The 72089-nt window shown below is 46.7% G+C and overlaps 1 protein-coding gene across 1 annotated transcript; it reads right to left on the reverse strand.

Annotated features, from left to right (window-relative positions):
* Nucleotides 1-21545: 21545 nt before the first annotated feature.
* LOC147089394 (putative G protein-coupled receptor 139) lies at nt 21546-36713 on the reverse strand. Its single transcript, XM_085977091.1, has 2 exons — nt 36567-36713; nt 21546-22654 (listed from the first exon to the last, which is right to left on the reverse strand). The coding sequence occupies exons 1-2, from the start codon at nt 36634-36636 to the stop codon at nt 21753-21755; spliced, it is 972 nt and encodes a 323-aa protein (XP_085833217.1). The 5' UTR covers nt 36637-36713; the 3' UTR covers nt 21546-21752.
* Between the last annotated feature and the right edge of the window lie 35376 nt (nt 36714-72089).

Here is a 72089-nt window from a genome sequence, read left to right on the forward strand (position 1 = left end):
TGATGCGTTGGTTCTTTGATCGCTTTGCATGTTGCTTCTGCTGTCTATAGCATGTTACTTCAGCTGTTTACCATGTATGTAGTCCTGTGTTGCAGCTGCACCACGTAGGCACCTCATTTTATGTCCAGCTGATGTTGCACCTGGCATGTGCTTCTACACGCTTCATTGAACCAGTAATGCAGAGGTGGGGGATGTCATTAAAAGGGAAATTAGAGAAGTGTGCAGTAAGGGCATAGCAGTCACCATGGGTGACTTTAATCTACATATAGATTGTGCTAACCAAATTAGTAACAATACTGTGGAGGAGGAATTCCTGGAGTGTTTACGGGACAGTTTCCTGGACCAATATGTCGAGGAAAAAACTACAGATCAGGCCATCTTAGACTGGGCATTATGTAATGAGCAAGGATTAATTAGCAATCTTGTTGTACGAGGCCCCTTGGGTCGGACCAATCATAATATGATCGAATTCTTCATTAAGGTGGAGAATGAAGTAGTTGACTCAGAGAACAGGGTCCTGAATTTAAATAAAGGAAACTATGATGGTCTGAGGCACGAGTTGGGTAGGATTGATTGGGGAATGTCACTCAAAGGGTTGCCGGTGGATAGGCAATGGCAAACATTCAAAGACCGCATGGATAAACTACGGAATTTGTTCATCCCAGTTTGGAATAAAAATAAAACAAAAAAGGTGACTCAACCGTGGCTAACAAGGGAAATTAGGGATAGCATAAGATCCAAGGAGAGGACATATAAATTGGCCAGAAAAAGCAGTAAACCTGAGGATTGGGAGCAGTTTAGCATTCAACAAAGGAGGACAAAGGGATCAATTAAGAAAGGGAAAATAGATTATGAGAGTAAGCTTTTCTAGATACGTGAAGAGAAAAAGATTGGTGAAGTCAAACGTAGGTCCCTTGCAGTCAGAATCAGGGGGATTTATAATGGGGAACAAAGAAATGGCAGGGCAATTAAATACATATTTTGCTTCTGTCTTCACAAAGGAGGACACAAATAACCTCCCAGAAATGAAAGGGAGGAACTGAAAGAAATCAGTATTTGAAGGGAAATGGTGTTAGGGAAATTGATGAGATTGAAGGCCAATAAATCCCCAGGGCCTGATAATCTACATCCAAGAGAACTTATGTAAGTGGCCCTAGAAATATTCTATGTATTGCTGATCATCTTCCAACATTCAATAGAATCTGGAACAGTACCCATGGATTGGAGGGTAGCTAATATTCCCCCACTATTCAAAAAAGGTGGTAGAGAGAAAACGGGGAATTACAGACTGGTAAGCCTCACATCGGTAGTGGGGAAAATGCTAGAGTCCATCATAAAAGATGTAATAGCAGAGCACTTGGAAAACAGTGACAGGATCGGACAAAGTCAACATGGATTTACAAAAGTTAAATCGTGCTTGACTAATCTACTGGAATTTTTTGAGGATGCAACTGGTAAAATTGATAAGGGAGAACCAGTGGATGTGGTGTATTTGGACTTTCAGAAGGCTTTCGATAAGGTCCTGTATAAGAGATTAGCATGTAAAGTTAAGGCACAAGGCAATGGGGCAAGGTATTGATTTGGATAGAGAACCGGTTGGCAGACAGAAAGCAACGAGTTGGAATAAATTGGTCTTTTTCTGAGTGGCAGGCTGTGACTAGTGGGGTACCGCAGGGATCAGTCCTTGGACCTCAGCTATTCACAATATATAGTAATGATCTAGACGTGGGAACTAGATGTAATATCTCCAAATTTGCAGACGACACAAAGCTGGGTGGGCGTGTGCGCTATGAACATGATGCCGAGAAAAAACAGGATGATTTGGACAGGTTGGGTGATTGGGTAGAAGCATGGCAGATGCAATATAACGTGGATAAATGTGAGGTTATCCACTTTGGTGGCAAAAACAGGAAGACAGATTATTATCTGAATGGCAATAGATTGGGAGAAGAGGAAGTGTAACGAGGCCTGGGTGTCCTTGTGCACCAGTCGCTGAAGGTATGCAAGCAGGTGCAGCAGGCTGTTAAGAAGGCAAATGGCATGTTGGCCTTCGTAGCAAGAGGGTTCGAGTACAGGAACAAGGATGTCTTGCTACAGTTGTACAGGGCCTTGGTGAGACCGCACCTTGAGTATTGTGTGCAGTTTTGGTCGCCTTACCTGAGGAAGGACGTTCTTGCCATGGAAGGAGTGTAGCGAAGATTCACCAGGCTGATACCTGGGATGGCAGGAATGACGTATGAGGAGAGATTGTGTCGATTGGGCTTATACTCACTGGAGTTTAGAAGATTGAGAGGGGATCTCATCGAAACCTATAAAATTCTGTCAGGCCTGGACAGACTAGATGCAGGAAAGATGTTTATGATGGCCGGGGAGTCCAGAACCAGGGGTCATAGACTAAGGATAAGGGGTAAGCCATTTAGGACTGAAATGAGGAGGAATTTCTTCTCCCAGAGAGTGGTGAACCTGTGGAATTCTCTGCCACAGGGGGCGGTGGAGGCCAGTTCATTAAATATATTCAAAAAGGAGTTGGATATATTTCTGAAGGCTAAAGGAATTAAGGGATATGGGAAGAAGGCAGGGACAGCGTACTGAATTTGGATGATCAGCCATGATCTCATTGAATGGCGGAGCAGGCTCGAAGGGCCGAATGGCCTACTCCTGCTCCTATCTTCTATGTTTCTATGTTTACATTAAAATAACCTGAGCTCCGAGATCTGGTCGGGTCACATTGACCGAAGTGAGGAATGAGCGGGAGGCGTCATTACACCCGGAGTTGTGTTTGCCAAGTAGATGACACACAGTTTAATTTACCGTGAAGCCGGAATAGCTCAGTTGGGAGAGCGCTAGACTGAAGGTTTAATCTCGGATTTCGGCAGGTTTCAGTTCATTTAAATTCCTTTCCAGTCCGGTTCACGAATTGAACTGAATTTATTTCTCCAGCACTGAGTCATAGAGAGACATCAAGGATGGGAAATGCTTATTTTTGTGTATGTCCTTCTGTGCTTTTCTCTGGATGTTGTCTCTCTCGGTGCCGGCTGAATATTTCATTGGTGCATTTGTCCATCAGCAAACCCAGAAACACAAATAAACAGAAAGATGTGTCTTTCCGCTCAGCCCGGTGGAAAAGGTGCAATGGGTGTTAATCCAAATAATTCCCCCGTGAGATTCTGTGTTGATTTCTTGCTTTATAAAGTTTGTATTTTAATTGTGATGAAAAGTGTAAAATTATCAAAATATTCTAATAGTCCATTTGGGGATCGAACCCACAGCCTGAGTTTTATGCGCACCAGGCTCTCACTATCCACAAATTGCGCATTTGCATTGGTTTGAGCCCAGGCTGGGGGATTATCTTTCATACTCACACTGGTGACCGAGTTACTGCACAAACATTGAACACACCACATCGAGGAAACATTGTTAAATGTTCGTTAATACAACTGGGCAGAGTGTAAATCGAATGTAACAGAAAAAGAGCTCTTTAATCTAACAAACCGCATTCTAAAAATTATTATCGGACCACCGCTGAACAGCCCCTCCCACGAATGCTGTCTCATTATGAATCCAGGCGCTGGGACACAGGGGTTAACTGGAGCACTGGGTACAATGTCGGTAATGTGAGATTATCCACTGGTATACCAGAAAGACATTTCATAACATTGTGGCGACACGCCACCACTGGACATAATCCGCTCACGGCGGCACAGACAGTCTAAGCAGAAGCCCCCAGCCGGGGGCCCTTTCCTCCAGCAACTTGTTTCCCGCAGGGACAGGCTGCCGGGAGCACTTCCTGTCTGGGAAGTATTTAAGTGGATGCGCGGGCTTTTCTAGTTCCTGTTTGTCACGTGGTTGGAATAAAGCAGTTGTGTATTCAATAGCTCTGGTCTCGACTCCCACGTTTGCCGCGGTATCTCAACAACATTTTCTTAATTGTGGGAGCCTATTAGGAACAGGAAGAGGCCATTCAGCCCCTCAGCCCTGTTCCGTCATTCCAATAGATCCTGGATAATTTGTATCTCAACTGCATTGGCCCGCCTTGGTTCCATACCCAGCTTCACCAGTTTGGATTGGTCTCATTTTTAGGTGCGCCTGGTGCCGCTCCTGGCCTGCTCTTCCACACATCTCACTACACCAGGTTTGGTCCCCTGGGTTGATGGTAATGGTCGAGTGAGGGATCTGCTGGGCTAGGAGGCTACAGATTGTGGTTCAATACAATTCTACTGCTGCTGATGGCCCAGAATTGTACAGAGAAAATACACGGGTTTTATGAGATAATTTATTTAATTCATATTTTACCACAACATTTATTCATTTTTTTATATTAATTCAATTTTAATGGGGAATGTTTTGCAAAATGTTTCTGCTCAGTTTCGAATTGGGGACATTTCACGTATAAGGCGAAAGTGACGACAACTACACTTTGGGAATTCGGCTCCGTGAGCTGTAGTAAGAACATCTCAGCAGAGAACCACAGTCTACAAACACAGGCCATAGAGCCAAAGAGTCATAACGGTACAGAAGGAGGCCATTCGGTCCTTCGAGTCCGTGTCGGCTCTCTGTAGAGCAATCCAGTTAGTCCCACTCACCCGCTCCTGTCCCGTAGCCCCTCAACTGCCTATCTAGTCTCCCCTTGAAAACATTCAGAGTCTCCACTGCCACACATTCCGTCAGCAGCGAATTCCAGGTTATCACCACTCGTTGTGAAAAAAGATCTTCCTCGAATTCCCCGTGTATCTCTTGCCAAAATCCTAAATCTGTGTGCCCTAGTCCTTGTACTGTCAACTAGTGGAAACAGCCTTTCACTGTCTAGCCTATCCAAACCCGTCAAATTCTTGCACACCTCCATCAAATCACCCTTCAACCTACTTTGCTCTAACGAAAACAAATCCAGCTTCTCCAACCTGTCCTTGTAGCTAAGATCCCCCATCCCCAGAACCATTCTGGTAAATCTCCTCTGCACCCTCTCAAGGGCCTTCACATCCTTCCTAAAGTGTGGTGACCAGAACTGGACGCAGTACTCCAGTTGTGGTGTAATCAGCGTTTTATAAAGGTTCAGCATAACTTACCTACTTTTTACTCAATGCCTCTATTTATGATGCCCAAGATCCCATATGCTTTGTAAACCACCCTCTCAATATGTCCCGCCATATTCAGGGACCTATGCACATTAACCCCAGGTCCCTCTGTCCCTGCACACTCTTTAATACTGTGCCATTAAGTGTATATTGCCTCTCCATGTCCTTATGACAAAATGCATCACCTCACACTTCTCTGTAATAAATTCCATCTGCCACGTGTCTGCCAATTCTGCAAGCCATTCTATGTCCCGTTGCAGTCGATTGGCATCATACTCACTGTTTGCTACACCCCACATTTTGGTGTCATCGATAAATTTAGAAATCCTTCTCTCTATTCCAATATCCAGGTTATTTATATATATCAAGAAAGGCAGTGGCCCAAGCAATAGCCCTCTGGGAACACCACTGTCTACCATCCTCCAGTCTGAAAAACAGCCATTTACCACAACTCGCTGTTTTCTATCCTGAAGCCAATTCTTCATCCAAGCTGCCACTGACCCACCTGTTCCAGGAGCCTCAATTTTGTTAACCAGCCTTCTATGTGGTATCTTGTCAAACGCCTTATTAAAATCCATGCAGACAACATCCATCGCATTCCCTTCATCAATCCTCTCTGTTACTTCATCAAAAAATTCAATTAGATTAGTCAAACACGATCTGACTTTTACAAATCCGTGTTGGCTCTCCTTAATTAGCTTTAACCACTTCAAGTGCCTGTTAGTTTTTTCCTTGATTATTGTTTCTAAAACTTTACCCACCACTGATGTTAAACTGACCGACCTGTACTTACTAGGATTGTCCTTACACCCTTTCTTAAACAATGGTGTTGTTGAGATACCGCGGCAAACGTGGGAGTTGAGATCAGAGTTTGGTGGAACACAACTGCTTTAATCTACATCATGGCAAAGAGAAACTAGAAAAGCCCGCGCAACTACTTAAATTCTCCCCAGACAGGAAGTGCTCCCGGAAGCCTGTCCCTGCGGGAAACAAGTTGCTGGAGGAAAGGGCCCCCGGCTGGGGGCGTCTGCTTAACTGCCCGTGCCGCCGTGAGCGGATTATGTCCAGTGGTGGCGTGTCGCCACAGAGCTCCCACCAGAATCCACTTAGGAGGAGTGGACGAGTCGTGACAGTGGCCTAATGGTTCAGCCGGAGTGGCTCTGAGTGGTCGCCGGTCTAGTTGGGGGGGCCGGGCGGTTCACCGCCGGCTGTGCTGGCTTACTGGCAGGACGGCCTCTAGTTGGAGGTCGGGCCACGGGGACCTGTTCCCTTGGTTCTGTGTGTGCTGGTTTGAGCCGGTCGATGGAGACTGTGTCGACCCTGTCGCCGAGTCGTAGCTTGAAGACCTTGTCCCCGGTTTGTAGTACCTCGTAAGTTCCATCGTACGGGGGTCGCAGGGGTCCATGGTGCGCGTCGTGTCGCACGAAGGGGAAGCATGCCTGCTGTAAGTTTGGCGGGACGTGAGGTACGAGTTCACCATGTCGGTTGACCAGAAGTGGGGCAAACTGTTGAACGGAAGAGAAAGAGTTGTGCCGCTGCTGTTTGGCTGACCAGGGCGTGGTAGCCTCTGGGAGGAATTCGCCTGGTACGCGCAGCGGTTGTCCGTAGACTAACTCCGCTGCCGAGGACTGGAGGTCTTCCTAGTAGCACCCACGGTAGGCGGTCAGTCCAGGTACTGTCCTGCATGCCAGCACGGAGTGAGGCCTTGAGTGACCTGTGGAAGCGTCCACACAGCCCATTGGCCTGCGGGTGGTACGCCGTGGTTCGGTGGAGCGTCACCCCGAGGTTGCGTGCTGTGGCCGTCCAGAGTTCGGAGATGAGCTGGGCGCCTCTGTCGAAGGTTATGTCGGCTGGTATGCCGAACCTTGTGACCCAGGTGTTAACGAACGCCCTGGTGATGTCGGCTGTGGTGGTGGAGGTCAGCGGCACTGCCTCAGGCCAGCATGTGTAGCGGTCGACCATCATGAGAAGATAAGTTTGGCCTTGCTATGGCGGCAGAGGACCGACGATGTCAACGTGTACGTCGTCGAAGCGGCGGCTGGGTACCTCAAAGTCTCCCAGGGGTGCTTTTGTGTGCAGCTGTACCTTAGCCCGTTGGCAGGTGAGGCAGGAGGTGGCCCAAGTCCGAACATCTTTGCTGAGGCCGCGCCAGATGAAGCGCTGGGAGAGGAGTTTGATGGATGCGCGGGAACCCGGATGGGAGAGCCCGTGTAGCGCGTCGAAGATGCGGTGGCGCCAGGTTGCAGGCACGACCGGCCTGGGTTGGCCGAGTGAGACATCGCAAGTGACTGCCGTGGCTTCGGGCCAGTGCGCGACCTTGGCTAGTCATAGCCCTGGCAGGCTGGTAGCCACCGAGAGTAGATCTGGGTCCGTGAGCTGGGCCACTGCTAGTTGCGCGTAGTCGACCGCGAGGTGATTCGCGCAGATGGCGTGATGGGAAAGGCAGTCGGCGACAACGTTGTCTCTACCGGAGACGTGCTGGATGTCCGTAGTAAACTCGACACGGCCGCGAGCTGGCGTTTCTGCCTAGCGGACCAGGGTTCGGTGTGCTTGGCCATCGCGTATGTGAGCGGCTTGTGGTCCACGTACGCGGTGAAGGGGCGGCCCTCCAGGAGGAACCTGAAATGGCGGACTGACAGGTGGAGCGCGAGGAGCTCGCGGTCGAAAGTAGAGAATTTGACCTCCGGGGGGCGCAGTTGGCGGCTGTAGAAGGCAAGTGGCTGCCACGCACCTTTGACCCACTGCTCAAACACTGCTCCGACCACGTGGTCGGAGGCGTCGGTGGTGAGCGCGACCTGGGCATCGGCCCGTGGGTGCGCGAGCAGGGTGGCATCGGCGAGCGTGTTTTTGGTGGCGTCGAAGGCAGCTGTTGTGTCAGTGGTCCAGGCTACGGCCATCTTGCCGGATTTACCTTGGAGGGAGTCGTATAGGGGCTTCATGAGGGCTGCAGCTCTGGGAATGAACCTGTTGTAGAAGTTCACCATCCCGAGGAACTCCTGGAGGCCCTTGATGGTTTTGGGGTGGGGGAATTGCTGGGCGGCCTGCACCTTGTTGGGCAGGGGGACGGCCCCAGCAGGGGTGATGTGGTGGCCGAGAAAATCGATCTCGGCTAGGCCGAATTGGCACTTCACCGGGCTGAGGATGAGCCCGTGTTGGGCTAGGCACCCGAACAGGGTGCGAAGGTGTTTGAGGTGTTCCTGTTGGGAGGAGCTGGCCACGAGAATGTCGGCTAGATAGACGAATAGGAAGTTCAGGTCCCGGAGGACTGAGTCCATAAGGCGCTGGAAAGCCTGGGCTGCATTCTTGAGGCCGAATGGCATTCTCAGGAACTCGAACAGGCCGAATGGTGTGATGACGGCCGTTTTGGGGGTGTCCGCGGAGTGCACGGGGACTTGGTGGTAACCGCACACCAGATCGACCTTGGAAAAGACGGTTCGTCCGGCCAGTCGGGCTGAGAAGTCCTGGATGTGCAGCACCAGGTATCGATCGGGGGTGGTGGCGTCATTGAGGCGGCGGTAGTCCCTGCAGGGGCGCCAGCCTCCGCCGTGCTTGGGGGCGGTGTGGAGGGGCGAGGCCCAAGGACTGCTGGAGTGGCGGACGATGCCGAGTTACTCCATGGTGGTGAACTCGGCCTGCACGATTTCCAGCTTGGCCAGGTTGAGTCTGCGGGCGTGGGCAGAGACCGGGGGGCCGGTGGTGGGGATATAGTGCTCCACACCGTGTTTGGCGGCTTTGGCCGAAAAGGTCGGGTTGGTGAGGGCGGTAAACTCGGCTAGAAGTGCCGAGTAGTCGTCCGTGGCTCTGGTGAGGCAGTAGGTCGTCAGGCCGGCCGAACGGGCTGGGGTGAATGCGCCAGGGATGGGGACCATAATGTTGATGTCGACGAGGCGGTGCCTCGGAATGTCGACAAGGAGGCCGTGGGCGCGTAGGAAGTCGGCGCCGAGGAGTGGGCAGAGGACCTTGGCTGTGAGGAACTCCCAGCGGTAGCGGCGGCCTGCGAGGTCGAGCGTGACCATGCGGGTGCCGTATGTGCTGATGTCAGAGCAATTGGCTGTGGCCAGCGTGATGCCCCATGTGCCACGTTGGATTTCGTGGGTGGAGGCGGAGGTGATGCTGTGCTGGGCTCCTGTTTCGCATAGAAATCAGCGGTTGGTGCTGTCGTCGGTGACGTACAGTAGGGGCCCCTTTTGCCCCGTGGCCATTGTGGGGGCCGGTGCGGCGGGGGGTTTGAAAGTGCACGGTGGCGTGCAGCTTTGGGCCCTAGTGCCAAAACGGGTGTGGTAGTAGCAGTGACCCGGAGTGGAAGGGCGGTCGGGCCTAGTGGGCCGGGGAGATCGCGTGGTCATTGCCGTGAGGTCGGGCGTGATGTCGCGGGCGGTCTGCGCAGAGAGCAGCCGGTCGGCCTTTTCGGCTATCTCATTCAGGTCCGTGGAGCCAGACTCCACAATGAGCGGGCGGATGCTGGCGGGGAGCTGCCGAATTAAAAGCGTGAGAAAGAGGGGTTTTTGTCGTCCGAGAGGGACAGCATGTGGGAAAGCAGGTCCGATGGTGAAGCATCACCAAGGCCTGGGAGGTTGAGGAGTTGGCAGTTGCACTGGTAAGAGGGCGCCTGAAATTTTTTAAGAAGCGCGGCCTTCAGATGTTCGTACTTGCCTTCCACTGGTGGATCCTGCAGCGCTGCCCAAACCTTGGGGACTGTGGCATAGGTGAGAGAGGCGATGAGGTAGTCGTACTTCGTGGCGTCGACTGTAATGCTTCTCAGCCGGAATCTGGACTCGGCTTGAATGAACCAGGCCTCGGCCAGGTTCTCCCAAAAGTCCGGTAGTTTAACCGTTACTGCGTTTGTATCTGCCATGCTAGCTTAGGATTCGTCCTGAGCGTCGGGGTCACCAGTGTTGAGATACCGCGGCAAACGTGGGAGTCGGGACCAGAGTTTGGTGAAACACAACTGCTTTAATCTACATCATGGCAAAGAGAAACTGGAAAAGCCCTCGCAACTACTTAAATACTCCCCAGACAGGAAGTGCTCCCGGCAGCCTGTCCCTGCGGGAAACAAGTTGCTGGAGGAAAGGGCCCCCGGCTGGGGGCATCTGCTTAACTGTCCATGCCGCCATGAGCGGATTATGTCCAGTGGTGGCGTGTTGCCACAGTGTCACATTTGCTAATTTCCAACCCCACATTTAGGGAAGATTGTAAAATTATGGCAAGCCATTCTGCTATCTCCTCTGCCAATTTCCTTAGCAAACTGGGATGCAAGCCATCTCGACCAGGCGACTTGTCCTCTCTAAGCATACCCAGTCTTTCTAGTACATCCTGTCTATCATTTTTCACCTCTTCCATTGCTTCTACATTTTCCACATCTACCGAAATTTTTTCAGGATTCCCCTCCTTAGTAAACACCAAAACCAAGTACTCATTGTGCATTCTAGCCTTTCCCTGCGTCTCTAAGCAAATATCACCTTATTTGTCTCTAATAGTTGGCACCCCTCCCCCCCGCTTGCTGTTGTTTACATGCCTTTAGAAGAATTTTGGGTTCCCCATTATGTTAACCGCCATTCTACACTCCTATTCTCACTTTTCCAATCTTATTTTCATCTTCACATCCCCTCTCAACTTATTGTATTTGGACTGGTTCTCTCTTGAAGAATTCATCTGATATACATCATACAGCATCTTTTTTTGTTTCTCCGATTCTCTATCTTCCTCGTCATCCAAGAAGACATTGCTTTGGTTTACTCACCCTTCCCTTTTTTGGAGTGTAACTAGCCTGTGCTTGGAGCGTCTCCTCCTTATAGATCACCCATTGTTCAGTTACTGTGTTTCCTATCAGTCTATGTTTCCATTTTATTTGGCTAGATCCTTTCACATCCCTTTGATTTAGCCCTATTCCAGTTTAGAAGTTCCACTCTAGATTGCTCCTTGATCCTCTCCATTGCTAATCTAAATCTTGTGACACAATTATCACTCGTACCCAAGTGTTCTCCCACAGACACTTGGTCTACATGGCCCTCCTCATTCCTCAGCACCAGATCCATAAATGCCTCCTTCCTAGTTGGTCCAAGAACATATTGGTCAAGGAAATTCTGCTGAACTAATTTCTGAACACCCCCCACTACTTTTCCTTTATCGCAGCATTTTTCCAATCGATATTTGGGTAATTAAAGTCGCCCAATATCACCACTCTATAGCTCTTACTTTTCTCTGCTATTTCCCTGCAGATTTGCTCCTCTACCCCCCTCTCATTATTTGACGGCCTTTAGAACACCTCCAATAGTGAAATCATACCCTTTTTGCTCTTCAACTCTAACCAAATGGATCCTGTCCTTGTTCATTCCAGAACACCCTCTCTTTCCAAAACGACATTGTCTTCCTTAATCAGCACAGCCACCCCACCTACGTTTTTTCGCTCCCAATCTTTTCTGAACACATTGTGCCCTTGAATATTAAGTGCCCAGTCCTCACCGTTTTTAAGCCACGTCTCCGTTATTGCCACAACATCATATTGCCACACGGCTAGTTGTGCTTGTAGCTCAACAACCTTATTCACCGCCCTTTGTGCGTTTATGTATATGCATTCTAAACCCATTTTTTAAATTTTTCTACGTCTTTTTAGCCTGCTCCTATCTAATATGGTGCAGTTACCCCCTCTATTACTATCTTCTCTAGTACTATCCAACACACTCACTCTTTTATGCGCCTTACTGCTCTTCTCTACTCCTATATGCTGGTGGCCAACCCCTGCCAAGCTACTTTAAACCCTCGACAACAGCACTAATGTAGCTCCCCGTGAGGATATTGGTCTCAGCTCTGTTGAGGTTTAATCCATCCGGCATGTATAGGTCCCAACTTCCAGAGAAACATTCCCAGTTTCTCAGGAATCGAAAGTCCTCCCTCCTGCACCATCTCTCCAGCCACGCATTCCTCTATTCTATCCCACTATTCCTGTACTCACTCGCACATGGCACCAGGAGTAATCCGGAGAATACTAGCTTTGAGGTCCTGATTTGAAATCTCTCTCCTAGATCCCTAAATTCTGCCTGCGGGACCTCATTCCTCTTTCGATCTCCGGGTTTTCACCCATCCCCCTCAGAGTGTCCTGCAGCCGCTCAGTGACATCCTTGAACCTGGCACCAGGGAGACAAAATACCATCGTGGAGTCACATCTAACGCCGCAGAAACGCCTGTCTTCTCCCCTAACTATCGAATCACCTACCACTATTGCTCTTCCACTCTTTTTCCTCCCCCCCTCCTGTGCTGCTGAGCCACCCATGGTGCCCTGGGCTTGAATCTGGCTGCATTCCCCAGAGGAACCATCACCCTCACCAGTACTCAGAACAGAATACTGGTTGGAGAGCACAATGCACTCCGCGGACTCCTGCACTACCTGCCTGGTCTTCCACTTCTGTCTGGCGGTCACCCATTCCCTCTCTGCCTGCATACAATTAAGCTGCGGGGTGACCACCTCTAAAACGTGCTATCCACATAACTCTCAGCCTGACGGTGCACCGCAGTTAATCCAGCCGCCGCTCAAGGCCCGAAAATCGTACTCTCTGGTGTTTGAACTGCCTCTACTATTGTCCCTATAATGTGTTATATGCTGTGTATGGGAAGCTGCAACACAGAACTACATGCATGCTGAAAGGTGGATGAGGCATGCTATTGAGAGAGATCCCATAATCACACAAACAGATTAAATCTTTGCAGCCCTGTCACATCCAGTTGTGAATGGTGGTGTACCATTAAACAACTAACGGGAGGAGAAGGCTCCGTGAATATCCCCATCCACAATGATGGTGGAGCCCAGCACTTGAGTGCAGAAGACAAGGCTGACGTGTTTGCAACCATCTTAAGCTAGAAGTGCCGAGTGGATGATCCTTATTGGCCTCCTCCTGAGGTCCTCACCATCACAGAAGCCAGTCTTCAGCCAATTCGATTCAACACTTGCTATGATCTTCTGAGTGCTGGGTCCTATGTCAGTGAGGTGGATTAAGGGGATGTTGCTGTCTAGCTTTCCCCTGGGGAGGTGGCTTGTGTTATCCTGTTCTTGGATGGCTGAATGGAAAGTTAGGTTGCAAGAGAGGCATTCCACGTTCTCGTCACTTGTTAGTTTGCAGGTTTATAACCACGTTTGGCTACTTTAAATGTGATATTTTTTCAACCACTCTGATTCAAAATAGACAGGTTTATATGTGAAATAAATTTAAATATAATTCAAATATACTGTAAATAAGAGTATTAAATAATGACCGGAATGATTGAATCTTAATATCCCTATTAAGTCAATACCTGTGTCTATCTAATAGGTACTGATAATTTTGCACCAAGCTTTGGTTAGGATACAGCTAGAGTACTTCATGCAGTGTTGGACATCGCATTATACAAAGGATATTAATGCTATACAGAGCGAACAGCACAGCACAGCACAGGAAGGTGCCAGAGATGGGAGAGAATAGCTATGTAAGTATATTTGAGATACTTGGATTCTTTCCATGGGAGCAGACAAGGTTAATAGGAAATTTAAAAGAGATCTTTACGTTTATACGTTCTTTTGATATAGTGAACAATCAAAGACTATTCCCTCTGTGCATGGAGTGTGGTCAGTGACGATGGATCACCAATTCAGAATTGTCACCAGGAGAGTGAGGAGAGGATTGTTGGAGCATGGAATAATTTGCTACAGGGAGTGGTAAATGAAGAGATCATTGCATCCTTAAAAGCGAATTTGGATAAATATACGAAACAAATGAAAATAGTGGCCTGTGGGGAGAGGGAGTGATATTAATGATGGAGTGCTGTGGAACAGGCTCAATGAGCAGATTGACCTCTTCATGAGCTGTAACATTGTTTGGTTGGAGTTTTGGCCAAAACCATGTATTCACATATTATCTCTGATTTCTAAAAGTTTTTAAAATTATTTATTCAAAGGCCCAAACTCTTGGCACCAGCAATTCATCAGATAAGGTGATCCTTTCACTCAGTCATCCATGCTTTATGCATTTGCTTTACGGAAGTTCCCATATTGAAAGTTAGCTTTGAAGGTTTGCCATGGTTTCTTGCAATGCAGTGAAGAGGAAAGGCATCACAGAAAATCTCGAGATTCACCAGTTTAATATACAAATTAAAATGGCTATCGATGTATAGTTTCTTGGTGCAAAGTTGGCCTCCACTAGTGGCCACAGATTATTTATCTTCTGTAATTTAAAATAAAAATATCTTTACAATTTTATTGCATCTGCACCACTACAGGTTTGAATGTTTTCAATTATACAGACCTTCTATTATTTGTTGGTTCTTGGGTTGTGGGTGACGCTGACAAGGTTCAATTTATTGCCACTCCCTTGTTGCTTGGAGGGCTTTAAGATTCGATGCTAATGGGGGCTGAAACACAAATGAAAGGAAGTGAAGCCAGGCCCCATTTGCGGTACTGCATTTAATTTTGGGCATCGAACCTCAGGAAATATATATTATGGTTCTGGAGGAGGAACAGCCCAGATTCACCACAATGATTATATGGGCTTATAGGGTCAAGTTATGATGACAGGTTGCATAAACCCTATGCAGTTGCTTTATGGAGGTTCTCATGTTAAAGAAGCCACGATGATAGTTGTCCAAGACTTCTAGAAAAACTGAAACTAGAAAAGGCACAGCAGAAGATTACGAGAGATACGTGGTGTAAGATGGAAATCAAATCGCTCATCCGTGTATGTTAGTGGTCGCTGGTGTTTGAACTGCCTCTACTATTGTCATTTTAAGGTGCTGTATTTTGTAATAATTAAATAAAAAATCTTGTCTACTTATATTTCAGCTGCACCACGTCATACTCACTTTTTGAAAGATTAATTCAGTTTTTTCAATGATTGCTCCTTGGTCTGTCGGCAGCTCTGGCAAGGCATCATTTGTGCCAATTCCAAGGTGTCCTGAGAAGAATTAAACATCAAATCTCAAGGGAGCTCTAATATGAATTGGAGGAATTAATGTTTCAGTTATACAGAGCCTTGGTCAGACCCCGTATGGAGCACTGTGTTAAATGGAAAAGTAAACCGAGGGCACGTCATAAAGGCTGCCGATTCACCATCGCCCGTTTTACTGTCCCTGCCCAGGCCAATTTCATCCTTACATTTTTATACAAAAACTTTTTTTGGGCTATAGCTTCAACTAATTATATTGTTAATGACGCTGATTTATCAACTTATAGCCTGTGAAACGCAATGTAGAATTCTCACAGGAAGCAGGACTTGAAGAAATTGTGGTTATTCAGACTTTTTAAAAATGGGAGGAAAAAGAGTTGGAGAGCAATAGTGGTAGGGGATTCTATCGTAAGGGGAACAGATAGGCGTTTCTGTGGCCATAGACGTGACTCCAGGATGGTTTGTTGCCCCCCTGGTGCCAGCGTCAAGGATGTCACTGAACAGCTGCAGGGCATTCTGAAGCGGGAGGGTGAACAGTCAGAGGTCGTGGTTCACATTGGGACCAATGACATGGGTAGGATGAGGGAGGAGGTCCTGCAGCAAGAATTTAGGGAGCTAGGTAGCAGATTAAAGAGCAGGCACTCAAAGGTTGTAATCTCTGGATTACTCCCGGTGCCACGTGCTAGTGAGTATAGGAAAAGGATGATGGAGCAGATGAATGCGTGGCTAAAGAGTTGGTGCAGCAGGGAGGGCTTTAGTTTCCTGGATCACTGGGCCTGCTTCTGGGGTAGGTGGGACTTGTACAAGTCGGACGGGTTGCACCTGAACCAGAGTGGTGCAAATATCCTTGCGGGGAGGTTTGCTAGCACTGTTCGGGGGGGTTTAAACTAAAATGGCAGGGGGTTGGGAACCTGAGCAGGGAGACAGAGGAAAGGGAAACAGGGATAAAAGCAAAAGATAGGAAGGAGAAAAACCAAAGTGGCAGTCAGAGAAATCAACGGTTTAAATCAAACATGGCCACAGTAAATAATAATTCTAATAGGTCTAAGAGCGTTAAAAAAATAAGCCTGAATGCTTTGTGTCTTAATGCGAGGAGCATTTGTAATAAGGTGGACGAATTGACAGCACAAATAGAGGTAAGCGAATATGATTTGGTTGGGATTACGGAAACGTGGCACAAGGACGGCCAAGACTGGGAACTCAACATCCAGGGGTATTCGATATTCAGGAAAGATAGGCAAAAAGGAAAGGGAGGTGGGGTAGCATTACTGGTTAAAGAAGGGATTAATACAATTGTAATGAAGGATATTAGCTCTGATGATGTGGAATCTGTATGGGTAGAATTGAGAAATACTAAGGGGAAATAAACAGTAGTGGGAGTGGTATATCGACCTCCCAACAGTAAGGCGGAGGTTGGGTATGGCATGAAAAGGGAAATTAAAGAAGCGTGCAATAAGGGCACAGCAGTCATCATGGGTGACTTTAATCTACATATACATTGGGCCAACCAAATTAGTAACAATACTGTGGAGGAGGAATTCCTGGAGTGTGTACGGGATGGTTTCCTGGACCAATATGTCGAGGAACCAACCAGAGATCAGGCCATCTTAGCCCGGGTATTATGTAACGGGAAAGGATTAATTAGCAATCTTGTTGTACGAAGCCCCTTGGGTCGGAGCGACCATTATATAATCGAATTCTTCATTAAGATGGAGAATGAAGTAGTTGCCTCAGAGACTAGGGTCCTCAATTTAAATAAAGGAAACTACGATGGTCTGAGGAGCGAGTTGGGTAGGATTGATTGGGGAATGGCTCTCAAAGGGTTGACGGTGGATAGGCAATGGCAAACATTCAAAGACCGAATGGATGAGCTACAGAATTGGTTCATCCCAGTTTGGCATAAAAATAAGACATAAAATGTGACTTAACCGTGGCTAACAAGGGAAATTAGGGATAGCATAAGATCCAAGGAGACGACATATAAATTGGCCAGAAAAAGCAATAATCCTGAGGATTGGGAGCAGTTTAGGATTCAACAAAAGAGGACAAAGGGATTAATTAATAAAGGGAAAATAGAATATGAGAGTAAGCTATCAGGGACCATAAAAACTGACTGTAAAAGCTTTTATAGATATGTGAAGAGAAAAAGATTGGTGAAGTCAAGCATAGGTCCCTTGCAGTCAGAATCAGGGGAATTTATTATGGGAAACAAAGAAATGGCAGACCAACTAAATTCATACTTTGGTTCTGTCTTCACAAAGGAGGACACAAATAACCTCCCAGGGATGCTGGGGAACATAGGGCCTGATGAAAGGGTGGAACTGAAAGAAATCAGTATTTGTAGGGAAATGATGTTAGGAAAATTGATGGGACTGAAGTCTGATAAATCCCCAGGGCCTGATAATCTACATCCCAGGGTACTTAAGGAAGTGGCCCTAGAAATAGTAGATGCATTGCTGGTCATCTTCCAGAACTCGATAGACTCTGGAACAGTACCCATGGATTGGAGGGTAGCTCATGTTACCCCACTATTCAAAAAAGGTCGTAGAGAAAAAGTGGGGAATTATAGACCGGTAAGCCTAACATCGGTAGTGGGGAAAATGCTAGAATCTATGATAAAAGATGTAATAGCAGAGCACTTGGTAAGCAGAGACAGGATCGGACAAAGTCAACATGGATTTACAAAAGGTAAATCATGCTTGACTAATCTACTGGAATTTTTTGAGGATGCAACTGGTAAAATAGGTAAGGGAGAACCAGTGGATGTGGTGTATTTAGACTTTCAGAAGGCTTTCGATAAGGTCCCACATAAGAGCTTAGCGTGCAAAATTAAGGCACATGGGATTGGGGGCAAAGTATTGACTTGGATAGAGAACTGGTTGGCGGACAGTAAGCAAAGAGTTGGAATTAACGGGTCATTTTCCGAGTGGCAGGCAGTGACTAGTGGGGTACCGCAAGGATCAGTCCTAGGACCCCAGTTGTTCACTATATATATTAATGACCTGGACGAGGGAATTGGATGTAATATCTCCAAATTTGTAGACGACACAAAGCTGGATGGGAGAGTAAGCTGTGAGGAGGATGTCGTGAAACTCCAGTACGATTTGGACAGATTGGGTAATTGGGCAGAAACATGGCAAATGCACTATAATGTGGATAAATGTGAGGTTATCCACTTTGGTGGCAAAAACAGGAAGGCAGATTATTATTTCAATGGCAATAGATTAGGAGAAGGGGAAGTGCAAAGAGACCTGGGTGTTCTTGTGCACCAGTCCCTTAAGGTAAGCATGCAGGTGCAGCAGGCGGTTAAGAAGGCAAGTGGTAAGAGGTTTCGAGTACAGGAACAAGGATGTCTTGCTACAGTTGTACAGGGCCTTAGTGAGACCGCACCTTGAGTAATGTGTGCAGTTTTGGTCGCCTTACCTGAAGAAGGACGTACTTGCCATGGAGGGAGTGCAGCGAAGATTCACCAGGCAGATACCTGGGATGGCAGGAATGATGTATGAGGAGAGGTTGTGTCGATTGGGTTTATGCTCACTGGAGTTTAGACGATTGAGAGGGGATCTCATCGAAACCTATAAAATTATTTCTGGCCTGGACAGACTAGATGCAGGAAGGATGTTTATGATGGCAGGGGAGCCCAGAACCAGGGGTCATAGTCTAAGGATAAGGGGTAAGCCATTTAGGACTGAAATGAGGAGGAATTTCTTCACCCAGGGAGTGGTGAACCTGTGGAATTCTCTGCCACAGACGGCGGTGGAGGCCAGTTCATTAAATATATTCAAAAAAGAGTTGGATATATTTCTTAAGGCTAAAGGGATCAAGGGATATGGGGAGAAGGCAGGGACAGGGTACTGAATTTGGATGATCAGCCATGATCTCATTGAATGGCGGAGCAGGATCGAAGGGCCGAATGGCCTACTCCTGCTCCTATCTTCTATGTTTCTATGTTTCTATGTTTTCGAGTGAAAAACGAAGGTTAGGGCTCTCACATGGGGAAAAGATAAACATGAAATAAATATGAACAAACTTTTAAAAAATGTAATTTAAAAAAAAATGTCTTTAAAACGTCATTTTATCAAATGGAGAAATATGACACACCACAAAATTAAAAAAATATTTATTCAGGGCGATAACGCTTGTATAACAGTCAATATTAAGAGTAACAGGATAACTAAAGAAAGGGTAGGGCCTATTAGAGATCATGGGTTTAATCTGTGTGTAGAGGCAGGAGACGCCGGTAGGGTTCTAAATGAATACTTTGCGTCTGTTTACACAAAGGAGAGGGCCGAAGCAGACATTGCTATCAGGGGGGAGAAGTGTGAAATACTTCATGCAATCAAAATACTGAGAGAGGAAGTATTAAGGGGATTTGCAGCTCTAAAAGTGGACAAATGTATCCCAGGCTATTAAGCGAAGCAAAGAGGAAATAGCAGAGGCACTGACAATCATTTTTCAATCCTCTCCGGCTTCAGATGTGGTGCCAGAGGACTGGAGGACTGCTAATGTGGTACCCTTGTTTAAAAAGGGAGAAAATGGTAGACCGAGTAATTAAAGGCCAGTCAGCCTAACATCGGTGGTCGGAAAATTATTGGAAATAATTCTGAAGGACTGAATAAATCTTCATTTAGAAACACACGGATCAATTAAGGCTAGTCAGCACGGCATTGTTAAGGGAAGTTCGTGTCTGACAAAATTGATTGAATTTTTTGAGGAGGTAACAAGGAGGGCGGATGAGGGTAGGGTGGTTGATGTAATTTATATGGACTTTAGCAAGGCTTTTGATAAGGTTCCACATGTCAGACTGGTCACAAAGTTAAAAGCCCGTGGGATCCAGGGCAATGTGTCAAGTTGGATTCAAAACTGGCTCGGAGACAGGAAGCAGAGGGTTATGGTTGATGAGTGTTTTTGTGAGTGGAAGGCTATTTCCAGTGGGGTTCCACAGGGCTCAGTCCTAGGTCCCTTGCATTCTGTGGTATATATATGCGATCTAGACATGAATATATGCGGTATCAGTAAGTAGCTTGCAGATGATACTAAAATCAGCTGTGTGGTTGACCCTGAGGAAAGAAGTTGTTGACTGCAGGAAGATATCAATAAATTGGTCAGGTGGGCAGAACAGTGGCAAGTGGAATTCAATCCGGAGAAGTGTGAGGTAATGCATTTGGGAGGGCTAACACGGAAAGGGAATACACATTAAATGGTAGGACAGTGAGTAATGTAGAGGAACGAAGGGACCTTGGAGTGCATGTCCACAGATCCCTGAAGGTAGCAGGCCATGTAGATAAGGTGGTTAAGAAGGCATACGGAATTCTTGCCTTTATTAGCCGTGGCATAGAATACAAGAGCAGGAGGTTTAGACTTCTACTATATAAGATACTAGTTCGGCCTTAACTAGAGTACTGTGTGCAGTTCCTGTCACCACATTACGGGACAGATGTGATTGCACTAGAGAGGATACAGAGGAGATTTACAATGATGTTGCTGGGAGTAGAGAATCTTAGCTATGACGAAAGATTGGATAGGCTGGGTCTGTTTTCCTTGGAACGAAGGAGGTGGAGTGGAGACATTGCGGTGTAAAAAATTATGAGGGGCAGAGATAAAATGGATAGAAAGGACCTAGTTCCCTGAGCAGAGGGGTCAAAAACCAGGGCGGCACAGTTTTAACGTAATTGGTGGAAGGTTCAGAGGGGATTTGAAGGGAAATTTCTTCACCCAAAGGGTTGTGGGGGTCTGCAAGTCGCTGCCTGAAAGGATGGTGGAACCAGGAACCCTAAACATATTAAAAAGTACGTGGATGTGCACTTTAGATGCTCTAACCTGCAGGGCTACGGACCAAGAGCTGGGAAGTGGAATTAGGCAGTTTGTTGGCCAGCTCGGACACGATGGGCCGAAATGGTCTCCTTCCATGCTGTAACTTTATATGATTCTATGAATTCGGTGTTGAAACCCCATTTATACCGAATCCAACAAGGTCTAAAATTTAATGGGGTATTTAACAGCGATATTGCCAGGAAAAGCCCAGGTTTGGTCAGTTTCACTGATTTCCCTGATTGCACTGATTGTCGGCTATGGGGGTGGGGGCAGGGACACATGCAGCCAGTGTTGGAACAGTGAATGACTGACTGCAGCATCAGAATTTTCGCGGTTAGATGCCCATGCATTATTTCGCAAAGTTGCGGTCAGCTTCAAAGGGGTAATAACAGCGAACGTTATTAGTTCGCCGTCATTACCCACCGCAAATTCCGGGCTTTATAAAGTTAACCATTGTAATGCGCACAGTATCCATGAGCTGAGCGGTAATTTACTCCTCATATACACCTCATGACGAATGTTAACTATGAAGAACTTGAATTTCAGCAGTTGGGCTGCAGGAGTCATTAAACTAGCCAGAGATGGTCTCTGTAAAGAGGAACTCGCGGTTTTGTGGACTGGTGTATGTTTTCCCAGCTACAATCCATTACATTGAGTCACAGTCAATCCGGCCAAAATCCATGAAAACAGACAGCAATGAAACGTAATAAACTGTTTCCAACAGGGATGTTCCATATCAGTTTAATTTTATTCTAAATGTGTGATTACAGTAAAGGATTCTCCACAAACGGCAGCTGATCCAAATTTACAAAACACACATTGCATCAAATTCAATTTCAATCAAACCAGCTCGGTTTGCCGTCAAAACAACACGATTACAGAGACTGGGTGGAGAGGGGCTGAGATAAGCTGTGAATCAAGATTGTGTCCTTCGTGTGAAAATCTTCCGTGTTCCTCGTTATTTTACAATCTTAGAAAGCACAGTGAAGGGATATTTCACCCCATTCTTCAGCTCCTCTCTGAACTTACTCTGGGTCACGGCATAAATAAAAGTGTTTGTGCAGCAACTCTGGAGCTGGAGCATATATCCAATTTCAAGTACAATGTTGAAGTTTAGAGAACCATCGAATATATTCAGCAAAGTAAATCTACAATACATCGTGGCCACCATGAGTACAGCCCATAGAAGGAGAAAATTCCCCGAGATCACAAACAGTACAGTAATTGATTTTCTCCTGTTTTTTGACTCTGGATCACTGGGACTCTCCCCACTGACCCGGTCCCGAAGTCGCTTGCGAATTCTGATGGTCAACAAAATGTGTCTGACAGTTAAAATATTGAGCATCAGAATCAGGATAAATGGTACACACGGGTTGAAAATATAATGTAGAAATTCAATTGCTGTCCATACTGGTGAAAACATAACGCTGTAGGGCATAGCACAGAACCAAGGTAGTCTCATAAGCAGATATCTGCCTGTAAACAAAAAGTACCAGAAAATGTTCTTCACACAGAACAACACAGTCATTGTTCCAATAACCACCGCCGCCGATTTCTCGGTGCAATATTTGTTTTTTAGCTTCTGGCAACATATAGCCACAAATCGATCAAAGGTGAAAGCGACGGTGAACCAGACAGAACAGTCTGTGGCTGCATAAAGTAGGACGGCGTGGATGTTACACACTTTAATATCGAACAGAAAGTCAAACGTTTTATAATAAACAATGGGGATGTGCCTCAGTATCAGATCGATGATAACGACCAGTAGATCCGCCGCTGCCATGGCCACCAGGTACCGAGTGACACATTTGGAGAGTCCACACTTTCCCCGAGACAGGGTCACAATCGTCACTAAGTTAACTGTAAGGAAGGGGGAAAATGGAAACTATACATCAGAATGGGAGCAGAAATATCAGTGCTGTGGATCAATGGATGTCATTTACTGAAAGCCCACAACATCCCGTGAAGGAATCCAACGTGACAGAACGTTATTATAGAGATAAGGCTTCAAGTCAACTATCAGTAATGATTTGAGAAGTCCAGGTCTGAGCAAATTGGTAAATAAACACGAAAAATAACACGGTTATGTTTATTCAGAGATGTCCAATAATAGAATATGGTCTCTGCTGATGAACAAAGAGTAAACGCCCTGACTGGTGCCAACAAAACCCGACAGTGCTGACAGAAGATCCCAGCATCGAATCTGGGCCTTGTCAGTTATAATTGGAATCAGTGACCCTGTGATATGCTGAGGTTGATCCCCTCTGTTTCCTGCTCCTGATCAGTGACTCTGGGATATGCTGAGGGTGTATCACCCCTTCGGTCCTGCTCCTGATCAGTGACTCTGGGATAGGCTGAGGGTGTAACCCCCTTTGGTCCTGCTCCTGATCAGTGACTCTGGGATAAGCTGAGGGTGTAAACCCCATTCAACCCTGCTGCTATAACAACAAAAAATGCTGGAAACACTCAGCAGGCCAGGCAGCATCAGAACTGATGAAGGGTCCCAGACCTGAAACGTAAACTCTGTTTCTCTCTCCACGGATGCTGCCTGGCCTGCTGAGTATTTCCAGCATTTTCTGTTGTTATTTCAGATTTCCAGCCTCTGCAGTATTATCCTCTAATATGGTGCAGCTGCTGATCAGTGATCCTGGGATTTGCTAAGTATGCACACTCCTGAGTCCTGATGCTGATCAGTGATCTGGGGTTTGCTGAGTATGCACACCCCTGATTCCTGATACTGACCAGTGACCCTGAGATTTGCTGAGTATGCACACCCCTGAGTCCTGATACTGACCAGTGACCCTGGGATTTGCTGAGTATGCACACCCCTGAGTCCTGATACTGACCAGTGACTCTGGGATTTGCTGAGTATGTACACCCCTGAGTCCAAACACTGACCAGTGACCCTGGAAATTGCAGAGTTTGCACACCCCTGAGTCCTGATGCTGATCAGTGACCCTGGGATTTGCTGAGTATGCACACCCATGAGTCCTGATGCTGATTAGTGACCCTGAGATTTGCTGAGTATGCACAATCCTGAGTCCTGATGCTGACCAGTGACCCTGGGATTTGCAGAGTATGCACACCCCTGAGTCCTGATGCTTTTTAGTGACCCTGGAATTTGCTGAGTATGCCCACCCCTGAGCCCTGATGGTGGTCAGCGACACTGGGATTTGCTGAGTATGCACACCCCTGAGTCCTGATGCTGACCAGTGTCCCTGGGATATTATGGGGTGTTCAGAACATATGAACATTGGAGCAGCAGTGTACCATTTAGCCTCTCGAGCCTGTTCCGCCATTTCATGAGATCATGTCTATCGGTATTCAAATTTGATTCATCTAAATCGGTTCCGTATCACTTAATGTCTAACCACCTTCCCTTGACATTCAACAGCATTATCATCGCCGAATCCCCCACAATCGACTTACTGGGGTCACCATTGACCAGATATTAAATGGACCTGCTCTTGTTGCCACATAAACACTGTGGCAACAAGAGTGGGTCAGGGACAAGGTATTCTGTGGCACGTGTCTCACATGCTGACTCCCAAAGCCTTTCCAGCATCTACAAGGCTCACGTGTGATGGAATACTCTCTACTTGCCTGGATGAGTTCAGCTCCAAGAACACTGAAAGAGCTCGACACCATTCAGGACAAAGTAACACGCTCGATTGGCACCCCATCCACCACCATAAACATTCACTCCCTCCACCACTGGCGCACCGTGGCTGCAGTGTGTACCGTCTACAAGATGCACTGCAGCAACTCGCCAAGGCTTCTTCGGCAGTAACTCACAAACCTGCGATCTCTTCCACCTAGAAGAGCAAGGACAGCAGCCGCCTGGGAATACCACGACCACCAAGTCCCCCTCCAAGTCACACACCATCCTGACTTAGCAGTGTATCGCTGATTCTTCATTGTAGCTGGGTCAAATGCCTGGAACTCTTTCCCTAACAGCAGTGTGGGAGTACCTTCTTCACCACCTTCTCAAGGGCAATGAGGGATGGGCAAAAATGCTGGCCTTGCCAGTGCAGACCACATCCCATAAATAAATAATAATTGCTCAGTTTTGCTGAATAACTTCCCAAAAACAGCTGTTAGACTATCCAGTCTATAATTTTCTGGTTTCTCTCTATTTCAGCTTTCCTAAATAACAATTACAGTTTTAATTTTGCAACCTAACTGGACAATTCCTAACTCGAGAGAGCTTCAAAATATTATGGCTAATGCATCTGCTATTTCCTCACTGGTTCCATTAAAACCACGGGGTGGAAACCATCTGGCCCTGGAGATTATCATACTTTCCTACCATTATATTTGCTAATACTGTTTTCTTGCTTACGTTATTTTTTGTGGGTTCCTGTCATTGATTCGTTAATAATTTCCCTGGAATGTCAGGTATATTATCATCTTCCTCAATTGTGAATGCTGACATAAGAACATAAGTATATAAGATGTAGGAGGAGGAGGAGGTCATTTGTCCCCTCGCGCCTGCTCCGTCATTCAATAAGATCATGGCGGCTCTGATCGTGGCCTCAAATCTACTTCCGTGTCCGCTCCCCATAACCCATGACTCAATTACTTTTCAAAAATCTGACTATCTCCACCTTAAATATATTAATCGACCCAGCCTCCACAGATCTTTGGGAGAGAGGATTTCAAAGATTCACGACCCTCTGAGAGAAGAAATCTTTCCTCATTTCCGATTTAAATGGGTGACCCCTTATTCTGAAATTATGCACCCTAGTTCTAGATTCTCCCACGAGGGGAAACATCCTTTCTGCATCTACCCTGTAAAGCCCCTTCAGAATCTTATGTTTCAATAAGACCCCCTCACATTCTGCTAAACACCAATGATTATTGACACAACCGTTCTTCATAAGACCACCACTCCATCTCCGGAATCAACCTCGTGAACCTTCTCTGAGCTGCCTCCAATTCAATTATATCCTTCCTTAAATAAGGAGACCAAAACTGTACTCCAGGTGCGGTCTCACCAACGTCCTGTACAGTTGTAACAGGACATCCCTGCTGTTATACTCCAGCCCCCTTACTTTCCATTTGCCTATCTAATTACTTGCTGTATCTGCATGCTAACGTTTTGTGTTTCATGTACAAGGAACTACAGATTCCTATGAACTGCAGCATTTTGTTATATTTTTTACTTTTCCTACCAAGTGTATAACCTCGCATTTTACCACGTTAAACTCCATCTGCAAGATTTTTGCCCACTCAATTAGCCTATCTATACCCATTTCGAGATTCTTTTCGTGCTCCACACAATTTGCTTTCCCACCTATCTTTGTATCATCAGCAAATTTGGCTAAATTACTCTAAATCCCTGCATCCAAGTCATTGATATAGATTGTAAATAGTTGAGGCCCCAGCACTGATCCCTGCGGCACCCACTAGTTACAGTTTGTCCACCTGAAAATGAACTATTTTTCCTGACTTTCTGCTTTCTGTTCATTAGCCAATCCTCTAGCCATTCTAGTACTCCCAACTGCTTCATCTCTTATCTTGTGTACTAACCTTCTATGTGCCATCTTTTCGAATGCCTTCTGTAAATCCAAATACATGACATCTACTGGTTCCCTTTTATCCACCCTGCTCGTTACATCCTCATAGAGCTCCAGCAAATTTGTCAAACATGATTTCCCTTTCAATAAACCATGTTGAATCTGCTTGACTATATTATGATTTTCTAAATGCCCTGCTACCACTTCCTTAATGATGGATGCCAGCATTTTCCCAATGACAGTTGTTAGGCTAACTGTTCGATAGTTGCCGGCATTCTGTCTCCCTCCATTCTTAAATAGCGGCGTTACATGTGCGGTTTTCCAGTCCCCTGGGACCTCTCCAGAATCCAGCGAATTTTGGTAGATTACAACAAATGCATCTACTATCTCTGCAGCCACCCATTTAAAGACTCTAGGATGCAGGCCAGCTGGTCCAGGGGATTTGTCCACGTTTAGTCCCATTAGTTTCTCTAGTACATTCTCTCTAGTGTTAGTGATTGTTTTAAGTTCCATCCCACCCGAATAGCCCCTTGATTATCCATTATTGGGATGCTTTTAGTTTCTTCTACCGTGAAGGCCGATGCAAAATATTTGTTCAATGTCTCCGGCATTTCTGTGTTTCCAATTTTATTAGCTCCCCAGCCTCATCCTTTAGGGGATTAACTTTTACTTTAGCTATTCTCTTCCTTTTTGTATACATGTAGAAATGCTTACTGTCTGTTTCCACATTTCCTGCTAGCTTACTCTCATAAGCTACCTTTTCTCTCTATCGTCTTTTTAGTTACCCTTTGCTGGTTTAAAAATTTCCCAATTCTCTGACCTTTCACTATTCTTCGCATCATTGTATGTTTTGTTTTCAATTTGATACCATCCTTTATTTCCTTAGTTAGCCACGGATGGTTCCTCCTTCTCTTAGAGTCTTTCTTTCTCACTGGAATATATTTTTGCTGAGAGTAATGACATATCTCCTTAAATGTTTGCCACTGCTTTTCTACAGTCTTTCCCTGCAATAAATGTTCCCAGTTCAATTTAACCAAGTCTGCCTTCATACCTTTCCAATTACCTTTGCTTAAGTTCAGGACACTAGTTTGAGATCTAGCTTTCTCACCCTCAATCTGAATTTGAAATTCTACCATGCTATGTTCACTCTTCCCAAGTGGATCCTTTACTTCGAGATCATTAATTAATCCAGCCTCCTTACAAATGGTCAGATATCAAATAGTCTTCTCCCTGGTTGTGTTCACGGCTCATTGTTCCAAGAAACCATCCTGTATACACTCTAAGAACTCTTTCTCAATCTCTCTTTGCCAATTTGCTTTGTCCAGTCAATATGAAGATTAAAATCTCCCATGATTATAGCCATAACTTTCTTACAAGCATCAAATATTTCTTAAATTATATGCTGTCCTACTGTGTGGCTGTTGTTTGTAGGCCTGTAGACCACTCCGCCAAGTGACTTCTTACCTTTAGTATTTCTTATCTCCACCCCAACTGATTCTAGGTCTTGATCTTTTAGGCCAATATCATTTCTCATTACGGCACTGATCTGATCCCTTATTAACAGAGCTACACCACCTCCTTTTGCTTTCTGCCTAGCCCTACGAAATTGCAAATACCCCATAATATTTAGTTTCCAGTCTTGGTCATCTTGCAACCACGTCTCTCCAATGGCTATCAGATCAAACCCATTTATTTCTATTTGTGCTGTCAACTCATCTATCTTGTTACGAATGCTACGTGCGTTCAGATATGGGGATTTAATATTGTCTTTTTAACCATTCCTCCCTACACTGACGCCTTTTTCTGATGCACTCTTATGTGTATAGGCTCTGTTCCAATGTAATTCGTCAACAAGTCTCGTATTTCCTTATTTTCATTTGCAATATTACCAGTATCTGTTTTTAAAGAGGCCACATTACTCCTTACTCCGTTTATCCGTACATAATTTTAAAACATTTTGTGTTACATTTTCATATCCATCGCAATTTTCTTTTCATATTCCCTCTTTACAGCTCCTACTGTCTTTTTTGTCTTCCATTGCTCTCCTTTATATCTTTGACAATCCCACGATTTACACTATTATTATCACTTTTTAAAGTTCTTGACATTCTCTTTATGTTATCTCTCACATTTTCTGTTGCACATTGTCCACATGAGTCCTGTTCCTGATCAGTGACCCTGGAATTTGGTGCGAATAATTGCCTGAGTCGTGCTCCTGATCAATGAATATTGATATTGAAGGGGATTATCCCCTGGCTGCTACTCCTGATCATTGACCTGGGGAAAGGTTTGCCTATTTGCGTTGATGCTGTTCCTGATCAGTGATCTGGGTATGGTGGGGGTAATCTCTAATGTGCTGCTCCTGATCACTGCCTCTGGAATATGTTGGGGGTATTCCCCCGGGTGCTGCTCCTGATCAGTGACCCTGGGATATGGTTGGGTTAATCCACTGGGAGCTGCTCCTGAGCAGTGTACCTGGGATATGGTGTGGGTAATCCCCTGAGTGCACATCCTGATCAGTGACCTTGGGGTGTGGTGGGGATAATCCCCTGGGTGTTGCTCCTGACCAGTGACCCAGGGATATGGTGTGGGTAATCACCTGGGTGCTACTCCTGACCAGTGACCCTGGGATATGGTGGAGTAATCCCCTGGGTGCTGCTCCTGATCAGTGACCCAGGGATATGGTGTGGGTAATCCCCTGGGTGCTACTCCTGACCAGTGACCTAGGGATATGGTGGGGGTAATCCCCTGGGTGCTACTCCTGACCAGTGACCCAGGGATATGGTGTGGGTAATCCCCTGGGTGCTACTCCTGATCAGTGACCCAGGGATATGGTGTGGGTAATCCCCTGGGTGCTACTCCTGACCAGTGACCCAGGGATATGGTGGGGGTAATCCCCTGGATGCTACTCCTGACCAGTGACCCAGGGATATGGTGGGGGTAATCCCCTGGGTGCTGCTCCTAACCAGTGACCCAGGGATATGGTGTGGGTAATCTCCTGGGTGCTGCTCCTGACCAGTGACCCAGGGATATGGTGTGGGTAATCCCCTGGGTGCTGCTCCTGATCAGTGACCCTGGAATATGGTGGGGGTAATCCCCTGGGAGCTGCTCCTGACCAGTGATCCTGGGATATGGTGTGGGTAATCCCCTGGGTGCTGCTCCTGACCAGAGACCCTGGGATATGGTGAGGGTAATCCCCTGGGAGCTGCTTCTGATCAGTGACCCTGGGATATGGTGGGGGTAATCCCCTGGGTGTTGCTCCTGACCAGTGACCCTGGGATATGGTGGGGGTAATCCCCTGGGAGCTGCTCCTGATCAGTGACACTGGGATATGGTGTGGGTAATCCCCTGGGTGCTGCTCCTGATCAGTGCCCTGGGATATGGTTGCGGTAATCCCCTGGGTTCTCCTCCTGATCAGTGGCTCTGGGATATGGTGGGGGTAACCCCCTGGGTGCTGCTCCTGATCAGTGACCCTGGGATATGGTTGCGGTAATCCCCTGGGTTCTGCTCCTGATCAGTGACTCTGGGATATGGTGGGGGTAACCTCCTGGGTGCTGCTCCTGATCAGTGACCCTGGGATATGGTTGCTGTATTCCCACGTGTGCTGCTCCTGATCAGTGACCCTGGGATATGGTGGGGGTAAACCCCTGGGTGCTGCTGCTGATCAGTGACCCTGGGATATGGTGGGGGTATTCCCCCGGGTACTGCTCCTCATCAGTGAACCTGGGATATGGTGGGGGTAATCCCCTGGGTGCTGCTCCTGATCAGTGACCCTCGAATATGGTGGGGGTAATCCCCTGGGAGCTGCTCCTGACCGGTGACCCTGGGATATGGTGTGGGTAATCCCCTGGGTGCTACTCCTGACCGGTGACCCTGGGATATGGTGTGGGTAATCCCCTGGGTGCTACTCCTGACCAGTGACCCTGGGATATGGTGTGGCTAATCCCCTGGGTGCCGCTCCTGATCAGTGTACCTGGGATATGGTGTGGGTAATCCCCTGGGTGCTGCTCCTGATCAGTGACCCTGGGATATGGTGGGGGTAACCCCCTGGGTGCTGCTTCTGACCAGTGACCTGGGATATGGTGGGGTAATCCCCTGGGTGCTGCTCCTGATCTGTGACCCTGGGATATGGTGGGGTAATCCCCTGGGTGCTGCTCCTGATCAGTGACCCTGGATATGGTGGCGGTAATCCCCTATGTGCTGCTCCTGATCTGTGACCCTGGGATATGGTGGGGGTAATCCCCTGGGTGCTGCTCCTGATCAGTGACCCTGGGATATGGTGGGGGTAATCCACTGGGTGCTGCTCCTGATCAGTGAGCCTGGGATATGGTGGGGGCAATCCCCAGGGCGGCTCTCCTGCTCAGTGACGCTGGGATATGGTTGGTAATCCCCGGGGTGCTGCTCCTGTTCACTGTGCAATGCCTTCTGCTGGAAAGTGCCTGCTTGGATGTTTGCCGAGCAACAGGATTGTTCAGCCATTTTAGGTGCCCTGGCAGAATGGCCTTTTACACCTGCTGACTTGCCTCACATTTTATTAACGATAATTTCAGAGTGGTCCCTGGTACCGAAACCAAGCAAGGACCTGTAGAAACCCGAAGTTTACACTAACTCGGCGAGTGGAAATGGGGCGGGTTCGGGTCGGACAACTGTTTCACTCACCGTCCAATTGTCCGGAACATTGAATTCAATGAAGAGCAAAATCTGGCGGACTGTAAAACGGGTGTCCATCCTGAACGCGCCCTGTTCCCGCCGGGCGGGTTTGGTTCAAACTTTAGCTGAAATTATTTGCAGAGGCAGAGTACAAGAGTGAATTAAAAACATCAATGAGATCTTTCAAAATAAACATCAGCAGTGAGATAGGTCGGAACAGGAGACAGCGAAAATCACACTCAGCGGATCTACTTCTAACTAAAGAGGATTCTGTAGAGGAATCAGAGGAAGGCACCAGACCATGAGGAGAGAGTGGGTCTGGGGATTCGCTTTTGGAATATCTCAGCAAACAGCTGAGACCGAGAGAAGGCTCATCAGCTCTTTCTGGGCAGGAAACATCTGGGGTGTGAAACGGCAGTGGAAAAATGGACCAAAGGAGAATATTCTTAAATCAACTGTGGCACATGATGTAACTAACGATATGATCTGCCACCTTGTGTTTGAGAAAATATCTGAATGGAAGTGGAACAATGTTAATCTGGCGCTGTCCACATATAAGTGAGAACTGAATAGGTTAAAATTGATCGAGGGATTAAAAAGCGATAAACTGATAAAGGAATCTATTCTGCACATTACTCCACTTACAGTCAATTGGAATTACAACCAATTGGAATGGTTTATCGCCAGTTGCAACACTGTATCATTAATTTTACCCAGCAGATGTAAAAAATATCCTTAAAGACATGAACTTCTTTCTGACTTGATTTGCTTCTGTCTTCACTGTCTAACAATTAAGCACCGCCTGTCCGGATCACACACAACTAATCGGTTCGGGGAACAGACCCCTCATCAATAATAGAACCCGCCCGACCCACCTTCCTTTAAAATCAATGGAAGGACCATGGCTGGTTCTGAAAATCCGTCTCGCCCTCTTTTTATCCCACCGGCCTCCTCATTCGCTGTTTAACTCCCAGATGGTAAAGAGTAAAATCTACTCCCAGACTCAGAGCAGACAGCAGACTGTAAGATATTCATAGAAACATGGAAACATAGAAGATAGGAGCAGGAGTAGGCCATTCGGCCCCTCGAGCCTGCTCCGCCATTTAATGAGATCATGGCTGATCATCCAAATTCAGAACCCGGTCCCTGCTTTCTCCAAATATCTCTTGATCCCTTTAGCCTTAAGAAATATATCCAACTCCTTCTTGAAAATATTTAATGAATTGGCCTCAACTGCCTTCTGTGGTAGAGAATTCCACAGTTGTGCCACTCTCTGGGTGAAGAAATTCCTCCTCATCTCTGTCCTAAATGGCTTATCCCTTATCGTTAGTCTGTGACCCCCTGGTTCTGGACTCCCCCACCATCGGGAACATCCATCCTGCATCTAGTCTGTCTAGTCCTATTAGAATTTTATAAGTTTCAATGGGATCCCCTCTTATTCTTCCAAACTCCAGCGAGTATAAGCCCAATCGACCCAATCTCTCCTTTAACGTCATTCCTGCCATCCCAGGTATCAGCCTGGTGAATCTTCGCTGCACTCCTTCCATGGCAAGAACTTCCTTCCTCAGATAAGGCGACCAAAACTGCACACAATACTCAAGGTGTGGTCTCACCAAGGCCGTGTACAACTGCAGCAAGACATCCTTGTTCCTGTACTCGAATCCTCTCGCTACGAAGGCCAACATACCATTTGACTTCTTAACTGCCCGCTTCACCTGCACGCTTAGCTTCAGCGACTGGTGCACAAGGACACCCAGGTCTCGTTGCACTTCCCCTTCTCCCAATCTATTGCCGTTCAGATAATAATCTGCCTTCCTGTTTTTGACACCAAAGTGGATATCCTCGAATTTATCCACATTATCCTGCATCTGCCATATATCTGATCAATCACCGAACGTGTCCAAATTATACTGCAGTTTCTCAGCATCCTCTTCACAGCACACACGCCCACCCAGCTTTGTGACTTCTGTAAACTTGGAGATATTACATCTAGTTCCCTCGTCTAGATCATTAATATATATTGTGAATAGCTGGGGTACTAGCACCGATCCCTGCGGTACCCCATTAGTCATGCCTGCCACTCGAAAAAAGACTCGCTTATTCCAACTCATTCCTTCCTGTCTGCCAACCAGTTCTCTATCCAAGTAAGTACCTCGCCCCTAATCCCATGTGCTTTAACTTTACACGCTAATCTCTTATGCGGGACCTTATCGAAAGCCTTCTGAAAGTCCAAATACACCACATCCACTGGTTCTCCCTTATCTATTCTACCAGTTACTTCCTCAAAACATTCCTGTGCATTAGTCAAGCACGATTTACCTTTTGTAAATCCATGTTGACTTTGTCCATTACTGTCACTGTTTTCCAAATGCTCTGCTGTTACATCTTTTACAATGGACTCCTGGATTTTCCCCACTACCGATGTCAGGCTTACCAGTCTATAAATCCCTGTTTTCTCTCTACCACCTTTTTTGAATACTGAGGTAAGATTAGCTACCCTCCAATCCATGGGAACTGTTCCAGATTCAATTGAATTTCGGAAGATGACCAGCAATGCATCTACTGTTTCTAGGGCCACTTCCTTAAGTACCCTTGGATGTAGATTATCAGGCCCTGGGGATTTATCGGCCTTCAATCCCATCAATTTCCTTAACACCATTTCCCTACAAATACTGATTTCATTCAGTTGCTCCCTCTCATTAGACCCTATGTTCCCCGACATCTCTGGGAGGTTACATGTGTCCTCCTTTGTGAAGACAGAACCAAAGTATGTATTTAATTGGTCATCCATTTCTTTGTTCCCCATTATAAATTCCCCTGATTCTGACTGCAAGGTGCCTACGTTTGACTTCACCAATCTCTTTCTCTTCACATATCTATAGAAGCTTTTACAATCAGTTTTTATGTTCCCTGCAAGCTTACTCTCATATTCAATTTCCCCCCTCGTAATTAATCCCTCTGTCCTCATTTGCTGAATACTAAACTGATCCCAAACTTCAGATTTGCTGCTTTTTCTGGCCAATTTATATGTCCTCTCGTTGGATCTTATGCTATCCCTAATTTCCCTTGTTAGCCACAGTTGAGTCACCTTTTTTGTTTTATTTTTATGCCAAAAATGATGAACAAATTCTGAAGTTCATCCATGCGATATTTAAATATTTGCCATTGCCTATCCAGAGTCAACCTCTTTAGTAACACTCCCCAATCATTGTACCCATCTTGCGCCTCATACCAACGTAGTTTCCTTTATATAAATTCAGGACCCTAGTCTCTGAGTCAACTACTTCACTCTCCATCTTAATGAAGAATTCTATCATATTATGATCGCTGTGCTCCAAGGGGCCTCGCACAACAAGATTGCTAATTAATCCTTTCTCATTACATAATACCCAGTCAAAGATGACCTGATCTCTAGTTGGTTCCTCGACATATTGGTCCAGGAAACCATCCCGTATACACTCTAGGAATTCCTCCTCCACAGTATTGTTACTGATTTGGTTAGCCCAATCAAAATGTAGATTAAAGTCACCCATGATAACTGCTGTGCCCTTATTGCATGCATCTCTGATTTCCCTTTTAATGCCATCCCCATTCTCAGCATTACTGTTTGGGGGTCTGTATACAAGTCCCACTAACGTTTTCTGCCCCTTGGTATTTCTCAGCTCTACCCATACAGATTCCACATTAGCAGAGCTAATATCCTTCCTTACTATTGTGTTAACCTACTCTTTAATCAGCAATGCTACCCCACCTCCTTTTCCTTTTTGAATGTCTTTCCTGTATACTGAATTCCCTTGGATGTTGAGTTCCCAGCCTTGGTCACGCTGGAGCAATGTTTCCATAATCCCAATCATATCCTATCCATTTATATCTATTTGAGCAGCTAATTCATGCACCTTATTACGAATGCTCCTCGCATTAAGACACAAAGCATTCAGGCTTGTTTTATTAACACTTTTAGACCTTTTAGAACTATTATTTACTGTGCTCATGTTTGATTTAAACCCTTGACTTCTCTGCCTGCCACTTTTGCTTTGCTCCTTCCTGACTATTGCTTCGATTCCTGTTTCCCATTCCTCTGTCTCACTGCACATGTTCCCAAACACCTGCCATTTTAGTTTAAACCCTCCCCAACAGCACTAGCAAACACTCCCCCTAGGCCATCGGGCCCGGTCCTGCCCAGGTGCAAACCGTCCGGTTTGTACTGGACCCACCTCCCCCTAGAACCGGTTCCAATGTACCAGGAATTTGAATTCCTCCCCCTTGCATGATTCTTCTGGCCATGTATTCAGCTGAAGCATCCTTCTATTTTTACTCTGACTAGCACGTGGCACTGGTAGCAATCCTGAGATTCTACCTTTGAGGTCCTTTTTTTAAAAATTTACCTCCTAACTCCCTATTTTCAGCTTTTAGGACCTCGTCCCGGTTTTTACCAATATCGTCGGTACCTATATGCACCACGATAACTGGCGGCTCGCCCTCAACCTCCAGAATGATCTGCCACCACACCGAGACAGCCTTGACCCTTGCACCAGGGAGGAAACACACCATCCTGGAGTCTCATTTGCGGCCACAGAAACGCCTAGCTACTCCCCTTACAATAGAATCCCCTATTGCTATAGCTCTCCCACTATTTTTCCTTCTGCCTTGTGCAACAGAATGACCCACGGTGCCAAGAAGTTGGTTGCTGCTGCCTTCCTCTGATAAGCCATCCTCCTCAACAATATCCAAAGCGGTATATCTGTTTGAGAGGGGGATGATCTCAGGGGACCCCTGCACTACCTGCCTGCGCCTACTACTCTGCCTGATGGTCACCCATTCTCTTTCTGCCTGTGCTGCCTTTACCTGCGGTGTGACCAACTCATTAAACATGATATTCACGACATCCTCAGCATCGCAAATGCTCCAGTATGTATCCATTCGCAGCTCCAGCGATGCAATGCGGTCTGCCAGTAGCTGCAGCTGGAAACACTTCCCACACACATGGTCGTCAGGGACACAGGAATTTTCCCTGATTCCCAAATAGTTTAGGAGGAACATACCACGACACCAAGCTGTCCTGCCATGAATTACCCTTCAATTAATTTAAAGTAATTTAAATCAATCAATACCACCTATTACACTACAATTAAACGATACACTCAAGGGCCCTTGGTTACTAACACTAGAAACTATAAACACCAAAAAATGAAGACCTTCTAAACTTTATAAACCATGAAGCTTAACTGTCAATCTATAGAGTATAAATACTCCCTGGCCATACTCACCCAATCAGCTGCTCCCTCCTGGCCACGTCACGTTTTGGATCATGACGTGGCTCCAGAACGCCGCTGGAATGATTCATTCAATAAATCACCCAGTAACACTGCCAAGGAACAATATACTTTCAATCACACAGCAAGAGGAGTAAACAGAATACAATGAATTGTTGGATATGGAGACTTGCATAATGAGCACAGTGTTTACAGATAAATATCGTTTACTGCATGAAATAGGGACAGGGACACTTACAAGGAACACCAACAGCAACTGGGATTTGACAGTTCCAGACAGGAATACAATAAAAATGATTACAGGATTAATACTACGAGATAGAGACTTACCAGGGACACCAATAACAGCAAGGGTGGGATAATAAATCTTCTGCACACGTAGAGTTGCAGCCATTGCCATATTTTCTCATGGAGGTCTCCGATCCTTTCTTCAAACTTCTGCAGAGTGCTGATCCTGGGTTCTTCTGTAGACCAAGCTCCGAGAGACACTCTGGGTTAACACACTGAGCGAAGGCCCTTATATAAGGCGGGAGAAATCTCCACTGACATGATTAGGGCGCAAGGAGACTGACATTATTTACAGTGACTAAACAAACATATTCAGTTAATCTCTTTCACAGAACGTGTTGCAATATCATAAATTATATTTAACCCGATATTGCACAGATGTAATTTGAATCTCCCCAAAGCTCAGGATTAAACACGCTCTGTGCAATCGCCAGTATGACCATATTGGGTGAAGCAAGAACAGGATTATTTACAGGTTTCTGATGATCTCTGTGATAATGACGTTCTGTAATTTCAGAGAATTTCTATCCAGTTCTCAGTGTGGACTTCAACCTCAGTCAGTGAAAGCAAACCATGGCCCAGTGGTGAATTAATTAAAATTAAATCATTTTGTCACAGTTTTATTATTTTAAATACTTTAAAGAAAGGTAGGTTCATTTTTAGCCCCGTTAGAAAATGTAATTATTTTTTTCACAAATTTAAATTATTGTTTAAAATAGCTATTTCACGTAATTTATAGCTATTCTAAAAATGTGATTTTTAAAAATTTATTTCAAGTTTTAGTGATGTATTGGAGCTTAGAGTAATTATAGATTTGACAGCTCTTCCTGTCAAACTTATGAATGAAGCATTCCCTGCTACGATTGGCTCTCCATGGCCCACGTGATCCCAGGGGATACATCGAACGAACCGCGTCCCTGGGATATCGAAACTGCATACCGGCAGTTGGAGGAGGCCCAGGATCGAAATCCCATGCAGGCCCACAGCTCAACGGCCGGCGCACTAGATAAATGCAGGTCAGCGGCTTGGACCCGTGGGAAGCCTCCGACCCGAATTTCTGGGCCCATGTGTTTGTGACCCCGGGAATATTCTTTACTCATTCCTGAAGATCCATGACAAACATTTTCCTATTTCCATTGCCCACAAAATGCTGACACACTCCTGCCAACCGCAAGGAATGCCTGCACATGACTCAGAATCTTTCCCAGAAATACACAACCATTGACCCTGCACATAGTCAGATATGGCCATTTTCCTGCTCTAAACATTGAAATATTCTTGAGGGAACCCCACTATTATTGATACGCATCCAGAAACCCATGTGACAAGATTCCAAGAGCCCTATTATTGTAAATGGTGATGGAGTCATTGGTAACTGAATAAAGATTTACAATTGCATGGAAATTACTGGGGTTATGGCACAATTACTGGGAACCCATCCACAAATACTAACTGTTCCACAGAAGCCCTGCAAAGAACTCACTGTCAGGAGTTTCTTGCACTTATTTTCTCACTTCCAGGAGCAAAGTGCAAATAAATCACAGTTCCAGGGATCCCCATTACACAAAGACTTACTCCCTGAATTGTTACGGCGACTTCAGTTATGTGGAGAGATTAGAGAATCTGGGATTGTTCTTCTTAAAGCAGATAAGTGTAGATTTACATGAGGCAGTCAAAATCATGAAGGGCTTTGATAGAGTATATAGGGAGAAACTGTTTCCACTGGCGGGAGGGTCGGTTACCAAAGGACACAGATTTAAGATAATTGGCAACAAAATCCAGTAGGGACATCAGGAGCATTGTTGTTATGCGGCAATTTGTTGTGATCTGTAATAAAGCTCTAGAAATTGTACAAGGCCTGAAAACAGGCGCAGGCAGCGCAAAGATCGATCTGCTCCAGTCATTTGTAAGTGTTGCAGGCAACACACAAAATCCTGCTCTTTGAAATGATTGCAAAGCTGATCTCAGCCCTAAACCCGCTGCTGATTGGCATAGCACTGAACAGGGGGGCAGTATCATGTGCATTCTAATGGCCAATAAAGTTTGGCCTAGGTTCACTGCACTACTTTAGGAGGAAGTGCTTTGATGCAGAAGCAACTCATTGTCATTGTGGAGAGAGTCATGTTCTAACAGCTTAGGGAAAGGATGAGTACTTTTTCAGATGCAGCAATCAGGCCTTGGTCCTGGGGTTTCATAAACGCTTCAGGCCATCTATCCCAGAGGATCAAGAGGCCTTCAAGGCAGAACATCAGAGGGCTGTGTTGCGACAATTGTTAGCTCCAGGACCTGGATGCAGTACCACAAAAGTTTAATGTTCTCAGACGAGTGGTCAAGGTGGGTGAATGCATCATCAAATGCCATATCGCACCATCTGCACCATAAGCCTCGCACATTGCTCAATGTGCCGCACCCCAGTCACTCAGCTACAAACAATCTCTAGCAATCACCACTCATACTACTCAATCATAGTTTCACATGACCCACACACACTGACCACTGCTGCAAGACACACACCCACATCACAACACCTAGCACACACTGGTAACTATTCAACAATGGCAGGTACATCATCCAAATGCAAAGCACCACGTGCACTGACACCTCACTTTCTCTAGCAGGAAATGGTCGATGATAACCACCGGGAGCTGCAGCAGATGGGTGGAGGGAAAGACCGTCTGGAGAACCTGATGGAGTTGGAGGGAGCAGCGCTCGACAGCATTCGAGCAGCATTCACAGAGTGCGTGGTGAACGGCAAAGTTGAAAGCATTGATGATGATGGCGGTCTGCTCACACCTAATCCGTCTTCTCACATCCCACTTGCCCCTCAGCCCACAATATATTCTCAATTATAAGCTGTTGATGGTATATGCATGTGTCTCTTGCTTTTCCCCCTTTCATCAGCACATCCTGACCCTTGTGCTTTTCCCCTTTCAGTTACATAAGAACTCCAACTTGGCCAGCCTGTCCCTGAATCGATGGAGGAGAGCAGTGAAAGAGGAGAAGAAGACACACCATCCTAGGGCTCAAGAGGCCTTCAAGGCAGAAAACCAGAAGACTGCGGGAGAGATCGCTGAAGCCGTCAGTGCGATAAGAGTTAGGCCCAGGACCTGGCTACTGTGCATCAAAAAGTTTATTGACCTCAGATGAGTGGTCAATTTGCGTGAATACATTATCAAATGCCATATCACACCCTCTGCACCACAAGTCTCACACATTGCTCAATGGGCCACACCCCCATCACTCACCTACCTACAGTCTCTAGCAATCACCAATCATACTTCAGAATCATAGTTTCACGTGACCCACACACACTGACCACTGCTGCAAGACACACAACCACATCACACACATAGCACACACTGGCAACTATTCAACAATGGCAGGCACATCACCAAAACACAAAGCACCACACTCACTGACACTTCAAGTTCTCTTGCAGGAAATGGTTGCTGTTAACCACCAGCAGCCACAGCAGATGGGTGGAGGGAAAGCCCGTCTGGAGAACCTGATGGAGTTGGAGGGAACAGCGTCCGACATCATTCGAGCAGCATTCACAGAGGCCGTGGCGAACGGGAAAGTTGAAATCATTGCTTATGATGACGGTCTGCTCACACCTAATCCTTCTTCTCACATCCCATTTGCCCCTCAGCTCACACACTATACTCACTTATAGGCTGTTGATGGTGTATGCATGGGTATCTTGCTTTCCCCTTTCCTCACCACATCCTGACCCGTGTGCCTTTCTCCTTTCAGTTATGCAAGAACTCCAACATGAACAGCCAGTCCCTAAATCGATGGAGGAGAGCATTGAAAGAGGAGAAGAAGACACACCATCAGTGCATCTGGCAGTCAAAGGCACCAGCTCAGGAAATGGCACAGCGAGGATTTTAGAGTGTAGTATGGAGGCGGGCTCTGCACGTGGTGATCTACTGAACACCAGTGGGCTGCAGCCAGGCCAGGGGAAAGAGGCCGATCGGGTGTCAGCTCACTACTGGGTGAGTTCATGCAAGAATTCTACTGCACAGGATTCAGATGATGACCTTGATGGAACGGGGACGTGAGGGGAAGGGGGAAGTGGACGCTTGGGGGAGGGGGAAGGGGACGGAGGGGGAGTGGGAAGGGGATGCGAGGGGGAAGGGCACGCGAGGGGGAAGGGGATGCGAGGGGGAAGGGAAGGGGGAAGGAGACGTGAGGGAGAGGGGGAGGGGGAAGGGGAAGGGGACGCGAGAGGGAGGGGGAGGGGAGGGGGAGGGGGAGGGGGAAGGGGAGGGGGAAGGGGACATGAGGGGGAGGTGGAGGGGAAGTGGAGGAGGAAGGGGACATGAGGGGGAGGGGAAGGGGAGGGGGAGGGGGAAGGGGAAGGGGAGGGGGAAGGGGACATGAGGGGGAGCTGGAGGGGAAGTGGAGGAGGAAGTGGACATGAGGGGGAGGGGAAGGGGAGGGGGAGGGGGAGGGGGAAGGGGAAGCAACGAGGATGGGGAAGGGGGAGGGGGACGTGATGGGGAGGTGGGGAAGGGGGCACAAGGGGAAGGGGCGTGGGGGAGGGGAAGGTGACATGAGAGGAAAGGGACGGGGATGCGAGGGGGAGGGGGAAAGGGGAGGGGTTGCGATGGGGAGGGGGACGCGATGGGGAGGGGGACGCGATGGGGAGGGGGAAGGGGACGCGAGGGGGAGGGGCATGGGGACGGGAGGGGGAGGGGGAGAGGGATGGGGATGCGAGGGGAATGTGCGAGGGGGAGGGGAAGGAGATGCGAGGCAAAGGGGACGTGAAGGGAAGGGGAGTGGGAAGAGGACGCGAGGGGGGATGGGGAGGGGGAAGGGGACACGGGCGGGGAGTGGGGAGGGGGAGGGGGACGTGAGGGGGGAAGGGGAGGGGGAAGGGGTCGCGAGGGGGGAGTTGGGAGGGGGAGGGTGACGTGAGGGGGAGGGCGGAAGGGGAAGGGGAAAGGAAGTGGAGGCGGAGGGGGAAGCGAGGGGGAGAGGGAGGGGGAAGGGGATGTGAGGGGGAGAGGGAGGGGGAAGGGGATGCGAGGGCGAGGGGGAAGTGAGTGGGAGAGGGAAGGGGAGGGGGAAGTGAGGGGGAGAGGGAGGGGGAAGGGGAAGCGAGGGGGGAGGGAGGGGGAAGCGAGGGGGGAAGGAGGGGGAAGGGGACATGAGGAGGAGGAGGAAGGGGACACGAGGGGGAGGGTGATGGTGAGGGGGAAGGGGAAGGGGAGTGGGAGTGGGTAGGGGACGTGAGGGGGAAGTGGAAGTGAGGGGAAGGGGAAGCGAGGTGGAGGGGGAAGGGGACGCGATGGGGAGGTGGGTGGTGAGGGGGGAGGGGAACGGGAGGGGATGGGGAGGGGATGCGAGGGCAAGGGGATGCGAGGGGGATGGGGAGGGGGAAGGGGACGCGTGGGGAATGGGGAGGGGGATGGGGACACGAAGGGGAGGGGAAGGTAACGTGAGGGGGGAAGGGGATGCAACGGGGAAGGTGACTTGAGGGGGGAAGAGGACGTGAGGGGGGAGGGGGACGGGCAAGCGAGGGGGAGGGGGAGGGGGAGGTGGAAGTGAAAGGGGAGGGGGAAGGGGATGCGAGGGTGCGGGGTAAGGGGACACGAGTTCGAGGGCGATGGGGACGCGAGCGTGAGGGTGAAGGGGATGTGAGCGGGAGGGCAAAGATGATGCGTGCCTGAGGCTGAAGAGGATGTGAGCATGAACAGCTCCTTTACCGAAATAGAATTCCGGTGCATTGTTTAGGAGGGCTGTACAGAATGGCAGAAATTGATCTATTAATAGAATCATTGAACGATACAGCGCAAGATTTCTTTCAGCTCATCGTGCCTGTACTGGCTCTCTGAAAGAGCTAACTACTTAGTCCCACTCCCCGGCTCTTTCCTCTTAGCCCTGCAAAACTTTGCAGTTCAACTATGTATCGTAAGAGCATAGGAAATAGGAGCAGGAGTCGGCCATACCGCGCATCTCTCCTGCTCTGCCATTCAATAAGATCTTGGCTGATCTTTAACCTCAACTCCACTTTCCCACACTATTCCCATTTAATTTGATTCCCTTTTTGTCCAAAAATCTTTCGATCTCAGCCTTGAACATAGAAACATAGAAACATAGAAACATAGAGATAGGAACAGGAGTAGGCCATTCGGCCCTTCGAGCCTGCTCCGCCATTCAATGAGATCATGGCTGATCTTCGTCTGAGATCATAGCTGATCTTACCAGTTCAGTACCCCGTCCCCGCCTTTTCTCCGTAACCCTTAATCCCCTTAGCCTTCAGAAATATATCCAATTCTCTCTTGAAAATATTTATTGAATTAGCCTTCACAGCCCTCTGTGGCAGGGAATTCCACAGGCTCACCACTCTTTGAGTGAAGAAATTCTTCCTCATCTCTGTTTTAAATGATTTGCCCGCTATTTTTAGACTGTGGCCCTTGGTTCTGTGCTCCCCGGCCATTGGAAACATTCTCTCTGAATTCAGCCTGTCCAGGCCTGCCATAATTTTATATGTTTCGATGGGATCCCCTCTCAATCTTCTAAACTCCAGTGAGTACAAGCCCAAACTATTTAATCTCTCTTCGTAGGTCATTCCCGCCATTCCAGGTATCAGCCTGGTGAATCGTCGTTGCACTCTTTCCATGGCAAGAACATCCTTCCGCAGATGGGGCGACCAAAACTGTACACAATACTCCAGATGCGGTCTCACCAGCACCTTGTACAGCTGTAGTAAGGTATCCCTATTCCTATACTCGAACCCCCTTGATATGAAGGCCAACATACCATTTGCCTTCTTAATCGCCTGTTGCACCTGCATGCTCTCCTTCAGTGACTGGTGCACAAGAACACCCAGGTCCCTCTGCACTTCCCCATCTCCCAATCTATTGCCATTTAGATAATAATCTACCCTCCTGTTTTTACCCCCAAAGTGGATAACCTCGCATTTATCCACATTATAGTGCATCTGCCACGTATCCGCCCATTCCCCCAACCTGTCCAAATCGCACTGCAGCCTCCTGACATCCTCATCAGAGCCCAACCCTCCTCCTAGTTTAGTGTTGTCAGCGAATTTGGAAATATTGCATCCAATTCCCTGATCCAGATCATTTATATATATTGTGAACAGCTGGGGTCCCAGGACAGATCCTTGCGGCACCCCGCTGGTCACTGCCTGCCACTCCGAAAACGAGCCGTTTATTCCAAATCTCTGTTTTCTATCCGCCAGCCAGTTCTTTATCCACGTTAATACTTTGCCCCCAATCCCATGAGCCTTAATTTTGCATGATAATCTTTTGTGTGGAACCTTATCGAAGGCTTTCTGGAAGTCAAGGTACACCACATCCACTGGCTCTCCCCCATCTATTTTACCAGTTACTTCCTCAAAAAATTCCAGCAGATTAGTCAAACACGATTTACCCTTTGTAAATCCATGTTGACTCTGTCCGATCCTTTCCCCATTTGTCAAGTGCTCCGCTATTTTATCCTTAATAATGGACTCTAGCATTTTGCCCACAACCGATGTAAGGCTTACCGGTCTATAATTCCCTGCTTTCTCTCTACCCCCCTTTTTAAATATTGGGGTAACATTAGCTACCCTCCAATCCACGGGTACTGTTCCCGAGTCAATGGAGTTCCGGAAGATGATCCTTAGAGCATCTGCTATCTCCAGGGCCACCTCCTTAAGTACTCTAGGATGTAGTTTATCAGGCCCCGGGGATTTGTCGGCCTTCAGTCCCCTCAACTTACCCAACACCATATCCCTAGAGATACTAATTTCTGTCAGCTCCTCCCTCTCATTAGTCCCTATGTTTGCCGATATTCCTGGGAGGTTATTTGTGTCCTCCTTTGTGAATACAGAACCAAAGTATGAGTTTTATTGGTCTGCCATTTCCTTATTCTCCATTATATATTCTCCCGAATCGGACTGCAAGGGACCGACTTGGAATTTTACCAGTCTTTTCCTCCTGATATACCGATAAAAGCTTTTGCAGTCTGTCTTTATGTTTGCTGCAAGTTTACTTTCGTATTCTATTTTCCCCTTCCTGATTAATCCCTTTTTCCTCTTTTGCTGTATCCTGCACTGCCCCCAATCTTCCGGTCTGGTGCTTTTTTTTGCCAGTTGATATGCCCTTTTTTTTGATTTTATGCTGTCCCTAATTTCCCTCGTTATCCACGGTTGAGTCACCTTTTTAGGTTTATTTTTATGCCAAACCGGTATAAACATGTTCTGGAATTCTTCCATTCTATCTTTGAATGCTTGCCATTGTCTATCCACTGTCAATCCCCCCAGAAACACCACCCAATCAATCTTACCCAATTCCCGTCTCATACCCTCGTAATTCCCTTTATTTAAGTTCTGGACCTTAGTCTCTGATTCAATTTCCTCACTCTCCATCTCGACTGAGAGCTCGATCATATTATGATCGCTCTGACCCAAGGGGCCTCGTACAAGAAGATTGCTGATAAGTCCCTTCTCATTGCACAATACCCAGTCTAAAATGGCCTGATCTCGAGTCGGCTCCTCGACATATTGGTCCAGATAACCGTCCCGAAAACATACTCAATGATTGAACAGCCACAGCCCTCTGAGGTAGAGAATTCCAAAGATTCACATCCCTCTGAGTGAAGAAATTTCCCCTCACCTCAGTCCAAAATGGCCGACCCCTTATTCTGAGACTGTGACCCTTGGTTCTAGACTCTCCAGCCAGAAGGGACAGCCTCTCAGCAGCTGCACTCTCAAGGCCTCTATGTGTTTCAAAGAGATCTCCTCTCATTCTTCTGAAGGCCCGAGAGTATAGGCCCATTCTACTCAATCTCTTATCATAGGACAGCCCTCTCACCCCAGGAGTAAATCTAGTGAACCTTCCTTGCACCCAATCTAAGGCAAGTTTATCCTTCCTTAGTTACGGGCATCAAAACAGTACCCAGTACTCCAAGTGCAGTCCCAACAAAGCCCTGTACAATTGCAGCAAGACTTCCTTACTCTTATACTCTAAACCACTTACAATAAAGGCCAACATGCTATGTGCCTTCCTAATTGCTTACTGTACCTGCATATTCACTTTCTGTATTTCGTGTACAATGATACCCAAATCCATCTGAACACAAACGTTTAATAGTTTCTCACCATTTAAAAATATTCTATTTCTCTAATCTTCTTACCAAAATGAATAACCTCACATTTCCCCACATTATACTCTATCTGCCACATTCTTGCCCACTCACTTAACCTGTCTACATCCCTTTCCCACCTAGCTTTGTATCATCAGAAAACTTGAATACATTACACTCGGTCCTACTATGTAAGTTATTAATATAGATTGTAAATATCTGACGCCCCGATTCGCATTTAAAACTGAGAGTAAAAAAAAACAATATTGAAAGAGGTTGAGTAGACTAGGCTTATATTCTCTAGAGTTTAGAAGAATGAGAGGTGATCTCATTGAAACATACTTAATTCTTACAGGGCTTGACAGGGTAGGTGCAGGGAGGATGTTTTCCCTGGCTGGGAAGTCTAGAACAAGGGGTCGCAGTCTCAGAATAAGGGGTCGGCCATTTAGGACTGAGCTGAGGAGTAATTTCTTCACTTAGCGGGTGGTGAAAGTTTAGAACACTCTACCCCAGAGGGCTGTGGAGGCTCAGTCATTGAGTGTATTCAAGACATAGATCGATAGATTTTTGAATAGTAAGGGAATCAAGGGATATGGGAAGAGTGCAGGAAAGTGGAGATGAGGTCGATGATCTGCCATGATCTTAATGAATGGCGGAGCTGGCTCGAGGGGCTGAATGTCTGACTCCTGCTCCTATTTCTTATGTTCCTAGGTGTTGGAGTCTACAGTGTCGATGCACAGAATGTGGTGCCTGATGCGTTTTCCAAGATCCAATGACAGTTGAATTCGCGATTCTTATATAGTTTTGAAATTAAAAAAATGATGGAATTGATTTCAAACCGATTTTTAATTCCTTTATTCTGATTAATCGGTTTTTATATTTCAGAGTCACTATATAAAACCTCATTAAACTTGCTGTATAATTTGTTACAGAGGCAGTTATATAAAGGGGAGAAGGTTTTTTTTTACAGCTATACAAAGTCCTGGTTAGATCACATCAGGTGTGAAATATTTGTAAATGACAACGGAGGATAAGGATTGAGTGATTTTAGTGTGGGGCAGAAGGGATGTTGTTTCAGGTGAAGCAACCCATTCCCAATCAGAGCAGAGGTCTGGAACTGGTCAGTTCCACTCTGTCCCGAGTGATCTGTGCATCTTTGAAATTCTCTGGCCCAGAGGGCTGTGAATACTCAGTCGTTGAGAATATGAAACACTGAGATCGCTACATCTTAATACAAGGGAATCAATGGATATGGGGTTAGGACAGGGGTGTGATGTTGAGATAAGAAATTATCCATGAACTTGTTGAATGATGGAGCAGGCTCGAGGGGCCGTATGGCCAACTCCCGCTCCCATTTCCAGCGTTCTTAGGAACCTATGTACCTAGAGCTATACAAATAAGTAGACACGATTTTGAACACACAAAGTGTACATTCAACTCCAGTTATGTTCCTAACAAGACTCTTGATGGTGATTGGAGATTGCAGGGCAGGAATTTTGCTGTTTGTCCTGGCCTCACTCACTCTGGAGCTGGGGAGAGAGAATAATCTGGTTTGATAGAGTAAGTGTCCTAGGCCCAACCATCTTCAGCTGCTTCATCAATGACCTTTTCTCCAACATAAGATCAGAAATGGGGATTTACGCTGATGACTGCACAGTTTTCAGCGCCATTCACAATTCCTCAGATAATCAAGCAGTCCATGCCCGTATGCAACAAGACCTGAATGACGTTCAGGCTTAGGCTTATAAGTGGCAGGTAACATTCGCACTGCAGAAGAGCCAGGAAATGACTATCTCCAACAATTGAAAGTCTAACCACCGCCCCTTGACATTCAACGGCATTACCTTCGCCAAATTCCACACCATCAGCATCCTGGGGGTCACTAATACAATGAAATAGCAAAATACTGCGGATGCTGGACATCCTAAATAACAGAAAACGCTGGAAAAACTCAGCAGGCTAGGCAGCATCCGTGGAGAGAGAAACAGAGTTAACGTTTCAGGTCGAACACCTTTCATCAGCACTGGAAAAAAGCAGGAAATGGAAAGCAAGTTTAGGGGCTGGGAAAAGGTGGAGTGGGTGAAAACAAAAGGGAAGGTCAGTGATAGGATAGAAAGCAGGAGGGATTAAGAGACGCTGGGAGACATTAAGAGATATTCAAGGCAAGAGCAGGTGGTAATGGGTGAGGTTAAGGAACAAAGGACAGCTGTAGATGAAGTGTGAATTTTGCTGGCAGAATGAAGGACAGCTGCCCTGTGGGAGGGAAGAAAAAAAGGCACAAACAAAAAGTGGTGTTAAATAAAAAATAAAATATATATATGTGATAGGGGCGGAGGTTATGATCTGAAATTGTTGACATCTATGTTGAGTCCAGAGGGCTGTAGAGTGCCTAATCGAAAGATGAGGTGCTGTTCCTCGAGCTTACACTGAGCTTCCATGGAGCAATGCAAGAGGCCGAGGATGGTGAGGTCTGAGTGGGAATGGAGCGGTGAATTAAAGTGACAGGCCACCGGGAGTTTGGGGTCCCTCTTACGGACTGAACGGAGGTGTTTTGCAAAGTGACCACCCAATCTGCGTTTGGTCTCCCCAATGTAGAGGAGACCATATCATGAGCAGCGAATACGGTATACTAAATTGCAAGAAATACAAATAAATCGCTGTTTAACCTGGAAGGGGTGTTTGGGTCCCTGGACAGTGGGAAGGAGGGAGGTATAAAGGCATGTGTTGCTTCTCCTGTGCTTGCACGGGAAGGTGCCGGGCGAAGGGGAGGGGGTGCTGGGGTTGGTAGAGGAGCGGACTAGGGTGTCATGGATGGAGCGGTCCCTACAGAATGCTGAAAGGGGCGGTGAGGTGAAGCAGCATTTGGTGGTGGGATTATGCTGGAGGTGGTGAAATGGTGGAGGATGATCTGTTGAATGTGAAGGCTGGTGGGGTGAAAGGTGAGGACAAGTGGAGCTCTATCGAGCTTCCGGGAGGAAGGGGCAGGGGTGAGGGCAGAAGTGCGGGAGATAGAATGGATATGGTCGAGGGCCATGTCAACCACGGGAAATCCTCGGTTGTGGAAAAAGGAAGACATATCGGAAGCACTGGTGTGGAAGGTGGCATCATCGGAGCAGATGCGGCAGAGATGGAGAAACTTGGAGAATGGAATAGAGTCCTTACAGGAGGTGGGGTGGGAGGAAGTGTAGTCCAGGTAGTTGTGGGAGTCAGTCGGCTTGTAGTGAATGCTTGTCAATAATCTATCCCCAGAGATGGAGACGAGAAGTCGAGGAAGGGAAGGGAAGACTCGGAGATGGGCCACGTGAAGGTGAGGGAAGGGTGGAAAGTGGAAATAAAGTGAATGAAATATTATAGTTCAGGGCAAGAGCAGGAGATGGCACCGATACAGTCATCAATGTACCGGAAAAATGGTTGAGGGAGAGGACCAGAGTAGGACTGGAACTAAGAGTGTTCCACATATCCCACGAAAAGGTAGGCATAGCTAGGACACATGTGGTCACCTTTGATTTAGAGGAAATTAGTGGAGTCAAAGGAGAGGTTGTTCAATGTGAGAAAAAGAAGCACTGTCTCTCTCTCTCCATGGATGCTGCCTGGCCTGCTGAGTTTTTCCAGCGTTTTCTGTTGTTATTCCTGGGGGTCACTATTGACCAGAAACTTAACTGGACCAGCCACATAAATACTGTGACAACAAGACCAGGTCAGAGGCTAGGTATTCTGCGGCGAGTGTCTGACCTCCTGACTCCCAATGCCTTTCCACCATCAACATGTCACAATTAAGGAGTGTGATGGAATACTCTGGGTGCAGCTCCAACAACACTCGAGGCACGACAACATCCAGGACAAAGCAGCCCGCTTGATTGGCACCCCATCCACCACCTCAAACATTCACTCCCTCCACCACTGGGGTACATTGGCTGCAGTGTGTATCATCGACTTAATACAATGCAATAACTTGCCTAGGCTTCTTTGACAGCACCTTCGAAATCCAAAACATCTTCCACCTAGAAGGACAAGGGCAGCAGGGACATGTGAATACCAGCACCGGCAATTTCCCCTCCAAGACTCACATCATCCTGATATAGAAGTATATCGCCAATACTTCATCAGCGCTGAGTCCAAATCCTGGAACTCCCTCCCTCCCGAACAACACTGGGAGTACCTTCACCACACGGACTGCAGCGGTTCAAGATGGCAGCTCATCACCACCTTCTCAAGGGCAATTAGGGATGGGCAATAAATGCTGGCCTGGCCAGCGATACCCAAATCCCCAAAACCAATAAAAACAAGTAGGGAAGAAAGAGTCCCTCTGCCAAGTGGGTGAATAATTGGGAGTCATAGTTCTAAAGTCATTGGAAAAAGATTTAGAAGGGAAATTAGATTTTTTATCCACTCAGAGTTGTCGGGATCTGGAGCGCAATAGTTGAGAAGGTGGTGGAAGCTCATTCCACCACCAGACCAGACCAGACAGACAGACCAACAAAGAGACAGACAGAACAGACAGGCAGACACATTAACAGCCAGACAGAATAGACAGACAAACCGGCAAGCAGACGAGACAGGACAGACAGACAGACAAGACAGGCCTGCCAGTCAGACAGACAGATTGACAGAGATAGACAGATAGTCAGATGAGCCAAACAGAGAGACCCACAGACAGAGGGGGAGTGAGACAAACCAGACAGACCAACAGAGAGACAGACAGAGAGCCTGTCCAGACAGACAGAGCTGACAGACAAACACACGGAGAGATCAGACAGATAGACCAACAGAAAAGATAAACAGACAGACCGAGAGACAAACAGACAGACAAATCAGACGTGACAATCAGAAATAAGACCGACAGCCAGACGGAAAAACAGACAGACCAGACAGAGAGTCAGACCGATAGAGAGACAGACAGACAGAAAAGACAGGCGTGAAAGTGAGACACATATACAGATCAGACAGACAGACCACACCGACCGACAGACAGAACGACAGACAGAGTTGACAGACAGAATGACAGTCAGACAGAGAGGTAGACAGACAATCCAGACAGACCAGATAGGCGCACAGACCGACAGACAGACAGTCAGACCAGACAGATTGACCGACAGACCAGCGAGAAAGACAGACTGAGAGACTAACAGACCAGAGAGAAAGAAAGACCAACAGAGAGACAGACAGAACGACAGTCAAACAGAGACGTAGACAGGCAAACCAGATAGACATGCAGACAGACAGTCAGACCAGACAGAAAGACAGACCAGGCAGACAGACACACAGCCAGACCACAGACAGATTGACACACCAGAGAGAAAGACAAACCGAGAGACCAACAGACAAGAGAGAAAGACAGACCAGACTGAGCAGAGAGACAGACAGATCAACAAAGCGTCAGACAATTCAGACCTGACAGTCAGATAAACATCCGACAGACAGATAGAGAAACAGACAGACCAGACAGATATACAGACCGATATATTTACAGAATGACAGACAGAGAAGTAGGCCAGACAGACAGTCAGTCTGACAGGCTGACATACAGATGAGACAGACCTGACAGTCAGACAGACAGACAGACAGGCCAGTGAGATGGACAGGCCGAGAGGAAGACAGTCAGACCAGGCAGACCAGACAGACAGACAGACAGAATGAAGACAGACAGGCCGACAGACAGAGGGGTAGACAGACAGACCAGACAGGCATGCAGAGCAACAGACAGACAGGCCGATAGTCAGACTAGACTGCTAGAACTACAGACCAGATAGACACAAAGACTGAGAGACCAACAGACAGAGAAGCAGACCAGATAGAACAGACAGACTGACAGACCAACAAACAGAGAGACAGACAAGTCAGGAATGGCGGTCAGGCAAACAGACTGAACGACAGGCAGATCAGACAGCTAGCCAGCCAGCCAGACAGACAGACAGACCAACAGGCAGATAGACCAGACAGACAAACCAACAGAGAGACAGACAGACAGAAAAGACAGAACTGAATGTAATACAGATAGACAGACAGACCGACCGACCGGTAGACTGGCAGAGAGATAGACCAACAGACCAGAGAGAAAGACAGGCCAAGAGACCAGAGAGAAAGACAGAGCAGACAGACTGAAAGACCAACAGACAGTCAGATAATTCAGATCTGACAGTCAGATAAACAGACCGACAGACAGATGGAGAAACAGGCAGAACAGACTGACATACAGACCGACAGACAGAAGACAGGCAGACCAGACGGCTAGGTCGACAGGCAGAGAGACAGACATACAGATGAGACAGACCTGACATTTACACAGATAGACAGGCAGACCAGGGAGGCAGACAGGCAGACAGACAGACCAGACAGACCAGTCAGACAGACAGACCGACAGACAGAACAGACTGACAGACAGACTGATAGACAGACAGAGAGGGAGACAGAGAGGGAGAGAGACAAACCAGACAGACCAAACAGACACACATACCAACAGACAGAAAGACAGTCAGCCAGACCAGACAGATAGACCAACAGACCAGACAGACAGACAGACCAAGAGACCAACAGACAGACAGAGAAAGCAGTAGACAGGCAAACGAGTCAGACAGTTGGATCTACAGACCAGATAGGCAGAAAGACCGAGAGGCCAACAGATAGATAGACCAGATGACAGACAGAAAGAAAGAGGAGACTGACAGACAGACCGATGGACAAACAGAAAGGCAGACAGACAAACCAGACAGGCCAGCGAGACACACAGGCCAACAGGCAGACAGAAAGCCAGCCCAGACATATAGACCAACAGATCGGATAGACAGACAGACCAAGAGACCAACAGACAGACAGACAAACAGGCAGATCAGAAAGAACAGAGAGACAGACATACCAACAAACAGCATCAGACAAGACAGACCTGACAATCAGTGAAACAGACTGACTGACAGACAGGCAGACAGACAGAAGGGACTGACCTGACTGTGAGAGAGACAGATACATAGAGCAGACAGACAGTCAGGCAGACAGGTAGACAGACCAACCAGACAGACATACAGGCGAGACCGAAAGACAGATGGACAGCCAGACAGATGGACAGACAGACGAGACAGAACTGACAGTCAGACAGACAAATAGACAGGCAGGCCAGACAGACAGACATGCTGACAGGCAGACATACAGATCGGACCGACCAGGCAGACAGACCTTTAGACAGACAGACGGGCCTGTCAGACATCTAGCAGGAAAGACAGATGAGCCCGACAGACAGACAGAGAGAAAGGAAGACAGACAAACCAGACAGACCGGCGATACACACAGGACAACAGACAGCCAGACCAGGCAGATAGAGCAACATACCAGATAGATAGACAGACCGAGAAACCAACAGACAGACATACAGATCTGACAGAACAGACAGACCAGCAAACAGAGATACAGAAAAGTCAGACCTGACAGTCAAACAAACAGACTGACAGACAGAAAAGCAGACCAGACAAAAGAGACAGACATACAGATCTGACAGTGAGACAGATAGATAGACAGACAAGTCAGACAGACAGCCCGACAGGCAGACAGGCTGATCAGACAGACCAGACAGTCAGACAGACTAGACAGACAGACAGATGGAAAGCCAGAACAGACACACACACCAGACAGCCAGACGAGACAGACAGAAAGACTGAAAGACAGACAGAGTGGCAGACACACAAACCAGAGAGACAAACATATCAACAGAAAGCCAGACCAGACAGATAGACCAACAGACCAGATAGACAGAAAGACCGAGAGACCATCAGACAGATAGACAGACGGATCAGACAGACCAACAAACAGAGCGACAGACATGTCAGATCGAACAGTCAGACAAACAGACCAGACAGAAAAGACAGACCAACAGGGAGACAGACTGACAAGACTGACCTGACAGTGAGACAGACAGATAGATGGACCAGACAGACAGACAGGTCTGACAGACAGACAGATAGACAGACAGACCAGACAGACAAACTAGTCAGAGAGATGGACAGACAGATGGACAGACAGACCAGGCAGACAGAGAGAACGACAGACAGACAGACAGTCCAGATAGACGGACAGGCAGACAGAAAGGTGAGACAGACCTGATAGTCAGACAGACAGGCTGACAGGCAGACAAATAGACTGTCCAGATAGATGGACAGACAGACCAAAAGGTGAGACAGACCAGACAGACAGACTAGACAGACAGTTGGACAGACAGACCAGGCAGAAAGAGAGAATGACAGACAGTCCAGATAGACGGGCAGACAGAGAGACAGAAAGGTTAGACAGACCAGACACACAGAGTAGATAGACAGACGGACAGCCAGACCTGACAGAAAGACAGACCAGACAGTCCAGACAGATAGATAGACAGACAGACCAGACATAAAGGTAGACAGTCCTAAAAACAGACAGACCAGACAGGTACACAGCCAGAAAGACAGACAGACCAGGCAGACAAACAGACATGCAGACAGATTGTCAGACTTACCAGACCACCCAGACAGACAGACCTACTGTCCGATATACAGATAGACAGAAAGGCCAGGCAGACAGACCAACAGACTGACAGAGAAACCAAACAAACTGCAGACAGACAGAAAGACAAGGCAGACCAGACGGACAGACCACCAGACAGGCAGCCAGACCGAAAAACAGACAAATAGACAGAGTGACAGTCAGAAAGTGACAGACTTGACAGACCAGACAGAAAGATAGACAGATCAGACAGGCCAGACATACAGATAGACAGACAAAAACACAGACCGACATACAGATGGACCAGACATGACAGACAGACAGACCGACAGACAGACAGTAAAGACAGTCCTGACAGTCCAGACAGACATTTGACAGACAGACAAACCGACAGAAAGAGAGACAGACAGCTAAACCAGACAGACAGGGAGACAGACAAGACAGACAGATAGAACGACAGGCAGACCAGAGAGACCAGACTTACAGATCCAACAGACAGACAGACAGGCCTGACTAGACGGACCATCAGGTCCAGGTGATTTATCTGCCTTGAGTCCCATTATTTTACCAAGTACCACTTCCTTAGTGATTTTGATCGTGTTTAGCTCCTCCCCCCCTATAGCCCCCTGTTTGTCCAGTGTTGGGATATTCTTAGTGTCTTCTACTGTAAAGACTGATGTAAAATATTCATTTAGTGTTTTTGCCATCTCCATATTTCCCACCATTAATTTCCCGGTCTCATCCTCTAAGGGACCAACATTTACTTTAGCCACCCTTTTTCTTTTTATATAACTATAAAAACCCTTACTATCTGTTTTTATATTTTTTGCTAATTTACTTTCATAATCTATCTTCCCTTTCTTAATCAATCTTTTTGTTGTTTTTTGCTGTCTTTTAAAATTTCCCAATCCTCTATCCTCCCACTAGATTTGGCTACCTTATATGCCCTTGTTTTTAGTCGAATACTATCCTTAATTTTTTTACTTAGCCACGGATGGCTGTCTTTTCTTTTACACCCTTTTCTTCTCAGTGGAATATATATTTTTTGGAAGTTGTAAAATAACTCCTTAAATTTACACCACTGATCATGTACCGTCATACCCTTTAATCTATTTTCCCAATCCACTCTACTCAATTCTGCTCTCATACCTTCATAGTCTACTTTATTCAAGCTTAGCACGCTTGTTTGAGATCCAACCTTCTCACCCTCTAATTGAATATGGAATTCAACCATGTTATGGTCACTCATTCCAAGGGGATCCTTTACTAGGACATTTATAATTAATCCTGTCTCGTTACACAGGACCAGACCTAAGGTTGCCTGCCCCCTGGTCGGTTCAGTTACATACTGCTCAAGAAACCCATCCCTAATACACTCAATGAACTCATCCTCAAGGCAGCCCTGCCCAATTCGATTTGTCCAATTAATATGATAGTTAAAATCCCCCATAATTATAGATGTTCCCTCAAGCCTCAACTATTTGCTGATTGATACTCTGTCCAACAGAGTTGCCACAGTTCGGAGGCCTATAGACTACTCCCACTAGTGTTTTTTTCCCCTTATTATTCCTTAGCTCCACCCAAACTGTTTCATTGTCCTGATCTTTTGACCCAATATCATTTCTCTGTATTACAGTGATTCCTTCCTTTATTAAAATTGCCACCCCACCTCCCCTTCCTTCCTGCCTGTCCTTCCTGATCGTTAAATAACCTGGTATGTTTAATTCCCAGGTATTGTCAACCTGCAGCCATGTTTCTGTAATGGCCACAAGATCATACCCATATGTAGTTATTTGTGCCATTAACTCATCTATTTTGTTACAAATGCTACGTGCATTCAGATAGAGAACTTTCAAAGATGTTTTGTGACACTTAGTTCCTGCTTTTGCCCTTTTTATTACTTTACCTTTTACTCCATACCTTCTGCCCCTTCCTGACATGCTCTGGTTTTTAATTTCCCCACTGCTACCTAGGGGCTAGATTTTCAGTCGCTTGCGCCAGCAGTTAGCGCCTTAAGAGAAGTAATTTCCGGGCGCTATGCGTGTAGCGCCCGGGCGCAGCGCAGTTTGCGCCCCGCCCCAAATTAAGTTGCCCGTTAGCGCCCGCCCGGATGCGCGTGCAGAAAATGACGTCACATCCTCGTGCAACGCCCTTTGGCCGCCCCGATTCCAAACTTCAGTCGGACCGCCCCATTGTGCGGCGGGCGGCTGGAGCGTTTGGAAAAAGGAACACAACACAACCAGCGCGGGCCCCGGGGGGTGCTAATTAAAGGGAACGTCCTCTCCAGTATAAAGGCCAGCCTTTTTTCAGAAAACAGTCTTGTGCAACGCATTTCTGGAGACACAACAAGGAGGATAGCTAACTGGTTTCAAGCAGCAAGAGCCAGGTATTTTTGGACTCAGGCCATAGCGCTGCAAGTTGCCATTTGGAAATTAGACTGTTTGCCAGGATTTGATGGGGGCTGCATGGGGTGCCAACGCGGAGCTGCAGCGCCATGTCCGTAGGGCTCGCAGACGCATTGTGAGAGGGGCAGCCCTGGCTAGAGGCAGAGGGGGCTACAGGCGTCGGCCACGTAGGCCTTACCCAGTCAGGCTATACCGCCAGCAGCGCTCCTACCTAAACATGAGTGCCGCGCGATGTGTTAAAAGGCTCCAATTCCGAAAGGGGATGATTGCAGAGATCTGCCACCTGCTTCGCCGAGATCTGCGGCCAAAGCTCAGGTGCAGGACGTCTCTGTCGGTGGAAGTGAAGGTGATGGTGGCGTTGAACTTCTATGCCACCGGCTCCTTCCAATATGCTGCTGGGGACATAGCAAACATCTCCCAGTATGGCGTGCATCGCTGCATCCGCCAGGTGACCAAAGCACTGTTCAGAAGGAGAAGCCAATTCATCTCCTTCCCCATGGCCCTCAAGAGCCAGCATCAGCGCGCATTGGGATTTGCCAGACTCGGGGAATTCCCCTTGGTGCAGGGCGCCATTGACTGTACGCATGTGGCTTTGTGGGCCCCTCTGGAGCATGGCGAGCTGTATCACAACAGGAAGGGCTACCATTCTCTGAATGTGCAGCTGGTATGTGACCACAAGCAGCGCATCATGGCAGTCAATGCCAGCTTCCCAGGCAGCAGCCACGATGCCTTTATCCTGCGGCAGAGTACTGTGCATGACATGTTCCAGGCACAGCCTCCCCCAAGAGGATGGCTCATCGGGGACAAAGGCTGTCCTTTGTGCACCTGGCTCATGACCCCGCTCCGCGCGCCCAGGACTGCTGCTGAAGAGGCCTACAACGAGAGCCATCAAACCACCCGAGCTAACTATTGGGGTCCTCAAGCAGCGGTTCCGCTGCCTTGATCGCTCCGGAGGAGCTCTCCAGTATTCGCCGGACCGGGTCTCCCAATTTGTGGTGGTTTGCTGCATGCTACACAACCTGGCTATCCGCAGGACTCAGGCACTGCCACCTGACGTTGGACCAGCACCTCAGGAGGAGGAGCAGGAGGAGCATGAGGAGGAGGAGGAGCAGGAGTACGTTCCCAGGAGGGAGCGACCAGGGCCAAGGGCCGCAGGACGCCACCTTATTACACGTTACTTCTAAGCCCCCTGTCAGGGAATGGACAGGGGCCATGAGGGAAGATGAATGCAGCCGCTCCGCAAGCCCTCAGCCGGCGAAGCCAACAAACACTAAGAAGAACAACCATGGAGACTGCATGAATAAAGATAATTTTTTATTGCACAAAAATGAAAAGCCCTTCCCACATGAATCACCAAAAGCAATAAACGGGCCCCACAAAAAGCCCAACAAATGACTCACTCCCACAAACTGGGGAGGAGTCACTCCACCTTTCTTCAAACCGGGCCTCAACGTCGGCCTAACGCAAAAAATAAGCCCTCCAACAACACAACCATGGGCAAAATAAAGATGGCCACCACCATATTAAAGGAAAGCTGCCCACACCCTCTACTGAGTGGCCCGCGAGGGCGAGACCTTGGCCAGCCTTTTGCCTCCCCTGCCCGGCCTGCTGCTCCTTCGCAAGCTCTGCCCAGTGGCTGCTGCGAGGCTGGGGGAAGGCGCCTGAGGCTCAGATACACATCCGCCAGATGCCGCTGGGGGGCGGCCTACACGGCGTTTGGGCCTCGAGGGGCCGTCTGCTGAGTGGCACACCTGAGCCTGGCCACCATCAGCTGCAGCCGCTTGCCCTTGACACAACAGTGGGGGAATGGCGGCGATGGATGGCGCAATGTGGGCCAGCTGGCGTCTGGGATGCGCTGGCTGGTGCTGTGGCACGGTGGCACTCGGCCGGGCCCGCACTGCAGGATCCGCAGCAATCAGCCGAGTGGCGGCTTGCTGGGATGGTCCAGCGCGGCGGCTGCCATGGCGATGCCTGCCTGAGAGAGCGCGTGTGGCAGCAGTGAGTGCCCCTGTGGTCCTGGTGTGCACGCGCATCACAGCCGCCAGGGTCTTGACGGCATCAGTCAGCATGCGGCCACTCGCGGCAGTTGCTGCCCTGAACTCGCGCACACTGGTCGCCAGTGACTCGATGGCCTCAGGCATGCGCCCCACCACGCTCATGAGCTCCGTGTGGCGCCGGTCGGAGTCCTCAGCCATCTTATCCAGCTTCCGCACCTCCTCCGAAGTGAAGGTGTCCGGACTGGAGTCGCGACTCTCCCGCTGGGGAGTAGGGGGCCGAACGAGGGGACCCTTGCCGCATTGGTGGCGGCGAGTGTACCGAGCAGCAGCACTCCCCTCTGATCCTTCCCCCCTTTGGGAGGAAGGCCGCGGGCCACGCGCACGGCTGCTGGGTGGCTGGACACCACTGGTCCCAGAAGCTGCATTGCCCTGCGACAGTTCCTCCAGGCACTCGTCCAGTGAGGAGGTGTCAAGCATTTCCTCCTCTCCTGCAGGACGTGACTGTTCCCCCGAAGGTCCGGCTTGCTCCTCCTCCTCCTCCTGGTCGGAGGTGCTGTCACTGGCAGCTTCAGGGTCCTGGTCGTCACCAGCTGAAAGCAGGAATGCACAAGAGTAGCTTCAGAGTGAGGAGACGGCGTCAGCGAGGGAGTTAGGACTGGTGGCATTCAGCGCATTGGTGGGACAGTGGCAACGGAGGTAGCTCGGATGGGCCAGTGTGACGCGAGAGGGCCAAAAGGCGAGGTCCTTACCATTGCCGGGCAGTGGAGGGTCGGATACACCGCACGCTGTGGGAACAATCACACGGGCTCCCATGAGCACACACACGCGCTCCTCCAGCCGAGTGAGCTTCTGCAGCTTGGCGCGGCCACCCCTGGCACGGGCCTGGCGATTAAACGCTACTTTAGCCTGCAAGAGAAAGGACGGGCTGTAAGTGCGCGGTGAAGCCCTGATGTAGTGTGCACTGCCTCCCATGGTGGAATAGCTTGGACAGAGTGAAGCCCTGATGTAGAGTGCACTGCCTCCCATGGTGGAATAGCTTGGACAGAGTGAAGCCCTGATGTAGAGTGCACTGCCTCCCATGGTGGAATAGCTTGGACAGAGTGAAGCCCTGATGTAGAGTGCACTGCCTCCCATGGTGGAATAGCTTGGACAGAGTGAAGCCCTGATGTAGAGTGAACTGCCTCCCATGGTGGAATAGCTTGGACAGAGTGAAGCCCTGATGTAGTGTGCACTGCCTCCCATGGTGGGATAGCTTGGCCAAAGTGTAGAGTGCCGAATGGCCATTTGATGCTCATGAATGTCCCAATGCTGCTGGCTGAGGGCTGGCCAATAGGACTTTCAGCTCCCTTTGCCCATCATGTCAGGTGTACATGCAAGAATGAGGAGGAGACTGGAAAGGCTACTCACCTTCACAATCGTGGTCAGATGGTTGTATTTTTTACGACATTGTTTGTGGGTCCTGGGGGCATCGCCGGTGAACGTCACCCTCTGGGCGATCTGCTTCCAGGCTTTGGTGTAGTCATGGTGGGTTGGATTCCTCCCACTCTCTGGAAACAAGATCTTGCGCCTCACCTCCAGAGCTGTGACCATTATGTCCAGATCACCCTCTGAGAAGCGCAGGGCACGCTGACGGGCATTCTCTGGCGTTGCCATGACTCCCTGGGGCTGAGCAGCAGTGTTGAGGCCTCTTTGCAAGGCTGCAGTGTGCAGGGCGTGGCAGCAGACCAATTCGTCCCTTCCCCCTTTAACAGCTGGTCGGCACCACGGGGTCTGCTGTCAGTGCAAAAATAACCCACCCGCGCTGCACCCCGCCTGGGCGCTATCCCTCTGGACCGTCGGCTTAGCGCCTAAAGGTAGGATTGGAATGCCTCTTTTAGCGCTCCACCACTCTCTTAGGGCGAAGCCACTGAATTTCTTGCAACGGGGCGCTACTTTGGGGCGGGCGCTAACTTCGGGCGGGCGCTAAGGTTAGCGCCCCAAAACTGTCTATACTGAAAATCTTGCCCTAAGTCTATGACCTTTTCTGTTGTCATTTGTATTATTTGCTCTCCAGGAACCTCCCCCGCACTAGTTAGTTTAAAGCCCTCTCTACAGCCCTAGTTATATGATCAGCCAGGACTCTCGTCCCAGCACTGGCCAAGTGAAGCTCGTCCCAATGGAACAGCTCCCTCCTGCCCCAGTACTGGTGCCAGTGTCCCAGGAAGCAAAACCCATTTCTCCCACACCAGTCTTTGAGCCCCGCATTTAACACTCTAATTTTATTTGTCCTAGCCAAATTCACTCGTGGCTCAGGTAATAATCCAGAGATTATTACCATTGTGGTTCTGCTTTTTAACTTGGCCCCTAGCTGCTCAAACTCCCTCAGCAGAACCTCCTTCCTTGTCCTATCTATGTCGTTGGTGCCAACGTGGACCACGACAACTGGATCCTCCCCCTCCCACTCCAAGTTTCTCTCCAGTCCGGAGGAGATGTCCTTAACCCTGGCACCGGGCAGGCAACACAGCCTTCGGGACTCTCGCTCTCGGCTGCAGAGAACTCTATCTATCCCGCTAACGATACTATCCCCTACCACTACAACATTTCTTTTAACTCCCCCCACTTGAATGGCCCCCCGCTCCACGGTGCTGTGGCCAGGTTGCTCATCCTCTGCGCAGTCCCTGTTCCCATCCTCACAGGGAGTAAGAGCCTCGAACCTGTTGGACAAGTGCAAGGGCTGCGGCTCCTCCAACACTACCTCCTGGATCCCCGTACCTGCCTCACTTCTAGTCACACCATCCTGACCCTGGCCACGGACTACATCTGAATTAATTAATCTAATTGGTGTGACTATCTCCTGATACACAGTTCCAGTTTTTTATATAATCTTAGATCGTTACCTTAATACTTATCCCCCATATTTATGTTAGTTCTCCCGGGTTCCACTGCTCCTTCCTCTGAGCCCTGGTTTAGAAGTCACTGGCAGGAAGAACAGGGATGCTGAAAGGACCGGGACAGGCTACACTTCTGAGCTCGATTATGGCATTCTGGGAAATTATTTTCTGATCAGTGAGTCTGTCTCATTTACTTTCCACAGTCTGCTATTGTAAAGCGGGTATCAACCCATTTAATGCACCTAGTGTGGTAAACCACTTTTATCGTTACACTATAGTTATCACTGTTGTATTGTTATCACCGTTATCACTGTTGTATCACGATACGAGGTCGCCTCTTGTCGCGCTGTTATACCTGGGCTGACCACCTCCGACTCCGCCCATGGCTCCACCTACCTGCCCAGGTATAAAGGTAGTCGACTGGCTGGTATTCCTCCTTGTTGGACCCGATCACCCACGAGGGTGGGCTCTGTTATTTAGTCAATAAAAACCTTTAGTTACGTTCCTAACTCGTCGCTTTTTATTGGACGAATTGATAGGTATATCACCTAGTATTAACCCATTTAACATGCCGGGTAGTAACCTATTTCACACACCGGGTATTAACCCATTTAACACACCGGACATTAACCCATTTAACACACCGGGTATTAACCGATTTAACACAACGGACATCAACCCAGTTAACACACTGGACATTAACCCATTTAACACACCTGATATTAACCCATTTAACACACTGGGTAATAACCATTTAACACACTGGGTATTAACCCATTCAACACACCGGGTATGTAGCTATTCAACATAGACAGGTATAATAACAGGCACAGTCTCAAGTCTTGCTGGACTATTGATGCCAACACCGATATTTGAGATTCGGCACAAATAACAACAGGAATGGTGGAATGAGTTTATTCTGGAGAGTTTTTTTTATGATAATTTAAAAAGATTTCATGATAATGTGTTAACAGTAGTTTAATGAATACACAGACATTATATACATTTTACAGAGAGTATGACGCTTATCTAAATTTGCAAACTCTAGCCAACTCGTGTCTGCTGCAGGTGTCTACTGCTGTTCAGTTAAATTAGTCACTTCCTTAAGAAATCCGGTAACTTGCTTTTTCCGGATGAGAACTACAAGTGGTTTTCTATTACTGCTGTAGCAGGAGCGGGAAATGTGCAGTAATGTGGCCAGGGAATGTGCTGTAACGGTATCCGGGAGTGTGCAGCCTCAGAATCGGGGAGTATGCGGTATTGGGAATGGGGAAGCACTGTAATGGTAACACTGAATGTGCTGTACGGGACACGATAGTTTCCCATACTGGGACCAAGGAGTGTGCTGCACAGGAACCCAGTTGTTAAGCAATGTCGGCCCGTATTTTCCAATGAGAGGATTCCTGCATGCGCCCTTACCTGAGGGCTCTGGAGTTCCGGACATTTCCACTCCTGAGCCTCTGCTCTACGAAATGCGTAGGGCCCAGGTCTCCCACGGGCACAGGCGGTTCGCAAGCGTCCCTGGGATCACGTGCGCCATGGGGAACCAATGAAAGAAGGGAATCCCCCTTCATATATTTGACAGTTCTCTCAGCTTAGACCTGTCAAAATTATGAATGGGCATCAATGAAAAAAAATATCAGAACAATAAATATATTTTTTTATAAATCACGTTTTTAAAATTATTTAAAATTACATTAAATTAAATATTTTAAACAGAAATGTAATTATTTCAAAAAAATATATAAATTTTACGGGGTTAAAATAAACTTACCTTTTTTAAATGTATTTTAAATGATAAATGAGTGAAAAAAAATATTTTTACTTTATTAAAATCTTTGCTGGTAAAAGCAGGCCTTACGTCTCCTTTTACCAGGCAAAACATTTTAAAGAGATTTCAGCGGGTGGAGATATTGCAGAAAGCGAACTCTCTGGCCACAGAGGCCCTTCTCTTGTGCATGCACATGATCAGCCGAGAGGACTTTTTGACAGTTCGGTAGTGCCGGTTTTCAGGGCATGAGCTTCACATGCGTGAATCCGGCACTTATGAGGTCCCAACAGGTGTGTACACAGCTCGTACACACCCGTAGGGATTGGAAAATGCGGGCCATTATTCCCAACTAATTTGGCAAGAACTCTATATGTGGACGAAATTATCACTGGGCAAAATGTCATTTATTTCAGGTCACATTCTGTTTCATTCAACAACAGGTAAAACATACATAACACTGAATGGGATGCAATATGTTCGCTTAAATCAGAACGGCATCTGCCCAGAAATGTACAAAATGAAGAACAGGCTTAGACGAACGCACGGGGTTGACTGGAATTTAATATAGATTGATTCCTTTTCAAGATCTTTCCCAGTGACGAGGCAGAGATTAATATCGCAACCATCCTGCTGCCTTAAATTTTTCTGAACTTTATTTTTAAAACAAGTCTTCCTTTACAGACTAGCACAGATCGGATAAAGCTGTCAACTCTGAGGATCTAAACCCGGTCTGAATGTCGGGAAATTTCACACGATTTGTATATTTTTTGGAATCAGTCACAACAAGGACTCATTCCCAAAACACCTTTGTACTGCGACCCCAGCATGAGACTGAGTAAAGCAGTTACCCACTCCTGGGCGAGTATCTGCTAAAACCACAGCTGTAGATAGCTTGTGTCCAGGTCCTGTCCTTGCGCAAAAAGGCTACAAGGTCCCGAACTATGATATTAACTTGCGTTTTAACACTGGACCAGATTGTGAAATGTTTCCGAAAATATAAAGGCCAATGGAACCCAGTGAAATCTACACATGAAACAAAAATACAGGATACTGTTAGAAAGTGTTATGCCTTCTCATCTATTGAATTTGTTCATCATTGCGAGGGAATACTTCACTCCTCTCCTCAACTCCTCTCTAAATTTCCTCTGGGTCACTGCATAAATAAAAGTGTCTGTGCTGCAACTCAGGAGCTGGAGCATGAAGCAGATTTCAGATACAAATGTCGGCAGAGGGACAGGATATCCCAAGTAATCCAACCGTCTCAGTACAGAACAGACCATAAACACCACCCATAACTGTATGAAATTCCCTGATATAACGAACAGTACAATCGATCATTTCCTTCAGCTCTCCATCTCTGGGTCACTGGGACTCTCGCCACTGCTCCGAGCCCGGAGTCTGCTGCGGGCTCTGTTGGCCACTAAAACGTGCCTGACTGTTAAAGCATTGAACAGTAGAATCAAAAGAAACGGAATAAATGGCATTAAGATATAATTCATTAATTCAACCATGGCCCAGACCAGTGAACGTGATACAACAAGGGTAATGCGGCAAAACCAGGGAGTGTTAGAAAGCCACTACTGATTTGTATATAGAAAATACCAGAAAATGTTCTTCAAACAGCTCAGCACAGTCACTGTGCCGAGAAACACAGACGCCATTTTCTCAGTGCAATATTTAGATTTCACCATCTGACAACAAATGGCCATGAATCGATCAAAAGTGAAAGTGACTGTAAACCAGACAGAACAGTCTGTGGCGGCATAAAGCAGGACGGCGTGAATACTACACACTCTAGTGCCCCTCAAAAACAAAACTTCTTTCCGATAAACAATAGGAATCTGCCTCAGTATCAGATCGATGATCACGACCAGTAGATCTGCCGCTGCCATGGCCACCAGGTAGTGAGTGACACATTTGGAGAGTCCACACTTTCCCCGAGACAGGATCGCAATCGTCACCACGTTAACTGTGAGCAGCAATAAAATACGATAATCATTCACCAGACATGGGGCATGAACAGTAGTTTTTCGTGTTTGCATGTAAGTGACAGTCCGTTATATAACAGGGACATTAACGTTCTTCACAATTACCTGAAATGGTTCGAAAATGTGCAGCTCAGCTTCGCATCCAGTGATGGATCGTGATTATTCTACCTGTGATGGGGCATCCTGGAGATAGGGGTTGCACTCAGAGTGCCAGCGATAAATCGTCATTTAAGTGACACAACGTGATCAAATTACACAGGCTAGTAATGTATTCCCTGGAGTATATAATATTACAGGTGATCCATTTAAGATGATTATAGGATTTGATAGAGTATATAGGGGTAATCTAATATCTCTGTTGGTGGTGTCATTTAAATTAAAGCTGGGCCGTTCAAGGGTTCAAGGAAGCACTTCTTTACTCCAGGCTGAGATAGATTTTTGGATCCAAGGAGAATCAACGAATATGGAGATCTGGAGGGAAAGTTGAGTTGAGGTCGATGATCAGCTATGATCATATAGAATGGCCGAGCAGGCTCGAGAGGCCGTATGGTCATCCCTTGCTCTTACTTCTTATTTTCTTATGTTCTTACAAGAAGGAAAGTGTAAATCGGGACCTCTGTCCCCAAAAATGCTTTTCAGGTTGTGGCTCAAGTAAAATATCAAACTGAAAGTGATAGATTTTTGATAGACAAGGGTTTTTAGGCATATGGAACCAAGGCTGGTCGATGGAGCGAAGCTAAAACTCATCCAGTATCTATTTGAATGCTGGGGCAGGCTCGAGGGGATTAAAAGTCTGCATCGCATTTATTAATGCAAACCAAGGTTAAAAACAAAAACTGGATTTTGGTATACATACAAAAGCAACGAATTGAGAATTGGGAGCCTCACTTGCAACTGAGCCAGCGGAGAAGGAACAGTTGGAAAATTCTGAAAGTTGAATTGCAGTGTGTGTGTGAGTTAGTTGTTGTGGTATTATATTTGAACTAAATGTCCCAAAGTGCTGTGATGCAAAAAAAGGCATGGGAGTAAGAGGAATGGGTGAATATTTTGAGCACTCTGAATGGAATATTGAGATAGCAACACCCATTCTGGTCATGCAATTACTATGGTCACTTTTATTCAAGGCATTGAGCGCTTCAGTGTAATTTCAGAAATCAAACCTTCCCATTCAATGCTTGTAATGTAATTTTACCAATTTTCTGCTACTGGCCTGAAATATTAAATACAGTATCCCTGCTTGTTTTGGATGTGAGACGTGAGGCACAGTCAGATCCTCTCAGAATCACAGAAACCCCACAGTGCAGATAGAGGCCATTTCGGCCCATCGAGCCTGCACCTACACATATCCCACCCGATCCCCGTAACCCCTACACCAACACATATCCCACCCTATCCCCATAACCCCACGTATTTAATCCCCCTAACACTAAGGGTCAATTTATCATAGCCAATCATCCTAACCCACACATCTTTGGACTGTGGGAGGAAACCGGAGCACCCGGAGAAAACCCACGCAAACACGGGAAGAATGTGCAAACTCCACACAGACATTCACCTGAGGCCGGATTTGAACCCGGGTCCCTGGCGGTGTGAGGCAACAGTGCTAACCACTATGCCATCGTGCTGCCACCTCTGCTCCTGGATTACCAATGGTCAATCATTGGTTCAGACGAGTTACAGTCACACTACGCTCCATGCTCGGTAATTGAATATACAGAGTCACTAAATCTACAAAGGCAAAAAATTAACATTTAATGCAGTTCATGTTGCAGGCAGGTTTTCAGGTATTAAATGTAGCATTTGTAACAATGATCATGTCTTGTAAATGGTGGCATAATATGAATGATAATATAACAGACCATCTTGTGATTTCAGAAAAGAGCTTAATTCTAGACAAATAATGCTAATCTTGTTCTCTCCCTCAGATGTTTTTAGCTCAGTCGATTTCAAATTAATGAACAGAGCATGACACAATCATTGATCGAGTGGGTTCAATTGCAAAACATTCCCCTTTCAAACATTGAGGATACAAATGAGAGATACGATGAACAGTACAAAATGGCAAGTGTCCTACGCAGAGATATGAAGAACTGTACCAAGGATGCTCGGGATTAACTAATAATATTAATTAATTTATCAAATTATCTCATTAAATGAGTTCAATAATAATAAACAGTAGGTCAAACTTACAATTCTATCGTAACATTTCAAAAACTGTGACACTGACATAGAGCAGGAAACGTTGGAAAGTGAGACAGCTGGACCAAATTGAATCATCGATGCATTTGTGATTTATCTGTTAGGATTGATTTGTACAATGAAATAAATGAAAGTATCCTGAAGAATCCGAAGACTGTGTGAAGTCATAAAGCAATTTATCATCTGACATTCTGACTCAGTATTTACAGCAAGGAAAGAGAATAATAGCGGGACATGTCTTCTGCTGTAGACTGAAAGAACAATGGGGTCTTTATGTGATTGGCTGAAATGTAACTATTGTGACAAGTTAGGATGCACCAGTCATTGTATTGAACCAATGATTGCCAGTTCATATCAGTGGAGCCCGTGCCATTACAAAACACAAACACCAGAGAAACAGAGAAAGATGGAAATAAAGCAATAAAGAAGAAAGAGAGAAAGAGTGAAAGAATATATAAAGAAAGGAAAAAAGAAAAGAAAATAAATAAAAAAGGAACAAAGAAAGGAAGAAGAAAAGAATGAAAATAAGAGAGAAAAAAGAGAGAAAGAGAGAGAAATGAAGAATAAAGAAAGAATGAAAGGAATGAAAGAAGAAAGAAATTTAGAAAGAGAAAGAGAGAGAGAATTAAAGAAAGAAAGGAAGAAATAAAGAGAGAAAGATACAAAGAAAGAAAGGAAGGAAGGAAGGGAGACAGGAAGGAAGGGAAGGAGAAAGAATGAACGAAATTAAGAAGGAAGAGAGAAAGAGCGAAAGAATGAAATAAAGGAAGGAAAAAAGAAAGAAAAGAAAGAAATAAGGAAAGAAAGGATAGAAGAAATAAAACATAAGTTAAATAAGAAGAAAGAGAAAGAGCAAAATAATGAAATTATGCATAGAAGAAAGACAGAAAGGAAAAAGAAAGAAAGGTTAGAAGAAAGAAAAAATAAATTATGTACAAAGAAGAGAAAGAGTGAAAGAATTAAATAAAGAACGGAATAAGGTAAGAAAGGAAGGAAGAAAGAAAGAATGAAAGAAGGAAGGAAAGAAAGAAAGAAAGGATGAAAGAAAAAAAGAAACAAACAAACAAACAAAATTAATAAATTAAGTAAGATGAAAGGTAAAGAGGAAATGAATGAAATAAAGAACAGAATAAGGACAGGAAGAAGGAAAGAAAGAAAGAAAGAAGGATGAAGGAAAGAAAGAACGAAGTAAGATAGAAAGAAACAATGAAGAGAGAAAACAGAAAGAAAAGAAAGAAAGAATGATGGAAATAGTTCGTGAAAATCGCTACAGTTTCTTTCACAACAATAAAAGGAACATGAGTCAATTTTAAACACACAACATAAAGAAAGTTTAAAATCTATAAAAGGAAAGAATGGAAAAAGTGAAAGAAAGGAAGAAAGAGTGAAAGACAGAAAGAAAGAGTGAAAGAAATAAAGAAAGACAGAAAGAAAGAGTGAAGGAAAGAAAGAAAGAATGAATGAAAGTTGGAAAGAAAGAAGAGTTCTCATTTCTATCGGATCTTTCACAACCTCCGGATGTCCAATAGTGCTATACTGCCTGAGGAGTAATTTGAAGTGTAGTTACTGCTGTCATATAAGGAAAGTAATAAAACAAAGAGCTGCCCACACGGAATAAGATGTCACATATTTTTATGCTCCAGTTCCTGAAGTAACTGACCCAGGTAGTAACTTACCTGGGACACCCACTGCAGCTAGGATGGGATAATAAATCATTTGTATCTTGTTAATCGCCCATAGGACCTTGAGCTTGAGTAGAAAACCAAGAGACATTTTATCCCTTTCTGTTATTATCGATGATTCGATGGTTGGTGGTGAAGCTGGGAGCGATTCTCCAATTGACACGTTGAAAAAAAGCCCCTTATTTATTGAAGAGAAAATCCATCCAGTCAGAAAGTCGGCTCCCCTGCTGATTGGGTTTAATTGCAGTCATTGAGCAAACAGATGACGCCAGCAAATTTCAGAAGAATTTTAAGAAGAAGAACGGAATTCCCAATCCATTCAAACCCCTAAGGCCAGGATAGAGGCTTCACATTCATATACCCATACAAGTCTTAGAATTCTAACAAGAATTTCCATAGATGCCTTTCCTTACTAAAGCTATAAGGAAATACCAGGATGTCCCAGTGTCAAACAAAAAAAACGCAACTGCACCATTTACAGGGGAAATACTAACAAAGAACATTAGCAGGAAGCTAAACAAAGGAAAATTATGAACTTAAATAATAATGTTAATCCCAGTGTGCAGCACACCCTCCAGTCCCTGCGCTGCAGTTTCCACAGATGCTTCCTGACCTGTAGACTGTTTACTGCATGTTCTGCCCTTATTTCAGATTTCCAGCACCCGCAGCATTCTCATTCTGTTTTAAGAATTTATTACCCATAGTCTGACCATTTATTCTGTGGCCCCACTAACATAAGATCCATTCACCGCAGAACATATCTATCCCAGTTGATGACATCCATCACAATATGTATGTTATGCAGAAAGAAAGCAAATTGGAATAAAGAAAGAGAAAAGAATGTAAAAAGCAAGAAAGAAAGACAGAAAATGTACTGTTGTAAAGTAAGGCAATATTGGAACAAGCACTGATCACATTTAAATGCAGAAATCCTAGAGACCATGTATTGTTGATTAATATAATGTTTAATATTTTTGATTCATTAACAGGGAGAGGGATGTCAGACCAGCCGATCTATTGTTTGTACTCTAGCATATTACCGCCACATGTTAGTGCTTTATCTATATTGGATGGCAATTATCTGAACAAGCGTGCCGCCCACACCTTCAGCAACTTCCGACCTGCTGATATTGTTTAGCTGCAACTTCAGCACTTTGCCGCTAACTCCAGCTACTCACTGATGTGCCATGTTTTACCCACTTATTACCGTGAAAGACCAACAGTCGCCTTTTCCATTCCGCTCGTGCAATTGCCTCTTTGGCCTGTGGTTCATCAATTCTTTCACCAAATATATGATTACAAATTAACCCCTCACTGAGCAGGTCAGTTCAATTCAATATACCTTCAGCATTCTGACAAGCAGTGACACGCCTATTTGCTAATTCCTTTACTCTGTGTTCATCTCAAACATCCACAGCTATTCAACTACTGAACCTAATAGTACCTACTGTTTCACTACCTCTCCATCTCACTAACCAACATTGATTCACCTAACGACCCTCGTACTGCACTTCACACCACTCCCTCGATTTCACTGAACAACACTGATTTGCCTGTTATAGCCAGCACTACCTTTTCCACTAAATCTCCAACTTACTGACCAGCATTAATTCACCTATTTAGCCGAGTAAAACCCGTTCCATACGCGCTCCAACTCACTGACCAGCATTGACTCATCCATTGAGCCTCTTACTAACAGTTCCACTAACCGATCTATCTCAGTAACCTGCACTGACTCGCCTATTGAGCCTGTAATATCGGTACCACTACAACCATCTCACTGACCTGAAACGAGTCAACTGTTTTACCTCGTACTATCCAGCCCTCTATCCCCTCCTTCCCACTGACCAGCACTGAGTTGCCCGTTGATCTCAGCTCTACCCTTTTCACTGGCCATCTATCACATTGAAGCGCACTTTTTGATACTAATTCAGCCCAACCACTTGCCATGCCATCTCACTGACCAGCACTGAATCACCACGACCATATAATATTAACCTTTGCATTGTGGGGCTGACTAATCTGTGCAAAGGGCCATGATACGATATTAATTCTAGGAATTAACATTTCATCAGCAAAAAGACTTTATTTTTTATGTTTCACATTTAATGGAGAAAAAGCTCTCTCGATGCTTCATCCAGGCAACAGGTAGACCTCATCGCAAAGACAGAGATAATAAGAGAACTGACCAGAAGCTCAGTCAAAGTGGTGGTTTGTTAAGCAATGTATTAAACGGTCAGAGGGAGGGGCCAATAGTAGTGTTGAGCCCTAAGCTCTACAAATCGCTCCCTAAACCTCCGAATCTCTACCACTCTCTCCTCATTAAACCGTTCCTTAAATTCGAACTTTGGAAAAAGCATTTAGTCTTGTGTCCTACTATCTCTTTATGTGACTGAGTGTCAAATTCTGGGTGATTCTGCTCCTGTGAAGCGCCTTGTGACATTTTTCCATGTTAAAGGCGCTATGTATATACAAGTTGTTGCTGCTGCTTTTGTTAATGAGAGAATACAAGAAAGCTGACAGGAAAGGGAATGGACAATTGACGGGCAGTATAGGATGGGAACGTTATGGGGAAGGTCGCAGCATTCGATTAGTCAAAAAGGGCAAAGATGGAAATAAATACAATATTATGAATTATAAATTTGAGACGTTGGCGTAACAACATAGAGTTTAGCAATGATGGAATTGCTAGGCCGTGTGCTTTGGTTTGTGCTAGGATATGGGTTGCAGAGATGAGAATGTGTAGAAAATAAAAAGGGGTGGTTATATAGTGGGATTATTGTCTCTGGCCAGTCAGAAGTATCTGAGCTGCTCCAGAGCCCCGTGCAGTTTCGAATCACTCCCCTTTTCTGGTTCTGATCACAGGACTTATTCAGCAATGATGTAGACAAAACGAGACTCGTGGTTGGGTGCAAAGAAGACCAGTATTTATTGAGATAAAAGAAATAACTTGAAAATAATCAATACAGCACACCTATGCTTAATACAGCACTGTTACTTAATACAGTACACCTTTGCTTACTACAGCACACCTTTTGCTTAGTACAGCACACTATTACTTGATACAGCACTCTTTTGCTTACTACAGCACACC

The sequence above is a fragment of the Somniosus microcephalus genome, unplaced genomic scaffold (genome assembly GCF_052327205.1).
Source record: "Somniosus microcephalus isolate GS21.2 unplaced genomic scaffold, FLI_Smic_1.0 unresolved_chr4, whole genome shotgun sequence".
Classification (NCBI taxonomy): Eukaryota; Metazoa; Chordata; class Chondrichthyes; order Squaliformes; family Somniosidae; genus Somniosus; species Somniosus microcephalus.

Bases quoted from the DNA above. Each gene is read 5' to 3' on its own strand.
- LOC147089394 (XM_085977091.1), bottom strand. From the start codon at position 36,636: ATGGCAATGGCTGCAACTCTACGTGTGCAGAAGATTTATTATCCCACC. The intron at 22,655-36,566 runs GTAAGTCTCTAT...CCTTCCTTACAG, and splicing joins TGCTGTTATTGGTGTCCCTG to TTAACTTAGTGACGATTGTG.